This window comes from Lissotriton helveticus, chromosome 7 (assembly GCF_964261635.1).
Source record: "Lissotriton helveticus chromosome 7, aLisHel1.1, whole genome shotgun sequence".
Taxonomy (NCBI): domain Eukaryota; kingdom Metazoa; phylum Chordata; class Amphibia; order Caudata; family Salamandridae; genus Lissotriton; species Lissotriton helveticus.
Window position 1 is genome coordinate 474,495,903 of NC_136068.1, and position 72,089 is coordinate 474,567,991.

Below are 72,089 nucleotides of genomic sequence, written 5' to 3' on the forward strand. Positions count from 1 at the left end.
AGGCCAGCCCTAAGTGGGCAAAACTATTATCCTCATCCTGCAAATCTACCATGGGGCTTAGAAAATCCAGAAGTGGATCAAGAGGGTTGGAATACAAGTTGTTCATCACAGCACCCAGATCAGCATGCCTCCAAACCAAGCGAAGTCCCTGCGACTTGACTATTAGAGATGAGACAGGACTGTCTCTGACCATACTTACCCCTTTATGAATACTAAAGCCCAGCCACAAAGGATTGTGGTCACTCAATACCATTAAGATTGTGCCACCCGCCCAAACCCTCTGCATTGGCGCCCAGGATACAAAAATCTCATCAATAATTGACTAATAATCCCCCTTACAAAAGTGGCATTCAACAAATAGGCAGGTTCAACCTCGGCACAGGCATTAAGAAGATCAAAAGTATTAGCTGTATTTAAAAGAGCCTTCGTTTTCATGCCCCCCTGCTGGGGTACCCCCTTGACATATGTTTTTCAAAGTAGCAGATTCATTAGACTGAGGCAAATCTGCACGTTTAGCATTAAAATCACCTCCAACCACAATAAGAAACTCTGATGTCAAATAGGCTAATTCAATATCCAGGCCCAAGACCCATTATATAAATTAATAAAAACAATGCTAATGCCACTAGGCCACGTCAAGAGGAGTGTCTGGACAGCGGAGCTTCCAGTACAGATCGAACAGATTTTGCACTCCAGGGTGACTCGAGTGTATGCAATTAGACCACCCGAGGCTCTCTCAAAAGAAGATGGCGACGCCGGAACCACATAGGCAACAAACCCATTGAAGTTTACAGTTTCTGGGACCCAAGTCTCTTGCAAGAATATCAAGTCACAGTTTGAGATTAAGGCAGCCCAATCGTCGTCATCCTTTTTATTGTATAACCCGGCAATGTTCCAGGAGAGCATTTTCAACATATGAGTGGAGTCCCCAGGATACAGGCATCATTGTCAACATTATCAAGGGGCTCAAGGATGGAATGAGGTGAAATTACAAGAACCTCACCCAGAGGGAAGCTTCCCCTTGCGCAAGGGGTAGAGATGGGGGGCAGTGAACTGGCCCAATCAGGACCCCATGCCCTGCTCCGCCGCCGCGAGATGCCTGCCCGTGCCATAATGCCATCCAATGGGGCATAAGCAAGTTTAAAAGATCATCCTTCCATTAGTAATGTGAATAACACTAAACCCAATACTGCTACTACTATTGCTCTTACTCATAATACATAATGAAAATGATTATTATTATTAATGATAATAAAAGTAATATTAATTTTTGTATTCTGCCTAAAATGTTAGTTTTTGCACGGTGTGAGAACTGTGATCCTCATATATGTATGAGGCGTTTTTAACTGCGACTCCATGGAGCCTGATTTGCATATGGCCATGTCTGAACTGGGGTGGCGGAGTGAGCTAAAGAATGACGATGGATTAAACCCAGGTCAGTTGACTGGGGGTGAGTGCTTGCAATGTTCAATACTTCGTCCATCATCCCCTTTGGTTTTCCATGGAGCCTTAAATACACAGTCAGAGGTGGGTGGAGGCTGAGCTGAAGAATTATGTCATGCTATGTGATATGTCAGTGTATTTGTAAAGCGCACTGTCACCCGCAAAGTGTCTGGGTGGCAGAAGGCCACTAAAGGAGCTGTGGTTGATGAGAGCTGCTGAGGACAGATGATTTAATGAATGCGCAGAGTGGGACAGTGGGAACTGCCACAATCTCTTGAGACCCCCCCCCCCCCCCCCCCCGCTGCCACAGACAGAAGCTGGAGATCACAGCCATCGGAGTACCACCCTCTTAGCTCTCTGCATCTTGGCTAGCACAGGAGAGATGCACACTGAGGACAGAAAGAGGACAGAGAGGTACAGCAAGCTACATTACCCTAGATTCCATAGCAGGTGCTAGTATTACCCAGTTTTGTGGAAGAGGTGTGGCGCCGCGGCCAGGGCGACTGACGCTGGAATCTGGGGACCACGGTTCGATCCCCGGCTCCGGCGGCAGGTTAGCCCAGCACCATGTGACTCTGGGCAATAGCTCGCTTAATCTTCCCGACGGCCCCCAGCGCCTAGAGACCCTTACGGGTGATTGTGCGCTTTACAAATGTGGACTTTACTTCCTTTAGTTTAACGGTACTCAATGTATTGACCTGTGAGGATGAAAGGTCGAGTTAACCGTGCTAGGTTTTGTACTTGTGATCAGAAGGTCACAACCATTGCAAGTAACAGGAATATAACTTGCTATGCCTTCTCGCTGACTTCAGTGCCTAATTTGCAAAATAATAACTGCTGGGGCTGAAAGCTTTGCTCAGCCGCCTGCTGCAGGCAGGTCATTGGGTGCCAAATACCAATGCTGCATAGCCTTTGATTTCACCTTATGCCTTTTTAATCGACCACCAGACACTTCCAACCTCTTTGTTTCCCGCTTGCAGGTTCTTTTTCATCTTTCTTTCTCCTTTGTCTCTGTTTTTTTCCTTTTTCTCTTTCTCCTTTTTCCCTCCTTTGTGTATTTCCCTGTCTTGCGCCGAGTCAAAGTATAATGAGGAAAAAGAAGTGGCGGTTCCCCAAAATGAGTGCCAGTAGGCCCCACCCGCAACCACCTTCTCACATTAAGCACTGGCAGACTCCTTTTTATTGATAATAGTTTAGGTACCACACAATTTGCCAAGTGTAGGGCCACCCGCACTGCTATGCATAGGATGTCTTGATTCAATCGTAAATACGTAAATCGTAACGCAGGCCCCGCAACCTGGGAATCACAGTGGTCAAACCGTCAAGGGTTATGAATATCTGTGAAATATGGGATACTCAAGGGACCATTGTCAAATTCTGGAAGGGGGGGGCATCATTTTGTGTATGTCACTTATACTGTGGGCTGTCAATGTGTCCTTTAAAGGCTGATTAATGGTACCATTGTATATGTGACATGTTTGGCGGCCAAATATTTAAAGGCACTTTACTTGAGGAACAGACACGTATAATGTGAAGAAAAACTTCTTATTAACCTGAATTCACAGTAGTATTTTCAAAATTCCAGAATATTTAGAAAAAACGCTAACTTGGCTCTCTATTCCCATTGCCACTTTTCTACCTGTTATAATTTGAGATTCAAGGCTGCTGTCTTCCTCATACTTCACTCTACATCCCTCCCCACACAAAACTCTCATCAGTCTTTCTTTGTCATGATGCCAGGGTATCCGTAACCTCAAACTCCCTTCACAAGGCCTCTGCTTTTCCAGAGACATTTTAAGGCATGGGCAAGTGGGCAACTGGCTAGAGCCTCCACCTTTCAAGGGGCGCTTTCTCTTTATATAGCTCACCTCTGTCTATTTCCATATCTGACCCTCTCTCCTCTCTACCTAACTCTACCTCTGAATTTCTCGTTTTGCCAAGTGGCTTCTTAAGAATTTGCGAGGGACCTGAAAACACATATTTGAACTGTTTATGTGTGAACTCCATTTCTGAAAGTTTGTTTGGTATCATGCGGGCTTCAATTTTCAGAAACCGGGCAATAAGATTAATTACGGGGCCCAAATTTATGTCTTGCCCAGAGCCCAGACAACACTGCACTTTTCATCATTGTACAACTTTCATTGCACACATTGCTGCATTATAGGAGACAGAAATCACTTTGTTACAGCGTGATTAACACTTGATGCCTTTAGTGCAATGACCTACTATGCAGGTGCCTATTGGCCGTCAGAGCCTGCAGGTCAGATAAACTGATACCAAAATGAATGCCCTAGTTAGGTTGTATGTCAGAATATTGAGGGCAGAAATATTGTCACTTAAACATATTGTGCCCAAAATATTGACAGACTTAAATATCATGAAACTAACTGTATATAGGTAAAATATAGATTTACTATTCTTAACACCGCATCTACCTACCTTGCAGCTGTTATGTGTATGTAACAATATGTGGAGTTAAGTATAGTAAACTTATACTTACCTCCATGATAATTATCTTTTCAATATTTAGGAAATGATGGGGCATATGTATAAACCCCTATCGCCACCACAACGTCACCACAACATCACCGTTACAGACGTTGTGGTGGCGATTGGAGCTGTGCCTTAGGTACAAGGCAGCATTAAGCCACTTAACGTGGCTTAAAGCTGCATTGTACATAAGGTCCTCTTCCACGCTATTGTTAGCGTGAAAGGGGCGTACAGTGGGTGTTGTATTTGATGCTGCCCCATATGTACAAGGGTGGTGTACATAGGAAACAGTGCCAAAACTAAGACCAGGAAAAACCTGGTCTTAAGTTGGGGAAACGAAAAGAAATGCATTATTTCTCCTCATTTTTGCTTTTTCCGTGTGTGCTGCCTTGTGCAGCACACATGGAAAAAGCAAAAGGCCATGGTTTGTTTATGTGTAGGAAGGTGTCCCTTCCTGCACATAAAACAAACCTTTAAAAATGCATTTTGTCACTTCCATGTGTGCTGCATGAAGCAGCACATATAAAAGTGACAGAATGGCATTTTAGGATTGTTTATGTGCAGGAAAGGACACCTTCCTACACATAAACAATCCTCCCCTGCACGCAGACACCCTTGAACTCTGGTGCGCCATCCCAGGGGGAAACGCAAGGCTGCACCACATTCTTGTAAATATGGTGCAGCCTTGCATTTCAGAAGTGGCGGAGCGTGTCGTTAAGCCAAGTAGGCTAACGACATGCCTCGCCACTTTCTTGTACATATTCCCCAATATGTTTATGGGACAATCTTTTGTTATAGCCTTGTGTTTCCCTTTTGGTGTTTTACACACATGTTCAAGCTACCTAGAACTTCAATGACAGAAAATGTGCAGGTAATTTGCCAAATGTTAAGTATCTGTGTTAAAATACCCAAAACCTAAGGGAACTAAAAAATCTGCATTTTTCACAGAAAAATATGCACAGCAGGTTTAGACTGTCCCCACACCTTACCTTATTTGCTATGTGTGTTAAAAATGCCAGTTTATTTCCATTCTGCACAGTGGCAATAAGGTATGTAATGAACGTATGTCTATGGTTCCGCTGAAGAAATATTCTCAAGATCCACACAATTGCTCTAAAGAGACATGTCAGAAAACCTTGGCATTGGAAGAGGACTCATCAGCATTTTCATCAAAACAATCTTTATGAACCCAGATCGTTTTTCTAAAGACCCTCAAAGATACCTCTTGGATCTACCTGGTTTTGAAGACAGAAAATACAACTTGAAATTTTTATTTCGTCAAACCTCGTATTGAGAAGCTGAGGGAGCATTAGAAGGCAGCCATAAAGTACTTATAGAAACTAGGTTGTGCCAGTGCCTAATGTGTAAAATAAATGAATTAATTAAATAATGAAGAGCTAAAGCTTCATATTTCCAGGGTTGCTAAATACAAGGCTGCTTAGTCTTGATTCTACCTTTGACCGCCCTACACTCCTTGTCATATTCTCACTCTTGCGGTTTCTGTTCACCCTTTGTCACTGTTTTCCCATTTTTCTCTTCCTCCTTTTTTCACACTTCTCTGCCTTTCTCTCTTGATCTCGGTTAAGTCTGAGGATGAAAAATGAGTGCCACTGGAAAAAATTAAGTGCTGGCATTGTGCAATAGAAAGAAACAAATTGACAAACCTATGTTGCTCAGGTGGACCAGGGGCCGTGTTACAAATTATTACTGTTTGCGCCCAGCGCACCTTTCAAAAGCCGCCAACAGTGTTGCTGCACCCCATTATATTGTATGCACAGTCCCGAGGGCAGCGCATTCATGTGAAAACACGGAGCAGCCATACCCGGTTTTCACAGGGGATTAGAGATCCCCTTTGCAGGTGGGTGCAGTCAGTGACTGCCCCCGTCTGCAAGGGGATGTCTGGGGGGTCCATGGGTCCCCCTTTACCCCCTGCAGAGGGCTGCTGTCAGGATGCGCACTGGCAGTGTGCCACCTTTTAAATGGCGCACTCTCGGAGCACCTCCAGAGGGCTTCTTTGACTCTGTGCCTGCATCTGTAATATGACACGGGTGCAGAGTCAAAGGACAGCCCTCATTTGCATATGGCACGCCCCTATGCAAATGGGGAAATAACCTCTGTTGATAGCCCTGGCGCTTTAAGTACGCTACCGGTATGATAGAAGGGGACACATAAGCATCTGCATCCCTTTCTTTAATGCCGAAGTGCCCCAGGGGCGTTCAAAGTAGGCGCAAACTCCTGTTTGTCCGAGGGACACCATCTGCAATACAGCTTGTTAGACACATTTTACAGACAAGAGTGAAGAGGAGCATTTATTTTAGAAATGCTTATTTGCTTATTTAATTAACCCCCAAAAAACCAAGTTTATGATCCTAAACCCCAAGTCCCCAAAGTGTCCAACCCCCTTACTTGGTTCAGTACGTCTGGAGAGGGTATACACCATAGAGTATTTAGGGATAAGGCTAAATCAAAATCTGACGTGGGGGGCCCACCAGATAAAAGCCAACATGAAGTTGGCTCAGAAGGCGGGAGGTATTATGCGAATTGCGACAAAGTCAACTTTCCGCCCCTTGTCCCCCACCATTCAAATTTATAAAATGCAGGCTCGGGGTGGTGCTATTTACGGGGGGGAGATGTGGGGTCACACGTCATCATCAAATATACAGGTGACGGAAAATACATTTATAAGGCAGTTGACCGCCCTACCATCAAGCACTCCACTCCTGCCTTTGAGATTGGACTTGGCTTTGAGGCCCATCACAGAAGAACTAGGGCTAAAGCCCCTAACATTTTGGCGCCGTATATGGAGCAGCCAGGATCTCATTTCTTATCGTTCTGAGCTGCAGGAATTTTTAACTTTACCCAACGCTGCCAAAATACCTTGGCTAAATTACATTAGGACAACATGTGAGACCCTCGGAATACCAGAACTGTGGTCACAACCTGAAAGCACAAGTACCAGGATTTCAAGGAAAGCCCTCTCCAGAGTATTCTATGAAAAAATGCTTACTCGAGCCCTGGCCAGTGCACGAGAGGGTTCTCTGACACATCGTTTTACTATAATCAAAGACTCATACAACTATGAATGCGTTTTGGATGCAATGGCTCCTGCTTTAACAAGGAAACTTTTTTTGCAATGGAGGTATGGGACTCTTCCTCTCAAGACTTTCACCAAAGCATGGACGGGGCAGTCGTCTACTGAGTTGTGCCCTGCTTGTGCTCATATTAAAGAGAGTGAAGTCCATGTCATCTTTTTCTGCCCAGCCTACCGTAAAAGTAGACGATATTGGTTGGTTCCATTACTGAGAAACCTGGGATTTAGAACTTTTTTCCCTGCATTCAGAGTTTTAAAAACAGACTTATCCCCGTCAACTGTGTTTGCCCTGGCTAAATTTCTAACATCAATATGGCATGCTAGAACCCGGCATGTAAAGATGGCAGAGGACCGCTGAAAACCGCTTATTTTAATACATTGTCATCCTTGTTTTAACACTTTTTTAAAATTTTAAATGATTGATTGTTGTATATCTTTTATGATCAATTCGATCGAAATAAAGATTTAAATGAATGCTTATTTATTTTGTGGTACATATACTATCAGAGTGAGTGGGAAAAGTGTGGTTCAGGCCTGGGCAGCTTCTGCTGAGCCCAGAATGGAAGAGAGAAGTAGAAGAAGGAAGGGCTGTGAGAGGCACGAGGCAGCTGCCAGGTGCACAGCCCTCATGTCATTAAGTTCTCAGGGCTTGTGGTTAGACGAGGACATTGCGGTTTGAGGAAGAAATCTCTAGGGGCAGGCCCTGGCACTCCCGTCAACATGGATGGGAGGGGTTGGAGGGGAAGAGGAGAGGACCGATCTTGGTTTAGATTTCTAGAGTGCTAGGCCTCACCAAGACTGCCTGAGTGTTAACACTCATAAGGTGCAGGTGGCCGAGATCTCACGAGGCCCTGTTCGTGCTTCGCAGGCTTCAGGTAAAAAAGGACACACAATGGAGGATACCTGAGGGCCAGTGGTGTAAAGAAACATGACCTCCCCCTCTCCCCCGCAAAGGTCATGGAGGTTCCCCTGCTCCTGACGAAATCAAGAGCTCTGTGGCCAGAGTACAGTGGTGAAGGGGCCCCCTGCAACTTGCCCCCCGCACCACGAGGGCTCCGGGGTCAATCAATCAATCAATCAATCAGGGGATTTCTAAAGCGCGCTGCTCACCCGTTAGGGTCTAAAGGCGCTGGGGGGGCGCTACTGCTCGAACAGCCAGGTCTTGAGTTGTTTCCTGAAGGCGAGATGGTCCTGTGTCAGTCGGAGGTGGGTGGGGAGGGAGTTCCATGTCTTGGCTGCCAGATAGGAGAAAGACCTTCCTCCGGCGGTGGCTTTGCGAATACGTGGGACAGTGGCAAGGGCGAGGCTGGCGGAGCGGAGCTGGTGGGTTGGTGTGTAGAACGCGAGGCGGTTGTTGAGGTACATGGGGCCCTCCACTGCTGAGGACAAACTTCCGAGTGCAGATAGGTATTGTGCCGGAAGGGGGCTGAGCACGCACCGGACCCTCCATGTCAACCCTCTTCTAAACCCTGTCACAGCACGCGCATACACCTACCCACTTGCGCAACCTAAAATAAATATGATACTTAAACAGAATATTCAAAGACTAAGAAAATGATTATAAAGCCCTCCTCAACTGGATTAATAATTTCCTTTAAATATAAACCATCTGCTTTACTTACGGAGAATAACTGCTTCGTTTGAAGAACATTTTAAAATATTGATTTAAAAGAATATCGCGATAACATTATTTGTTGAAACACTTTCAAGTGTCCTTCGCCATGAAAAACCAAATCAACGGCGAGGATGACCGGATGTGTCTTCCCTCTAATTCACCTGATGTCAATAGGACCCGGACCCCCCAGGTTGGCTCCCAGCCCATCCCCCATTCCAAACCCACAAATCAATAATTGACGACCAGAGCTGTGGGTAAAAAAGGCCATGCTTATTACAAACCATCACACAAACATGGCAATATATAATTAATACATTTCGATATGATATGGATTTATCAAATTCAATCGCTAAACAATATTTACATTTAAGTTGATCATAAAATCATAATCCATCGGCATGTCTGACAGAACTCAATTTATATACACGAAGAATTATGTTGTTTATTGCTCCAGCACTAAGGGGCCTTCTGGCTCACATCCCCCAACCAACTGAGAACCACGCAAGGCGCAACCCACCTGCGTCCTTGAGTGGTGAGCCCCTGCCATCTGGTCCTTGTCCGCCATCTGAGGGGACCACCCCTCCACCAAAAGGCTGCCCATTGGGGGTCGTAGGGAATAACCATGGCGGATGCCCCATGCCCTAGTTTGTAAACTGGCGCCCTTGTCCCCAGCCGGTGTCTCCATTCTCTCTGGGGTGAGCGTACCGCATCTCCCCCTCAGTACTGGCCTAGGGAGTATGCAGGAGGACTCCCCTTAACAATGTAAGGCCAATTATTTGGCCTCCTTACCGCCACTCTCTATTCAACTTCCAACACCTTCCCAAGCTCTACCTCTAGGGATGGAAACGTCCTATCCCAATATGGGCAAACCCAGACAGAGCTCCCTTGAGGCCCGGTGACCCAGTCCAAATGTATCATTACCTCTGTAAATGTAGGATAAACCAACTCAGGGAACTGCAGTCCCCCATGGCATATGGCGTCTTCCACCAGCTGCTAATGTGTGGGATCTGAGCTTCACCCATGTCACTCACCCGAGGGAAACCTTTTCACCACCCCCAGCTTCAACTCGCACTGCTGCTGCCAAAGTTCAAATACGGGCCAAATGCACGGGCAAGCGACCCAGCATCTACACCGCTTTGGCAGACATATTACCTCAATCTTGCCTGAATTATCCGGCATGCTGTGCATGTTGCGGACCCAATAGAGTGACCAACTACCTCGATCCCCCACATCCATGAAATAGTCCAGCATGCGATATGCACTAACTATGTACAAGTCGCAATCTTCCGTACTTCACCAGGCTTGCCTCTATTGACGGTCACGGACCCAAGGAATTGTGCGCAAATAATTTTATTGCTCGTCACCTGTCGCCATTACGCTTTTCGGCTCGCCTGAACCTTGATCACATGTACAAGTCTGCACCTGATAATCGATTGGCATGTATTCCCCCTGAGCATCAACCAGCCGCCACAGACCCCTCTGGGATTCCTGCAGTGGTGCCCCGTGTCCCGATGCTTCTTGCCCTGCAAGAACTGGAAAGGAAGGGACGAGAGAGCAAGGAAACTCTGTCTGCCGTCTCCTCTTCTGCTGCGTGACTCCTCCACTCCAGATTCACGGAGTCCCCTGCATACTGGGGCCGGAGCCATAAGGAAGAGAGGGCAAGGAGCGTCTGTCTTGTTTTCGTCTGTCAGATTCCTTCTGACTGTGGTGAGTTTTTGGATACCGAGGCAGTAGCCTCATTACTCCACATTTGTTTCGAATTTTTTTGTCGCGGTTTAGGTTGTCTTATTGATGTGTGACGCTTTGTCACAGTTGAGGTTGTATCACATGGTCAGCTCAGTGATGGGCCGCAGGTAGCGGTCAATTGAATTTGCAGAATTGTCAGCATGTTTACTCAGAGTCTCTTCTTTGTCTATCAAGTACCTTCTGGTAGTATTGAGTTTTGGGTGCCTGCCGCGGCGATTATGCCATCTGACAGTGAAAGGGTTTTGGATGCTTGCCGAGGCGATTATGCCGTCAGGCAGCAGTGAGTTTTGCGTACCTGCCGGCGTTTGCCTTCAGGCAGTGATGAGTTTTTGGATGCTGCGTTGCTGTTTCAGTTTCGCAAGGTTAGCGCTTCAATGGGACCCGGGTAGCGGTCAAATGGGTTTGTAGAGATGTCTGCGAGTTTCCTGATCAGTGGGTTTTCCTTTTGATCTAATCCTTCATAGAATGTCCTGTTGAGTTTGAGGAGATGGTCGTCCAACATCTCAATGCCTAGGTCTCTGTGGAGGTCTGCTGTTCGTGTGAACATAGGTGCACCTGCTGCAATCCGTAAGACCTTGCTCTGTAGTCTCTGTAGGTCTTTCCGAAGTTGCGGGCGGCAGCCACTCCAAACTGGTGAAGCGTATGTCATAGTTGGTCGAATTATTGCGGTGACAGCTCGCACCTTGTTCTGCATGGGCATAGACTTGGTCTTCAGGAGTGGATATAATGCAGCCAGTTTGGCTGCTGCTTTCTGGCAGGTCTTCTCTATGTGGTTTCTCCAGCTGAGTTTGGAGACCAGAGTCACCCCCAGGTAGGAGCTGCTGTTTTCCCATTTGATCTTGTCCCCATTAAGGAGGATCTGTGGATGTTTCCTGTTCAGCTTCCTGGTAAATAATGTTGCTGTGGTTTTGCTTGTGTTCAGGGTGATCTGCCAGTCGCTGTACCATTTGGAGAGTCTGCAGAGCGATGTTTCAAGGTTCTTAGCCACTTCTTTGTCACTGAAGGATTGGGAGATGACTGCAACATTATCTGCATAAAGGGCAAGATCAGTCTTCTTTAGGTCAGTGGGGATGTCGTTTGTGAATATGTTGAAGAGGAATGGTCCTAGGATTGATCCCTGAGGCACTCCAGCAAGAATTGGGCGTGGTGATGAGCATTCTTCTCGCACAGCCACGTGAAAGGTCCATTTTGACAAGTAGCTAGACAACAGTTTGACCAGGTAGCTTGGAAACTTGAGCTTGATAAGTTTGTAAAGCAGTTCCTCATGCCAGACTCGGTCGAATGCTTTGGCTACATCCAGAAAGACTACTCCAGTAGACTTGTTGATGTTGAATCCATTTCTGATGATGTCCACAACTCTGAGGAGTTGGTGATTGGTTGAGTGGTCTTTCCGGAACCCAAACTCTTCTTTGGCAAGGAGGTTTTCGCTTGCCAAGGCAAATTGCCCTAAATAGGCACACGTCCACTCCTCCCCCTTGTTGTTGCCTGCTCCGGCCGGAAGTGACGTCATGACGTTGCCCGGAAGTAATTCATGCTGTAATCAAGCCCAATCTTTCAATGAGGAACCACAAGGGCGTGGTCGGGTTCCCGGAGGCCGGACAGCCACGCCCTAATGGCGCGCTGCCTTATAGTCCACACTCTTCCACAAAGGAAGGCCACGCAACTTGGCAAGACTTTCAGATAAGAAACTTGAAGGGTTACTGTTAGAAAGGCGAACCCGGGGGAGGCAGAAGGTATCTGACTGACCACCCCTAGGTCTACCCCTCCTTCAGAGAAGGGACCGAGCGATGTCGAGAGGCCTCCGACGGGAGGGCCCTCTCCTAGATTCGTACAGCAGAGTAACCACACCACTACAAATATACACCACACGTAGATAGAGTTTTCAATCTTTATCTGGCAATAAGTATCGTTTCAATATATACAGCAGATCCCGAGATCTGGAAAGTCTCGTGACAAAGGGGCAAGGTAGCGGGACAGTCTTATAGATGGTCGGTTGCAAGGAGACTCTACGCACAGCTCTCAATCCTCGAGCTGGGGAGTTCCGGGAGGTTGGGCCGCGGCAGCGCCAGCAGGCTCCAAGATGGTTCAGCGAGTGTGGACCGGGGCAGCGCCAGCAGGTTCCAAGATGGTTCAGCGAGTGTGGACCGCGGCAGCGCCAGCAGGTTCCAAGATGGTTCAGCGAGTGTGGACCGCGGCAGCGCCAGCAGGTTCCAAGATGGTTCAGCGAGTGTGGACCGCGGCAGCGCCAGCAGGTTCCCAGATGGTTCAGCGAGTGTGGACCGCGGCAGCGGCAGCAGGCTCCAAGATGGTTACAGTAAAGATGGACCGCGGCAGCGCCAGCAGGCTCCAAGTGGTTACAGCAGAGATGGACCGCGGCAGCGCCAGCAGGTTCCAGGTAGAACAGCAAGGAGGGTTCGTCTCAGGGTCAGCCGCGACAGCGTCAGCAGGGCTTCTCGACTCCGGGATACAACTCCCGTTCTACTCCGGGGCTGGCCCAGATATAGGTCTGGAGTCCTTTGATGTCCGGACCCTCTCGCCTGGGGGTCAGAGGGGCGGGGATGATGGTGTCCAGACACCCAGCAGGGGGGTGGAGCCAGAGCCCAGGGAGGCCGGAGGGCGATCGAAACCAGGCATCCGGGGATGGTTGGGGAGCCATCGAAACTCCCCTCTCCTTGTCTCTGGTTGAGTGGCCACTCTACCACCCGGAGGGCTCTTGGTGCCTCGATGGCGGGCTCGCTGGGGCCGTGGCCGCGGCTGGTCCGGGACCACGTGTCTGTGACGTGATGGGCCCAAGATGGCGTCGGGCCTGGAATGAGGGTCCGGGGTGGGCACGGGACCGGTAATGCTGGGGCGGCCCGAGGGTGTCGTGTCAGTGGTTGTGGGCCGCCGGGTGGCGGATCTGGTGGTTTGGAGGGCGTGCAGAGGTGTGCCCGAGGCCGAGCCGGGCTGGATGGAGGGCCGATGTCGTCCGGGGCCCGCCATGCGGGAGGGGTAGGACCACGCCACGAGGCCGGGTCCAACACACGTCCCCCCCAGCTGAAGGCAGGGGAGAGTCACCCATCTTCTTGGGGATTCTCCTCGCCAAGGCGGAAGAATCTGGAGAGGCCGTCAGCGTTGGCGTGGTCGTTGCCAGGGCGATGCTCCACGGTAAAGTTCATCCCTTGGAGGGAGATGGACCAACGTAGCAACTTCGGGTTCTCGCCCCGCATCTGCATTAACCACCGCAGGGGCCGGTGGTCGGTCTGTACTCCGAAGTGGGTGCTGAAGAGGTAGGGCCGGAGCTTCTTTAGGGCCCATACGACGGCGAATGCTTCCCTCTCGATGGTGCTCCATCGTTGTTCTCGGGCCAGCAGGCGCCGGCTGATGAAGGCCACAGGAAGGTCAACTCCGTCAGAGTTCATTTGGGACAGTACGGCCCCAATGCTGTGTTCCGAGGCGTCAGTTTGGACGATGAACTCTCGGCTGTAGTCGGGGGCCTGGAGCACCGGGGCGGTGCACATGGCCGTCTTTAGTGTCTCAAAGGCTACTTGGCACTCGGGGGTCCAGTGCACCTTCGGGGGTAGTCTTTTGGAGGTTAGTTCTGTGAGGGGCCCCACAATGCTCCCATAGTCCTTTATGAACCGCCAATAGTATCCAGTGAGCCCCAGGAAGGCTCGGACGGCGGTCTGGGTGACGGGGGGCTCCCAGGCCTGGATGGCGGCGATCTTGGGTTGAAGGGGAGCCACTTGGCCGCTCCCCACTTGGTGTCCCAGATAGGTCACGGACCCTTGACCGATCTGGCACTTGCTGGCTTTTATTGTTAGTCCGGCCCGTTGGAGGGCCGTCAGGACCTTCCAGAGGTGGGTCAGGTGCTCGTCCCAACAGAGGCTGTACACCACAATATCGTCCAGATAGGCGGCGCTGAACTCTTCCAGCCCTGCCAGCACCCGATTCACTAGTCTCTGGAAGGTGGCCGGAGCATTCTTCATGCCGAAGGGCATCACGTTGAAGTGGAAGTGGCCATCGGGGATCGAGAAAGCGGATCGTTCTTGTGCCCCTGGCGTGAGGCCGATTTGCCAGTATCCGGCCGTGAGGTCGAAGGTGCTGAGGTACCTGGCGGCTCCCAGGCGATCGATCAGTTCATCCGCTCGGGGAATGGGATGGGCGTCGGTCCTGGTGACGGCATTCAGTCCCCGGTAGTCGACACAGAACCGCAGCTCCGGGGGCACCCCGGGGGCAGCGGCTTTAGGGACCAGGACGACGGGACTGGCCCATGGACTGTCTGAGGGCTCGCGAACCCCTAGGGCTAGCATCTTGGAAACTTCGGCTTGGATGCAGGCCCGGACTCGGTCGGGGACTCGGTAGGCTCGGTGCCGCACGGGCGGACTGTCCCCGGTGTCGACGTCGTGAACACACCACTGGGTGACTCCGGGGGTGAGGGAAAATAAGTTCGCAAATTGACCCAGCAGTTTCTGGCAGTCCTGGCGCTGTTTGGGTGTCAGCGCGGGAGAGAGGGAGACTCCCTCGACGGAGCCATCTTTCTCGGAGGTGCCCAGGAGGTCTGGTAGAGGCTCGGAGTCGTCCTCTGCTCCGTCATCGGTAGCCAACAACAGGCTCAGTTCAGTGCGGACAAAGTGCGGCTTGAGCCGGTTGGCGTGTAGGACCCGGAGGGGGTTCCGGGGGGACTCCATGTCCACTAGGTAGGTGACGGGGCTCTTGCACTCCACCACTTTGAAGGGCCCCGTCCATTTGTCCTGGAGGGCGCCGGGGTCGACCGGGGACATGACCCAGACCTGCTGGCCTGGCTCGAATTCAATGGACGAGGCATTTTCATCATACCAGCGCTTCATCTCCTCTTGACTGGCCTTCAGGTTGGTTTCGGCCAGTTCCCGGAACTTCCGAGTCTGGTTGCGGAGAGTCAAGAGGTATCGGAAAACATCGGGCGGAGTATCGGAGGCGGCCAGCTCCCAGCCTTTCTTGACCAGGCTGAGGGGGCCTCGCACCCGGTGTCCATATAATAGTTCAAAGGGGCTGAACCCCAGGGACTTCTGGGGTACCTCCCGGTAGGCGAACAGGAGGCATGGCAGCAGAACGTCCCATTTGCGCCGGAGGGGCTCTTCTAGGCCCTTGATCATTCCTTTCAGGGTCCTATTAAATCGCTCTACTAGTCCATTCCCTTGAGGGTGATACGGGGTGGTGAACTTATACGGGACCCCGCACTGTTGCCACAGGGACCGCATATATTTCGATATAAAGTTTGTGCCCCGATAACTGACCACCTCTCGGGGGAAGCCGACTCTGGAGAAGATCCCCATTAGCGCCCGACCCACTACGGGGGCTGTGACAGTCCGGAGGGGGATAGCTTCTGGGTAGCGGGTGGCATGGTCCACCGAGACGAGGATGAAGCGGTGCCCCTGAGAGGTGGGAGGATTCAGGGGCCCCACGATGTCGATCCCTACTCGCTCGAAGGGGGTGGTCACCACGGGAAACGGTTGGAGTGGGGCCTTGATTTCCCCCCCCCCTCTTTCCGCTGGCTTGGCAGGTCGGACAGGTTCGGCAGTGGTTGTACACATCGCGGCGCATCTTCGGCCAATAAAAGTGGGTCACCAGGCGGCTGTAGGTTTTGTCCTGCCCCAGGTGCCCGGCGAGGGGCACGTCATGTGCCAGGTTTAAGAGAAAGTCTCTGAAGTGGAGGGGGACGACTAGCACTCGGCCGGCCCCCAGCTCGGCGATCTTTTGTTCACTGTACAGGAGGTCCTGGTCCCAATAGATCCAGTGGGACCCCGAGGAGTCTCCTGTGGCTTGCGTGGCGGCTTGTTGTCGGAGTCCCTCAAGGGAAGGACATGTCTTTTGTTCCCGACGGAACTGCTCGCGGGTGGGGCCCCCTTCTTGGCGCCACTGGGCTAGTTCGGGAAGGGACCCGAGCTCGGGAAGTTCTTCATGGCTGGGGCCCTGCGGCCCCAGTTCGGGTTCGGCCGTGGCAGTGGCGGGTGGCGGCGGTGCCGGCCATTCAGGTTCTTCGGGCAGATTGTCTTCGGTTGGGACGGCGTCCCGGGTGGACATGGATCGGGTCGTTACGCAAACCCATTCAGGAAGGCCTAGCATCCCCAGATGCTCTCTTCGCTCGATCTGTGCCCAGGGGGAACTTTCCAGGTCGTTCCCTAGGAGGCAGTCCACCGGGGCATCGTCTCGGACGGTGACTTTCAGCATGCCGGACACTCCTCCCCACTCGAAGGGGATGCGGGCCATCTGGCACAGGCTCTCGGAATTGTCCGCTGACCAGACAGGGCACAGAATGTGGGGCAAGATTTGTTCTGGGGTCACCAGATGGCAGCGGACGGCGGTTATGCTGGCCCCCGTGTCACGGAGAGCCTCGGCCCGGCGTCCGTTGATGGTGACCCACTGGCGGTATTTCTGGCTGTTGATCGGAATCTGGTCTCGGGGGATCATGTCTTTGTCACCCAGGGAGGCGAGGCACATGGCCGCGGACTCCCATTCTTCTGGTTCCATAGGGACCTCTTCTTCTTCATCCTTTTCTTCGCTCAGAGCAGCTGCAGTGATTTGTCGACCGGGGGGCCCGGTGGTGCCAGGCCGCTGGTTCATGGGGCAGAGAGGATCATTGGCATAGTGACCCAGCCGCTGGCATCGGTGGCACGTAACGTTGGGTCGTGGCCCCGGTCGGGCTGGATGGGCCCCCCTCGGGCTGGAGGCTGGTGTAGAGGAGGCGGGCGAAGTCCCCGGCGGAAGGTCTCGGCCTCGGCTGATGCCAGACCCGCCGCCTCGCGGCCGGTGGTTCCCCGGGGACCCTCGTCCGTATTCTCCTGTGGTGTTCCGGTGGACGCGGTTGCTCGCCCACCGATCTGCTTCGACCGCTAGTTTTCGTGGCTCGGTCAACTTGCTGTCGAGGAGGTGCTGTCGTAGTTCAATGAAGCAGTTGTTGGAGAGGTGCTCCCATAACATAAGGTCGACCAACTGCTGGTAGGTAGTGACCTGACTGCCTTTGACCCACCCCTCGAAGGCTCTGCTAAAAAAGTTCACATATTCTACCCAAGTGGTACCGGGGATTTTTTTACAGTCTCGGAACCTCTGCCGGTACATTTCGGGGGTGAGTCCGTAGCGCGTGAGTAGGGCCGTTTTCATGTGTTCATAGGAGGTCATTTCGGTGTCAGGGAGTTCCAGCAGGGCGACCCTCCCTTCGTTGACGAACTTTCCCCACAGGCCGGCGCCCCAATCCTTCAGGGGCACCCGATGGGCGGTCATGGCAACCTCGTAGGCTTTGAACCATTGCTGGATATCATCGTTCTTGTAGTATTCTTTGACTACATCTTTCGGTAGGTGAACCTTGGTGTCCACGGGAGGGGCCGAGGTCTTGGCCCCGGCCGCACTATCTTCGTTGCTCTTGGCCTTGATTTCTAGTTCTCTCAGGCCTCGTTCGTGTTCATATGCTAGTCGTTTTTCTTCGAGGTCACGTTGTCTCCGTTTCTCTTGTAGATCCCCCTCCAGCCGTAGTTGCTCGAGGGCTATCTTTCTCTCCGCTAGCTGGAGTTCTCCGTCTAGCCGGAGTCGTGCAAGCTCCAATTCGTGTAGCCGGTTGCGCTCTCGTTCTCGAGCGTCTTCATAGATGAGGTCCGCGTTTAGTGTTGCGGTTCTTTCCCCCGTCGGGGGTGCGCTGGTTTCCTGTTGCCCGTTCGGGCTATTCTCCTCTTGGGGTGGTCTGTCTCGGGTTTTCACCCAGGCTTATAGGGCCGATTTGAAGTCCTCTTTTGTGCTCAGGCCAGTGGTAGCGATACCCATGTCTTTACAGAATTGTTTTAGTTCTTTGTGGCTGTATTCTTCTATCTTCTCTTTCTGGAATTCGGCAGGTAGGTTGGTTCCTTGGGTCGTCATGGTCTCTGTGTGTTTTTCCGTCGTAGCGGGTAGATCACTCTCTGTACGATTTTGCGTTGGCTCGGATCGCAGCGCCTGCCACCAATGTTAGAAAGGCGAACCCGGGGGAGGCAGAAGGTGTCTGACTGACCACCCCTAGGTCTACCCCTCCTTCAGAGAAGGGAACGAGCGATGTCGAGAGGCCTCCGACGGGAGGGCCCTCTCCTAGAATCGTACAGCAGAGTAACCACACCACTACAAATATACACCACACGTAGATAGAGTTTTCAATCTTTATCTGGCAATAAGTATTGTTTCAATATATACAGCAGATCCCGAGATCTGGAAAGTCTCGTGACAAAGGGGCAAGGTAGCGGGACAGTCTTATAGATGGTCGGTTGCAAGGAGACTCTACGCACAGCTCTCAATCCTCGAGCTGGGGAGTTCCGGGAGGTTGGGCCGCGGCAGCGCCAGCAGGCTCCAAGATGGTTTAGCAAGTGTGGACCGCGGCAGCGCCAGCAGGTTCCAAGATGGTTCAGCGAGTGTGGACCGCGGCAGCGCCAGCAGGATCCAAGATGGTTCAGCGAGTGTGGACCGCGGCAGCGCCAGCAGGTTCCAAGATGGTTCAGCGAGTGTGGACCGCGGCAGCGCCAGCAGGTTCCCAGATGGTTCAGCGAGTGTGGACCGCGGCAGCGCCAGCAGGTTCCCAGATGGTTCAGAGAGTGTGGACCGCGGCAGCGCCAGCAGGCTCCAAGATGGTTACAGTAAAGATGGACCGCGGCAGCGCCAGCAGGCTCCAAGTGGTTACAGCAGAGATGGACCGCGGCAGCGCCAGCAGGTTCCAGGTAGAACAGCAAGGAGGGTTCGTCTCAGGGTCAGCCGCGACAGCGTCAGCAGGGCTTCTCGACTCCGGGATACAACTCCCGTCCTACTCCGGGGCTGGCCCAGATATAGGTCTGGAGTTCTTTGATGTCCGGACCCTCTCGCCTGGGGGTCAGAGGGGCCGGGATGATGGTGTCCAGACACCCAGCAGGGGGGTGGAGCCAGAGCCCAGGGAGGCCGGAGGGCGATCGAAACCAGGCATCCGGGGATGGTTGGGGAGCCATCGAAACTCCCCTCTCCTTGTCTCTGGTTGAGTGGCCACTCTACCACCCGGAGGGCTCTTGGTGCCTCAATGGCGGGCTCGCTGGGGCCGTGGCCGCGGCTGGTCTGGGACCACGTGTCTGTGACGTGATGGGCCCAAGATGGCGTTGGGCCTGGAATGAGGGTCCGGGGTGGGCACCGGACCGGTAATGCTGGGGCGGCCCGAGGGTGTCGTGTCAGTGGTTGTGGGCCGCCGGGTGGCAGATCTGGTGGTTTGGAGGGCGTGCAGAGGTGTGCCCGAGGCCGACCCGGGCTGGATGGAGGGCCGATGTCGTCCGGGGCCCGCCATGCAGGAGGGGTAGGACCACGCCACGAGGCCGGGTCCAACAGTTACTAATTTTCAGAATTAGAGATTAGCAGGGGAGTGCCTATTGTTAATTTGTGTCGGTGTTTCCCGGTACTTATTTCTAAACAACGGCAGCTGTCATTGGATTACACCACATGGGTCACCAAAATAATTGTCAGATGTTTGACTACAATGACGAGTACTCCGGTTCTCTAAGAGAGATGGTGCTGCTGAGCGATTATGCCAGCAGCCTGTCTGGCAGGCAGTATTTTTAGACTGACCATGAGCAGCGCCCCCTCCAAGCATCAAGACTAGCTCAGCTTGTGTGCCCACGACCAAGCAGAGGCAAGAAGTAAATCATTTCACACTGCCTAATCCTAGTCACTAAACTACACAATGTGGGCAGCCACCCCTAAAAAATGGGCTGCAAATGGACTCGGCGGCCCTGGTGCAGGACACTGCTTATGAAGATTGAAAGGCAGTGTTGTAGCTGCAACAACTCCAAGTGCAGGTATAGTTTTAATATTATGCCCTGGTGTTCCCACTGCCAGAACTATTATGAGGTGCCCTTAAGCTAATGGTTGTGTGGCCTTTCCAGTGGCAAATCCACCTCAAATCCAAAAAACACCAGCAGACTGCCTCGTCACCAGGTGGAAAGTGTGTGCACCGTACTGAAACCCACCCAACTTGCACCCCCTCAGGGCCACCTTCATAATTGATCGGAACAGGTACACCATCCAGGGGGAATCAAAGTTTGCAAAAGACGGCAAGAAAGGAATGGATCAACAATAGAACTTGCCATCAACTCTACCTCCAGTGCTATGAAGAGGCCATTATGACAAGCTAGCTCTCTGCAAAATGAACAAATAAACACATACATAAATATCAGCAGCCACCTCAAGGGGTCTATCCAGACCCAGACCAATATACCAGGCCACATCACTGCCCTTAAACTGGTGTCCAGCATCACCCACGCCTCCTCTTACTGAGAAGACTTGTATGGATGGATCTAAATCCCTGCTACCCACTTCACCCCAACAGGAGCCCCTTATCTACTACTGTTTGATTACCCCATTCCTCCAGAGACTGCTGCCTTGGTCGTTCCCAAGACAACAAAGAAGATCAGAGTGTATTCACAATGAAAATTTGCAATGTTGAAAAGTGGCCTTGCAAAGACTTGGCAACACTCTAGCCTCTCCAAGCCTGCCATTTCCTCCTGGTCAGGATGGCTTTCAGTTTACAGGAATGCTATACTTTTTATCTCTGTTTTCTAGACCAAGCTCGCTGAATGTCTACAACTTGAAATGAGACAGAGCATCAGCGATCAAATCCTTTCTTCTCTTGCAAGAAATGCACAGAGAATGTGATGTTCAACTTCTGAGAGAGTAAGATCAGCACCATAATCAGTCATAGTACATTGGGGCAGAGCCCCTTTTCGGCACTAGCACCACACAGCGGCCATCAGCCAAGAGAACAATATTGCTGCTAACCAAATATTCACCCTAGTTAGTTAACAACACCAAAATGGTAAATTGTTTCAGGAAGCTGATGTGGACAGGCGGTCCTGACTCTCTTTAATTAGGGCATTTCCTGATGTACTATATCCAGGTGCACTAAAATTGTGCGGCAGAGGAGGACCAAATTCAGCGGCAGGGTTAACTAAATTATGCAGCAGAAAAAGCCAAATTATGCAGCATATTGCTGCACATTTTGTGATAGTATTTCTTCATTATTTTGTCATTTTATACTTGGTAACACTGTCTGGAAAAAAAAGATCACCTTTGTAGTACTATTTATTTGATTTATTTTATTTATTTGAAGAGTTCTATATAGCGCTGGCTAGACCCGGAGGTATCAGAGCGCTTTACATGAGAATCAACAATGTAACAGAAAAAGTTCAACAATTACACAATAAATCCCCAAAAATAGGCAATACACTTCGGAGAGGAGAGAAAGGAGAGAGAAAAGTAGTGGAGGGGGGAGGGGAGGTGAGAAAGGGAAGATCAGGGAAAAGACAGTACGGAGAGACCAAGAGAAGTCTGTCTAAAGACCGACTGGGTAGGTGAAGACCAAGGAGGGAATCCACGGCCCATCTCACATATAACTAAACTAGGTAGCTCCATCTGGTATTAGACAGAAAAGTTCAGTCTCAATACAATGAGAGAGGGGAGAAAGAGAGGCATAAATAGAAGGAGGATACGGGAGGAGATGACAGGAGGGACGAAAGGAAGTGCAACAATGTGGTTTAACAGTATACCAGAAAAAGATCAACAATTACTGGTTACATCAAACAATCAGCAATACATTATGAGAGGAGAGAAAGGAGAGAGAAAAGAAGTGGGGGGTAGGTGAGGTGAGGTGAGAACGCGAGGGTAAGGGAAGAGACAACCGTAGAGACGAGAGGAAGTCTGTCTAAAGACCGACTGGGTAGGTGACGACCAAGGAGGGAATCCACGGTCCATCTCCCCTATAGCTAAAACAGGTAGCTTAGCATTTAAGAGCGGAGGATCCCGAGTAGCCATCTTTTTTGTAACTTTTGATCTGTTTGAGATACATTTTTTTCTGGTTAAAATCTGCAGATTATGCAGCAGATGATGGATTATGTAGCAAATATAGCAAATCCATAACTATGTGAGAATCGCTGCGGCCGCAGAATCACATAATTCCAGTGGCCCTGACTGTATCTTTCCTAAACTTGTGCCAAACCCAGTGCCAGCTGCTGCATAGTGTAAAGTTCAAGGTCTGGTTAGACACCTTCCCGCCCCTCCGCAATGAAACACCATTAAACTCCAACATATACTCACCTGTGCCTTTCAGGTCCTCATTTGTGCGTCCTGTAATAGGATACATGTACTTGCAATCAGACAAATAGTATATCTATAATATTTGTGATGGAGTAACCTGCCCACAAAACTCTAAATCGGGCCCTTAGTGTTTAATGGTGTTTAGTTCAATATGGATGAAGAAAATCTGAATCACTGAGCTTTCACCCTTCTTTGGACAGACCCCCCAGGATATAGCGGCATGGATTAGCAAATTTAGCGGCACAAAAATGGAAATTTAGTGGCACAAATATGGAAATTTAGCGGCAATTTAGCTGCATTTTATTTGGCGTTTTTTCCTAAACAAACACAGATATCTTAGTTTTTTGTGTTTGTGCTCTGTATGTGTTGGTTCCTGGTGTGTTTGTGGTCTGTGTGTGTTGGTCCCTGGTGTGTTTGTGGTCTGCGTGGGTTGGTCCCTGGTGTGTTTGTGGTCTGTGTGTGTTGTATTTTGACCTATAATCCTATACATGTATTGCTAAATCTTAGCTAGTAATAGCACTATATTCCATTAGTATTTAAACTGTGCTTTCCTCTGTGGCACGGTTGAATTATTTATGTAGCACTTCAGTGTTAAGAATAAATACCAAAAATATGTTTGTAACCTTTGATCCTATGTATATTGCTGACTCCTGGTTTGTAAAAGCGTTTGTTCAAAACGAATAGGAAAGCCTGGGTTGGAGGCTGCAAGGCTTGTTTCTTTCTGTCCATGTGCCAAAGGTCACCCTGGCCTGTTGTTGTGGTCACCCTATGGAGTAATACACCAATATTCAAAGGGCAGCGCAGCCTGGCCTGCTGGTGACATTAATTCTGCTATGTGGGTCGTGTTTTCTTCTCTAGTTAAACTTCCAGGAGATGAAAACAATATATGAGCGAATAAGAGCGGGTCAGGGCTGCTGCCTCGGTCAGCGTATTAATCGGATAGTTTTATTTCAGGAGAAACCCCTCCTTTATATATTGCATCCTATACCATAGACGGGCTTGCGGATCGTGGGCCTTATGACATGACAACTAACCCGTTAATTTGAGTCCTCTAGTCAAACGCCTCTTTGTGCAGGGATCACAATTATAAGTGGTGAGCCGTTTATCAAACCTGCTAATATAGATCGCAACCTTTGTTCAATTTCAAATTGCAGAGGCATAGGAGTTGTAAAATCCGTCAAGGGAAAAACTGAAGACTGATTTCACTTAATATGGAGCCCCGAGTGACCGCTAAACCAAATAACCTCTCAAATGACCGGTGCAAGGTTGTGCCCGGACCTCTGAATATACAATGCCACTGCCTCCAGAGGCCTGAGATCGACCAGATGGCTCTTTCCACCCACCCCACCCCCAACCCTCCGCAGACCCGCCCGGCCCCCTTGAAAGGGGTCTGGATGTCTAGATTTCGTGGGCACTTTTGTAAATATCCCGCCATTTTTACAAAAGTGCCGATTTCGCGGGCACTTTTGTAAAAATCGCGGCATTTTTACAAAAGTGCCGATTTCGCGGCAAACCGCGAAATCGCAAAATCCTAGGGGGGTCTGTCTGGAGCCAGCAACACCTCCAATCTCCTTTTCATTTCTTAAAGTAACTTTGTGGTCTAACTGCATTTGCTCACTCTGTGTTGGCTTGGAAATTAAAATGCATCTAAATAGTGCCCCACTCCATCCAAATTCCATTACAGTTGCCGGTGCCATTTCAAGAATGTACTAAATTTAGGAAGGACTGTTTAAGACACTTCTGTGCACGAATGCCTGTCTGGAGAACTGCACTTTGAGGTAAAATCCCAGCAGCCTACTAATCTCTCGATAAATAGGCAGAATCCTGGAGGGCTTGGCCATAGACCCATATCTGGTTGAGCATGAGTTCCCCTGCTTAACCAAGTTTCCTGGGGTCTCCCTTGCTCTTACCCCTGCACCTAATTTGGCCTTGTTTCTCTAACCCTCAAAACATAGCTGCAGTGGCAGACCCTGGCAAAGATCCATCCACACATTCATCAAAGGACTTCAACCCATCAGCACAGCACTCACACCAATCATGAACACATCCCTCTCATCAGCCACCTGCCCAGACACCTGTAAACCTGACACAGTGCCTCCCCACTCAAGAAGCCCTGTGCGGACCCCTTAAGCTTGCCAACTACAGACCCATCTCCCTACTATCTTACACATCTAAAGTACTGGAGAAACTGATCAACAAATGCCTCACCATCCTTTTCAATGACCACCAACTGGTTTCAGACTTAACCATAGCATGGAAACAGCCCTCATGGCCGCCACATATTGTATTAGCATGATCCTGGATAGAGGAGAAATGACTGTTCTCACCCTCCTGGGCCTCTCTGTTGCATTTGACAGGGAATCCCCCCATCCTCATTTGACCCCTGCACGAGATTGGAATCAAAGGACCTACTCTCCACTGAATTTCTCTCTTCCTGACTAGATCATACTTAGTCAGTGAGCTTGGCCCCCTACTCTCTGGATGCCCCAAACTCAACTGTGGGATAGGGTAAGGATCATCTCTAAGCCTGCCCTTCTTCAACACCTGTATGAGCCGTCTTGCTAGCATCAGCCGCACCCAAGACATTAACGCCCTCTGCTATGCAGATGATACCCAACTCATACTCTCCATCTCTTACAAGACATCCAACACCTGCAACAAGTTTGCTGCCTGCATGACCAAAGGACCAAGTGACCAGCTGCATTAAAAACACCTTGCAGTGTAAACAAATGGTACTGTAGCAGGGAAATATAGAACTGTGATGTCTGGGAGATACACCGCTCAGGCAAAAAAACTGAGCTGCAAGAAGAAATGGGAATGCAGCAGGCAAAATCCCTAACCACAAAATCAGTGGTGGCTCCTCAACTAAAGCGGGGGGAGAAATAAAATTATAATAACTCTTGGTTAGTATAAAAAAAAGTCCTGCTGCTGCAGCTTTGCGGGCGGGGCTGCTCTGTTCATAGAGCAGGGAGAGGAGTGGCGGGCACTCTCTAAATGCGCAAGACAGTTTGGACAGCCATCTTGGGCCAGCCAAACAGTCATGGGCACTATGCATATTCTCCATCCAGCCTGTATTCCCAGTTCCCCATCTGAGCACCGCACCACGGCACTCAGAACAATCACAGCGCTGCATTGCAGCATTGTGATTGGCTTATGGGAGCCTGGGAACTTCCAATTCCAGCCGGATGAGGAGAGACAACAGAGGAGAGACACGGCGAGGAGGTAAGTTTATTTTTCTTTCACCCTCCCCCTTCGCACCGCCACCCCAATCCGTGCCAGCTGCCACTGCACAAAATGCAAGTGTCCCACTGCACCCCGGTCCAAAAACTGCACTGGCTGAATCACAAGATGACTGTAACTCATTTGCATGGTCTTATGGATTTCAAAAATCTATTACAGGGCTCTGCACTAGACTGGGATGTCGCTTGTGAATAGGTGAGAAGCTTCTGTGGTAAATTAAAGATGGTACAAAAGACTGGAAAGATATTCAGTTGAACATAAAGTTCTGCAATGAATTATAAAGTTATGTGATGTACGAGTCTGCAATAGATTCGATCTTTTGACAATAAATTGGACAATTCTAGAAACTGATGTAAAAGCACTGAGATAAATAGCATTTTATATTGATAGGTTAAAAATGTTCATAATCAGTTTAAAGTGATGCACATTTTCCACAGATTTTTAGATAGTCTGAATGGTCCGCCATATATTTGGTGGTTCTAAGACAGTTTAGGGTGCTTGGAAATACAGTGTGGGATGGAGGTTAACTACAGAATTAAACGGCAGATTGGAAGATCAGAAATGCCTGCACCGATGTGTGATATATTGAAAGGTTTTGTAATCAATTGGAAATGCTATAGAACTGAAGGTTTTTAGCTCGATGGGACAATTCTGTGATAGATTGGATGTTCTGCTGAGACGTTCCCTTAAAAACTCTGTTTATCCCCTACCGGAGGAAAGCCGTTACAAACCACGCTTCTGGGCTGACGTTTATCACTCGACATCTGAGCTTGGCTAGTCACTTCCTATAAGTGCTTCGTCTTGCTTTCCCCTTAAGTAACCGACAGGAAGTAAGCTGCGCACGCTCTCACTGCAGCTTGGTGTAAAGTAGAATTGCACATTTGAGGAAACCACAATCGAGACCAGGGGTGACTTCTATACCGAGCATCTCAGAGTCGAGGGCCTACCAACACGGGCAGGAAAGGGTGCCGACGGCCCCTCAACGGCCACGGTGGGCGCACTCACACCTGAGGTGAGTGCCAGGAGCGGGGCTGGAATCTGATCAGGTGGAGGTGGACAAAGGGAGACAGGGTTGAAGGAAATAATGACTGAGACAAGACAAGAGGGGAAGAAAGGGAGAGATGGGGTGGAAGAGACTTAAAGAATTTAAAAAATGCGCGAATACGGGAAGGTAAGGGAGCGACAGAAAACCTGATAGAGAAGGCAAGTGGAAGAGGCTGAGGAACAGAAAAAAAGAAATTGGGAGGAATATGAGGAAATAGAGTGCTGAAGAAAGAGAAGGGGGTGTGAGTAGGGGTCAAGGGAAAGTGAATGCGAGAAACCGGGACAGATGGGCAGACTGTGTGAGGGTATTGGGGACAGGAGTAAATAGTGTGCAGAGTCTGGGGCACATGGGTAGACCGTGTGAGGTTACTGGGGACAGGAGTATGTAGTGTGCAGAGCCCGGGACACATGAGCAGACTGGGTGAGGGTATCGCGACAGGAGTAGATAGTGTGCAGAGCCTGGGACACATGGGCAGACCATGTGAGGGTATCGGGGACAGGAGTAAATAGTTTGCAGGACCTGGGGCACATGGGCAGACCGTGTGAGGGTACTGGGGACAGGAGTATATAGTGTGGAGAGCCCGGGATACATGGGCAGACAGTGTGAGGGTATCGCGACAGGAGTAGATAGTGTGCAGAGCCTGGGACACATGGACAGACAGTGTGAGGGTATTGCGACAGGAGTAGATAGTGTGCAGAGCCTGGAACATATGGGCAGACAGTGTGAGGGTATCGGGACAGGAGTAGATAGTGTGCAGAGCCTAGGACACATGGACAGACAGTGTGAGGGTATCGCGACAGGAGTAGATAGTGTGCAGAGCCTGGAACATATGGGCAGACAGTGTGAGGGTATCGGGATAGGAGTAGATAGTGTGCAGAGCCTAGGACACATGGACAGACAGTGTGAGGGTATCGGACAGGAGTAGATAGTGTGCAGAGCTTAGGACACATGGGCAGACAGTGTGAGGGTATCGCGACAGGAGTACATAGTGTGCGAGGGTATCGCAACAGGAGTACATAGTGTGCAAAGCCTAGGACACATGGACAGACAGTGTGAGGGTATCGCAACAGGAGTAGATAGTGTGCAGAGCCCGGGACACATGGGCAGACAGTGTGAGGGTATCGCGACAGGAGAAGATAGTGTGCAGACCTTAGGACACATAGGCAGACAGTGTGAGAGTATCGCGACAGGAGTAGATAGTGTGCAGAGCCTAGGACACATGGACAGACAGGGTGAGGGTATCGGGGACAGGAGTGGATAGTGTGCAGAGCCTGGAGCACATGGGTAGACAGTGTGAGGGTATCGGGACAGGAGTAGATAGGGTGCAGAGCCTGGAACACATGGACAGACAGAGTGAGGGTATCGGGACAGGAGTAAATAGTGTGCAGAGCCTGGGACACATGGACAGACAGTGTGAGGCCATCTAGACAGGAGTAGATAGTTTGTAGATCCCGCGACACATGGGCAGACAGGGTTAGGTTATCGGGGACAGGAGTAGATACACATGGGCAGAAAGTGTGAGGGTATCAGGACAGGAGTAGATAGTGTGCAGACCATGGGACACATGGACAGAAAGTGTGAGGGTATTGGGACAGGAGTAGATAGTGTGTAGAGGCCGGGACACATGGGCAGACAGTGTGAGGGTATCGGGGACAGGAGTAGATAGTGTGCAAAGCCTGGGACACATGGGCAGACAGTGTGAAAGCATCGGGACAGGAGTAGATATTGTACAGAGCCTGGGACACATGGGAAGACAGTGTTAGGTTATCGGGACATGAGTAGGTAGGGTGCAGAGCCTGGGACACATGGACAGACAGTGTGAGGGTATCGGGACAGTGGTAAATAGTGTGCAGAGCTTGGGCACATGGACAGACAGTGTGAGGGTATTGGGACAGGAGTAGATAGTGTGTAGAGCCCGGGACACATGGGCAGACAGGGTGAGGGTATCGGGGACAGGAGTAGATACACATGGGCAGACAGGGTGAGGGTATCGGGGACAGGAGTAGATACACATGGGCGGACAGGGTGAGGGTATCGGGGACAGGAGTAGATACACATGGGAACACAGGGTGAGGGTACTGGGGACAGGAGTAGATAGTGTGCAGAAACTGGGACACATGGGCACACAGTGTGAGGGTATCAGGGACAGGAGTATATAGTGTGCAGAGCCTGGGACACATGAGCAGACTGGGTGAGTGTATGGGGAACAGGAGTAGATAGTGTGCAGAGCCTGGGGCACATGGGCAGACAGTGTGAGGGTATTGAGGGCAGGAGTAGATAGTGTGCAGAGCCTGGGGCACATGGGCAGACAGTGTGAGGGTAGTGGGGGCAGGAGTAGTTAGTGTGCAGAGCCTGGGACACATGGGCAGACAGTGTGAGGGATTTTAGGGCAGGAGTAGAGAGTGTGCAGAGCCTGGGGCACATGGGCAGACAGTGTGAGGGTATTGGAGGCAGGAGTAGATAGTGTGCAGAGCCTAGGACACATGGACAGACAGTGTGAGGGTATCGGACAGGAGTAGATAGTGTGCAGAGCTTAGGACACATGGGCAGACAGTGTGAGGGTATCGTGACAGGAGTACATAGTGTGCGAGGATATCGCAACAGGAGTACATAGTGTGCAGAGCCTAGGACACATGGACAGACAGTGTGAGGGTATCGCAACAGGAGTAGATAGTGTGCAGAGCCCGGGACACATGGGCAGACAGTGTGAGGGTATCGCGACAGGAGTAGCTAGTGTGCAGAGCCTAGGACACATGGACAGATAGGGTGAGGGTATCGGGGACAGGAGTGGATAGTGTGCAGAGCCTGGGGCACATGGGTAGACAGTGTGAGGGTATCGGGACAGGAGTAGATAGGGTGCAGAGCCTGGAACACATGGACAGACAGAGTGAGGGTATCGGGACAGGAGTAAATAGTGTGCAGAGCCTGGGACACATGGACAGACAGTGTGAGGGCATCTAGACAGGAGTAGATAGTTTGTAGATCCCGCTACACATGGGCAGACAGGGTTAGGTTATCGGGGACAGGAGTAGATACACATGGGCAGAAAGTGTGAGGGTATCAGGACAGGAGTAGATAGTGTGCAGACCATGGGACACATGGACAGAAAGTGCGAGGGTATTGGGACAGGAGTAGATAGTGTGTAGAGGCCGGGACACATGGGCAGACAGTGTGAGGGTATCGGGGACAGGAGTAGATAGTGTGCAGAGCCTGGGACACATGGGCAGACAGTGTGAAAGCATCGGGACAGGAGTAGATATTGTACAGAGCCTGGGACACATGGGCAGACAGTGTTAGGTTATCGGGACATGAGTAGGTAGGGTGCAGAGCCTGGGACACATGGACAGACAGTGTGAGGGTATCGGGACAGTGGTAAATAGTGTGCAGAGCTTGGGCACATGGACAGACAGTGTGAGGGTATTGGGACAGGAGTAGATAGTGTGTAGAGCCCGGGACACATGGGCAGACAGGGTGAGGGTATCGGGGACAGGAGTAGATACACATGGGCAGACAGGGTGAGGGTATCGGGGACAGGATTAGATACACATGGGTGGACAGGGTGAGGGTATCGGGGACAGGAGTAGATACACATGGGCACACAGGGTGAGGGTACTGGGGACAGGAGTAGATAGTGTGCAGAAACTGGGACACATGGGCAGACAGGGTGAGGGTATCAGGGACAGGAGTATATAGTGTGCAGAGCCTGGGACACATGGGCAGACTGGGTGAGTGTATGGGGAACAGGAGTAGATAGTGTGCAGAGCCTGGGGCACATGGGCAGACAGTGTGAGGGTATTGAGGGCAGGAGTAGATAGTGTGCAGAGCCTGGGGCACATGGGCAGACAGTGTGAGGGTAGTGGGGGCAGGAGTAGATAGTGTGCAGAGCCTGGGACACATGGGCAGACAGTGTGAGGGATTTTAGGGCAGGAGTAGAGAGTGTGCAGAGCCTGGGGCACATGGGCAGAAAGTGTGAGGGTATTGGAGGCAGGAGTAGATAGTGTGCAGAGCCTGGGGCACATGGGCAGACAGTGTGAGGGATTTGGGGCAGGAGTAGATAGTGTGCAGAGCCTGGGGCACATAGGCAGATAGTGTGACGGTACCAGGGACAGGGGTAGATAGTGTGCAGAGCCTGGGGCACATGGGCAGACAATGTGACGGTACTGGGGACAGGAGTAGATAGTGTGCAGACCCCGGGACACATGGGCAGGCAGTGTGAGGGTATCGGGACAGGATTAGATAGTGTGCAGAGCCTAGGACACATTGGCAGACAGTGTGAAGGTATCGGGGACAGGAGTAGATTTGTGTAGTGCCCGGGACACCTTGGCAGGCAGTGTAAGGGTATGGGGGACAGGAGTAGATACACATGGGCCTACAGGTTGAGGGTATCGGGGACAGGAGTAGATAGTGTGCAGAGCCTGGGGCACATGGGCAGACAGTGTGAGGGTATCGGGGACAGGAGTAGATAGTGTGCTGAGCCTGGGGCACATGGGCAGACAGTGTGAAGGTATCGCAGACAGGATTAGATAGTGTTTAGAGCCCGGGACACATGGGCAGACAGGGTGAGGGTATCGGAGACAGGAGTAGATATTGTGTAGAGCCCGGGACACATGGGCAGGCAGTGTGAGGGTATGGGGGACAGGAGTAGATACACATGGGCAGACAGTGTGAGGGTATCGGGGACAGGAGTAGATTTGTGTAGAGCCCGGGACACCTAGACAGGCAGTGTGAGGGTATGGGGGACAGGAGTAGATACACATGGGCCTACAGGGTGAGGGACAGGAGTAGATAGTGTGCAGAGCCTGGGGCACATGAGCAGACATTGTGAGGGTATTGGGGACAGGAGTAGATAGTGTGCTGAACTTGGGACACATGGGCAGACAGTGTTAGGGTATCGGGGACAGGAGTAGATAGTGTGCAGAGCCTGGGGCACATGGGCAGACAGTGTGAGGGTATCGGCGACAGGAGCCAATAGTGTGCTGAGCCTGGGGCACATGGGCAGACAGTGTGAGGGTATCGGCGACAGGAGTCGATAGTGTGCTGAGCCTGGGACACATGGGCAGACAATGTGAGGTTCATCAGGGACAGGAGTAGATAGTGTGCTGAACTTGGGGCACATGGGCAGACAGTGTTAGGGTATCGGGGACAGGAGTAGATAGTGTGCAGAGCCTGGGGCACATGGGCAGACAGTGTGAGTGTATTGAGGGCAGGAGCAGATAGTGTGCATAGCCTGGGACACATGGACAGACAGTGTGAGGGTATTGGGGGCAGGAGTAGATAGTGTGCAGAGCCTGGGGCACATGGGCAGACAGTGTGAGGGTATCGGGGACAGGAGTAGATATTGTGTAGAGCCCGGGACACATGGGCAGGCAGTGTGAGGGTATCGGGGACAGGAGTATATAGTGTGCAGAGCCTGGGACACATGGGCAGACTGGGTGAGTGTATGGGGAACAGGAGTAGATAGTGTGCAGAGCCTGGGACACATGGGCAGACAGTGTGAGGGTATTGGAGGCAGGAGTAGATAGTGTGCAGAGCCTGGGGCACATGGGCAGACAGTGTGAGGGATTTGGGGCAGGAGTAGATAGTGTGCAGAGCCTGGGGCACATGGGCAGACAGTGTGACGGTACCAGGGACAGGAGTAGATAGTGTGCAGAGCCTGGGGCACATGGGCAGACAATCTGACGGTACTGGGGACAGGAGTAGATAGCGTGCAGACCCCGGGACACATGGGCAGGCAGTGTGAGGGTATCGGGACAGGAGTAGATAGTCTGCAGAGCCTAGGACACATTGGCTGACTGTGTGAAGGTATCGGGGACAGGAGTAGATTTGTGTAGAGCCCGGGACACCTAGGCAGGCAGTGTAAGGGTATGGGGGACAGGAGTAGATACACATGGGCCTACAGGTTGAGGGTATCGGGGACAGGAGTAGATAGTGTGCAGAGCCTGGGGCACATGGGCAGACAGTGTGAGGGTCTCGGGGACAGGAGTAGATAGTGTGCTGAGCCTGGGGCACATGGGCAGACAGTGTGAAGGTATCGCGGACAGGATTAGATAGTGTTTAGAGCCCGGGACACATGGGCAGACAGGGTGAGGGTATCGGGGACAGGAGTAGATTTGTGTAGAGCCCGGGACACCTAGACAAGCAGTGTGAGGGTATGGGGGACAGGAGTAGATACACATGGGCCTACAGGGTGAGGGTATCGGGGACAGGAGTAGATCGTGTGCAGAGCCTGGGGCACTGGGCAGACATTGTGAGGGTATTGGGGACAGGAGTAGATAGTGTGCTGAACTTGGGGCACATGGGCAGACAGTGTGAGGGTATCGGGGACAGGAGTAGACAGTGTGCAGAGCCTGGGGCACATGGGCAGACAGTGTGAGGGTATCGGCAACAGGAGTCGATAGTGTGCTGAGCCTGGGGCACATGGGCAGACAGTGTGAGGGTATCGGAGACAGGAGTAGATAGTGTGCAGAGCCTGGGACACATGGGCAGACAATGTGAGGTTCATCAGGGACAGGAGTAGATATTGTGTAGAGCCTGGGACACATGGGCAGGCAGTGTTAGGGTATGGGGGACAGGAGTAGATACACATGGGCAGGCAGGGCGAGGGTATTGGGGACAGGAGTAGAAAGTGTGCAGAGCCTGGGACACATGGGCAGACTGTGTGAGTGTATTGGGGGCAGGAGCAGATAGTGTGCATAGCCTGGGACACATGGACAGACAGTGTGAGGGTATTGGGGGCAGGAGTAGATAGTGTGCAGAGCCTGGGACACATGTGCAGACAGTGTGAGGGTATTCGGGGCAGGAGTAGATAGTGTGCAGAGCCTGGGACACATGGGCAGACAGTGTGAAGGTATTGGGGGCAGGGAGTAGATAGTGTGCAGAGCCTGGGACACATGGATAGACAGTGTGAGGGTTTTGGGGCAAGAGTAGATAGTGTGCAGAACCTGGGGCACATGGCAAGACAGTGTGATGGTACCAGGGACAGGAGTAGATAGTGTGCGGAGCCGGGGGCCCATGGGCAGACAGGGTGTCGGTACTGGGGACAGCAGTAGATAGTGTGCAGAGCCCGGGACACATGGGCAGGCAGTGTGAGGGTATCGGGACAGGAGTAGATAGTGTGCAGAGCCTGGGACACATGGGCAGACAGTGTGAGTGTATTGGGGGCAGGAGCAGATAGTGTGCATAGCCTGGGACACATGGACAGACAGTGTGAGGGTATTGGGGGCAGGAGTAGATAGTGTGCGGAGGCTGGGGCACATGGGCAGACAGGGTGTCGGTACTGGGGACAGCAGTAGATACTGTGCATAGCCCAGGACACATGGGAAGGCAGTGTGAGGTTTATCGGGGACAGGAGTAGATATTGCGTAGAGCCTGGGACACATGGGTAGGCAGTGTGAGGGTATAGGGGACAGGAGTAGATAGTATGCAGAGCCTGGGGCACATGGGCAGACAGTGTGACCGTACAGGGGACAGGAGTAGATAATGTGCAGAGCCCGGGACACATGGGCCGACAGTGTGAGGGTATCGGGGACAGGAGTAGATATTGTGTAGATCCTGGGACACATGGGCTGGCAGTGTGAGGGTATTGGGGACAGGAGTAGATACACATGGGCAGATAGGAAGAGGGTATCGGGTACAAGAGTATTTTTTTTAAAGAAGTTTTCTATAGCGCTGTCAAGACCCAAAGGTAACAAAGCACTTTACAGTAAGAGAATAGCATATAATCAACAGAAGCATGACATATGAAAGGTTTTAGCAGTCAAAGAGTTTCAGAGTAAGAGCTGCATAATTGTAATGCAGAACTTTTTTGGTTTCAAGATTCAATGCGGTCGCATAGTTCTAGGGTTGCTGTCTGTTCCGTGTTATCCATATCCAAGGGAACGGATGAAGAACAGGGATTTGAGTTGACTTTTGAATTCCACAAAGGACAGTATGGTTCTGATGTGTGGGGGGATGGAGTTACAAATTTTGGGGGCGTTTCCCGGGAAAGAGCAGTCCGCTGTTCTTTTCTTTCTAGTTTTAGGTAGGATGAGCAGGAGGGAGTTAGAGCCTCTCAGATTCCTGGCTTGGCATGCTTTTTTGAGTCTTTTTGCCAAGTATTCGGGTTTGCCGGTATGGAGGGCTTTGTGGGTTAGGCAGGCCGTTCTGAAGTTACTTCGCATTTCTACTGGGAGCCATTTGAGTTCTTTGAGTGCCGGGGAGTTGTGATCAGATTTTTTGATGCCGGTGATCATTCTGGCTGCCGCATGTAATGTTGTTTTGATCAGTGCCAAGTGCTATTTAGGAATACCTGTTAGGATTGCGTTCCCACAGTCCAGACAGTACCAGAGATTGAGTGGCCAGTTTGAGATCCTTGTGAGGGTATCGGGGACATGAATAGATAGTGTGCAGAGCCTGGGGCACATGGGCAGACAGTGTGAGTGTATCGGGGACAGGAGTAGATAGTGTGTAGAGCCCGGGACACATGGACAGACAGGGTGAGGGTATCGGTGACAGGAGTAGATATTGTGTAGAGCCCGGGACACATAAGCAGGCAGTGTGGGGGTATGGGGGACAGGAGTAGATACTCATGGGCAGACAGGACGAGGGTATGGGGAACAGGAGTAGATACACATGGGCAGACAGGGTGAGGGTATCGGGGACAGGAGTAGATAGTGTGCAGAGCCTGGGGCACATGGGCAGACAGTGAGAGGGTATCGGGGACAGGAGTAGATAGTGTGTAGAGCCGGGACACATGGGCAGACAGGGTGAGGGTATCGGGACAGGAGTATATAGTGTGCACAGCCTGGGGCAAATGGGCAGACAGTGTGAGGGTATCGGGACAGGAGTAGATAGTGTGTAGAGCCCAATACACATGGGCAGACAGTGTGAGGGTATCGGGGACAGGAGTAGATAGTGTGTAGATCCCGAGACACATGGGCAGACAGGGTGAGGCTATTAGGCACTGTTTTCTGTGATCCGGTGGTTGCAGGTGGCGCCCACTGGCACTACTTTTTTGGGACTTGCCCTTATTTTTTCTCCACAAGCTTTGACCCACAAAAAGAGAGAGAAAAACACAACAGGGGGAAATAGGAAGGAAGAGAAGATGGAAAAAGAGTGACAAAGATAGAAGCAGTGATGAAAAAGAGCCTGAAAAAAAGTGAGATATAGGGTCAGGGAGTATCTGGTGGTAGGTGAAAGAGGCATGGGCTGAAATCAAGACTACACTGTCTTGGTACTCGGCATCCTGAGCTTCGATATAGCCAGTCGCTGGCTTCTGAAAAAAACTTTGGGCACCGTCATTTATTTCTTAATTTTTTCCTTCACAATTTAAGCACTGGTATCATGGACATGAGTAGACAGAGTGCAGAGCCCGGGACACGTGCATGGACAGACAGTGTGAGGGCATTAGGGGCATGTGCTGAGTGTCCAAGGCTCGGCACACACGGATAAGCAGTGTGAGGAACACGGGCGCCCAACATTCCCAGAGAGCAAAGGGTGCCACGAGTGTGAGAAGCTTGAGGCACATGTACTCATGGTAGAGTGGTCAGTGGGCATGCACGCGTGGTCTGGGAACTAGGGGCGCATGGCAGGACTGAGGAGATTTGGGTGCACCCACATTGTGAGGAGCTCGCGGGCACACTGTGAAGAGCTTGGGATTCACGCAGACAGCATGAGGACCTTGGGATACTCGGTGTGATGAGCTGGGCAAACTCAGAGTGAGAAACTTATGGGCACAGAGTGTGATGAGTCTGGGATACTCAGTGTGAGGAGCTCACAGGCACACAGATAATGTGAGGAGCTTGTGATACTCAGTGTTAGGAGCTCACAGGCACACAGATAATGTGAGGAGCTTGTGATACTCAGTGTTAGGAGCTCACAGGCACACAGATAATGTGAGGAGCTTGTGATACTCAGTGTGAGGAGCTCACAGGCACACAGTGTGAGAAGCTTGGGTTAATCAGTCTGAGGAGTTCACTGGTACACAGTGTGAGGAGCATGGCATACTCAGTATGAGGGTCTCATGGACAAAGTGAAAGGAGCTTGCGATGCTCAGTGTAAGGAGCTCACAAGCACACAGTGTGAGCTTGGGTTAATCAGTGTGAGGAGCTCGCAGTCACACAGATAATGTGAGGAGCTTGTGATACTCAGTGTGAGGAGCTCATTGGCACACAGATAATGTGAGGAGCGTGTGATACTCAGTGTGAGGAGCTCAAAGGCACACATTGTGAGGAGCTTGTGATACTCAGTGTTAGGAGCTCACAGGCACACAGATAATGTGAGGAGCTTGTGATACTCAGTGTGAGGAGCTCAAAGGCACACAGATAATGTGAGGAGCTTGTGATACTCAGTGTGAGGAGCTCACAGGCACACAGATAATGTGAGGAGCTTGTGATACTCAGTGTGAGGAGCTCACAGGCACACAGATAATGTGAGGAGCTTGTGATACTCAGTGTTAGGAGCTCACAGGCACACAGATAATGTGAGGAGCTTGTGATACTCAGTGTGAGGAGCTCACAGGCACACAGTGTGAGAAGCTTGGGTTAATCAGTCTGAGGAGTTCACTGGTACACAGTGTGAGGAGCATGGCATACTCAGTATGAGGGTCTCATGGACAAAGTGAAAGGAGCTTGCGATGCTCAGTGTAAGGAGCTCACAAGCACACAGTGTGAGCTTGGGTTAATCAGTGTGAGGAGCTCGCAGTCACACAGATAATGTGAGGAGCTTGTGATACTCACTGTGAGGAGCTCATTGGCACACAGATAATGTGAGGAGCGTGTGATACTCAGTGTGAGAAGCTCAGAGGACACAGTTAATGTGAGGAGCTTGTGATACTCAGTGTGAGAAGCTCACAGTCACACAGATAATATGAGGAGCTTGTGATACTCAGTGTGAGGAGCTCAAAGGCACACATTGTGAGGAGCTTGTGATACTCAGTGTGAGGAGCTCACGGGCACACAGATAATGTGAGGAGTGTGTGACACTCAGTGTGAGAAGCTCACAGGCACACCGATAATCTGAGGAGCTTGTGATACTCAGTGTGAGGAGCTCACAGGCAAACAGATAATATAAGGAGCGTCTGATACTCAGTGTAAGAAGCTCACTGGCACACCGATATTGTGAGGAGCTTTTGATACTCAGTGTGAGGAGCTCACAGGCACACAGTGTGAGAAGCTTGGGTGAATCAGTGTGAGGAGCTCACAGGCACACAGATAATGTGAGGAGTGTGTGATACTCAGTGTGAGAAGCTCACAGGCACACAGATAATATGAGGAGCTTGTGATACTCAGTGTGAGGAGCTCACAAGCACACAGTGTGAGGATCCTGGGATACTCAGTCTGAGGAGTTCACTGGCACACAGTGTGAGGAGCATGGCATACTCAGTATGAGGATCTCATGGACAAAGTGTGAGGAGCTTGCGATGCTCAGTGTGTGGAGCTCACAGGCACACAGTGTGAGGAGCTTGGAATATTCAGTGTGCGGAGCTCACAGGCACACAGATAATGTGAGGAGCATGTGATACTCAGTGTGAGAAGCTCACAGGCACACAGATAATGTGAGGATCGTGTGATACTCGGTGTGAGGAGCTTACGGGCACATAGAGTAAGGAGCTTGGGATTTTAAGTGAGAGGAACTCACGGGCACACAGACAGTGTGGTGAGTCTGGGATACTCAGTGTGAGGAGCTCACAGGGACAACCATAATGTGAGGAGCTTGTGATACTCAGTGTGAGGAGCTCACGGACACATAGGGTGATGAGTCTGGGATACTCAGTGTGAGAAGCTCACAGGCACACAGGGTAAGGATGTTGGCATATTCAGTGTGAGGAGCTCACGAGCAGACACAGTATGAACAGTTGGGAGCAAATAAGCAGTCAGTCATTAAATTTAGTCTGAGGCTGTCACAGCCTTAGGGATTTTGGGGCATATTACCAAGCAATAGCGATAATCATCGCTATTGCTTGGTTAGAGACAAAAATGTATCGCCGACCTGCGGCGGTTTTTATCTCAGATAAACCTTGGTATTACCAAGGTTTATCGTAAATGCGATAAAAATCGGCCGAAATGCATGAATATCGCTGAAAAGTCAGCGATATTCATGCATTACCGAGCTAATGCTCTTAGCCATGTTATCCACCTCTCATTGGATAACATGGCTAAGAACTGCTCAGGGCAGGTGTTAGCTTTTGGAGATATTCGCGCTTAGCGCGAATATCTCCAAAAGTTGGTAATAGGAGATAGCGATGTTAACGACTGTTTCCAGTCGCTAACATCTTGGCATGCCCACTTTGCATGTCATTAGTGATACATTTCTCTGACATGCAAAGTGGGGCCCAAGATGGTCGCTATCTCCTACTAGCTGTCGCTAACTGGTGTTAGCGACAGCTATGTAATAGGGAGATAATTTTATCTCCGCTTTCTTGGCTTTTAAAGCCAAAAAAGCGGAGATAAACCCCCTTGATAATATGCCCCTTTAAGCTTGCTTATTGAGAGATACTTTGGCTCAAGAGATGAGAAACGCCCCATTGATTCTCAAATTAAAGTGTGAGGTGTTTTGCATTTCGTAGAAAAGATAATCTGATACTTTTCCTTCTAAAAGTTTTAAACTGTAGAACATTATCACTGTCATTTTTTGTGTTTTGTTCTCAATGGACATTTGTTGCTGAAAGTGAACAATGCTGGCGAAATATCTGTTTAAATTGTGAAACGCTGAGAAAATGATAAAATATTGCATCACAACAGTAAGTTCCCATAAAATGTCATCATTTTCACTCATTTGGCCTTAAACAAAGATCCTGAGTGGCAGAATCTACATTGTTCTTGCACCGCCTACATTACACAGATGTGTAGCTATTACTGAGACCAGAATCCCGCACTGTCCTCACGCATTTCCTCTGATCCTCATTTCATGCGTTCTTAACTGTGTTTAAGTAGGGCAAGCACCATCTTCAGATGACAAACCTGAATGTAGCATGGTTGGTGATTCTGAAAGTGACTTGGACCTCAAAGCATATTGACTCACTAAAAGAACTGAACTCTGGGTGAAGCGCGTTAACCGAGGTACCACTCAGCCTATTGATTTGATAGGGATTGGTAACTGTTGACCTAGCTTTGAAGCACAGGTTAGGAGAGGTTGTATGTCACTATGCAGAACACTATTACATTGAGTTACCACTATTTAGAAACCGCTTAATCACCTAAAAGTACTTTGGCCAAGGGTGTATTTGACGTACAGGATATCAACACAGCTACTAGGTTTGTAGATCTACACCAACCGGAACTAGACCCTGACCCAAAAACTACTACTTAACCTACGTTTACCTCAACCATAACACATGTCCAAATCTTAGTTATATATCTACCCATCATACCATAACACCTTCGCTCACCCTAGGACTGTGCCTAATCCCACCTCTGACCTTATGCCTAAACCTAACCCGACCTCTTAGTCTAATCTTAAATCTAACCCTAAATCCAATGCTAATCCTTATCTTTACAGAAACCCTAAACCTACCACTGCACCCTAATCTAATCCCAGTGCTGAATTTGAAAAAGATAAAGTGTGCACAAAGCTTGTCTCAGAAGCCTGTGGCCAAGGCTGTGTAGTCTGAATCTGCCCCAGGTCTCTTCTGTCCACTGTCAGACACACCCTGCTCCTTAATCTCACTCTTGCATGGTCATGCTTTCTCTCTTTTTTATGGTGTTTCCGTTGTTCTCTTCCACTGTCTTTCCGTTTTGTTTGTTTTTCCATTTGCTGCTCTTGGTGAATGTCCAATGAGGAAACAAAAGTGCCAGTCCCAAAAAGTAGTGCTGGGGATCTGATCAGCAACCACTGGTTCAAATTAAGCACTACCTATCCCTACATAAAACCATAAAAATGAGCCATACTGTAGGTCTCAATTTAATCCAAGCCTAACTCTAAACCATGGCCTAACCCTAAAAGCAATCCTCATCCTAGATCTAATCCTTCCTAAATCCTAAAGCCTAGGGCTAAAGCCTAGGGCTTACAGTAAACATCAACCTGACCTAAGTCTAGCTTTAAGCTTTAAGCTTTAGTCTAAACCTAAATTCAATTTTATCACCAACCGATACCTAAAAATACCCTAATCCTAATTTTCTAACCTAACATCATTATTTTACAGTAGCCCATGTGGGGTGAGCTGATATAGTGGATCTCATTTAGTGATATACCTGAATGTGGGGGCCTACATCTTGGTATGCCCATGTAGATTGGGAGAGCACCTTGTCTGATGGTGCTGCCTATCCAGGAACCTGCTAAAAGTTCTTCTGAGGAATACAAAAAAGTGATGGGTAGATGGTTGAATAAATCTCGGTCACTTGTAATTACGCAGGGCTACTACCCAGTCCGTCGTTTTCTTGCCCACCATGCCACTTCTGAAACAAGGAAACACAGAGATGTGGGCACATTACTTGTGCTCTGCCTTGTTCCCTCTGCTTGTGACATCATTTGCAGCACCATAACTGCTATCAGAAGATTAAATGACTCAATTTAAGGCTTGTAGGACACACTGGTAAACTGTGATCCATTGCATCAAACAAGCAGTTTTCAATGTCATGAAGGATATCTATCATGATGTAATGTGTCCTGAAATGCATTATTCAAATGGTCATTCAAGTCTCATTAGCCATGCCATTGCTGATGCCGATGAGGTTGCCAATGTAGAACGAAAGTAACTGACATTCTGCACCTACAATTTACAGTCCACGGAGATGGAACGACCCAACCTGCACACTTCTCTCTCTATCCAGGTAAACTAAGAACAGCTGACCTCTGATTAGTCTTTGTATTATATGGTAATGTCAATTAATGTGTACCCTTTCTGGCGCCCACTAATGCTATTACCATAACACTCACCGGCCTGCAGCCAATTACAAGTTAATCATCATATAACATGTCTTATCAATCACCGAGTAATATATCAACTAATAAACCAGCTGATACCAACTGAACAGGCATGGAATAACTGAAGAGACCTGTCACTTACTGCTGAGCAAGTAGAGGACTCTAATCTAGTCTACTACTGTAGGTCCCAACCAGCTACACAGTATAACCACTTCTTTACATCTCACGATACCATTCAGATATGGGATGATAGTAACAAAGCCCATCCCAGGAAATGTCCCCACCATTTCTCTCACCAACCATGCCTGCTCAAGACCAAAAACTTTAAACAAAATATCAGGTTGGACCCAGTGCAGTAACCAGCAATGTAGACTATGATCATTAGAAATGCGTGAAAGGGCCTTGAAAAGCAGCTCAAAAGCTTGCAGCACACAGAAGGCCATAAACGGTGTGTCTGCCTCTAGCACCTCTTCATCTACCACACTGCCAAGCTCTGCATCCAATAACACAATAACTGCACCTTGGTGGTCCTCACGCATAACATGGAAACATTTCCCACATTGTACACAGAGGCAACATCAAAACACCTCCACATTGTACACAGAGGCAACATCCATCCAATCACACACCCTACATGCTGTAGCTTTAGGTACTGGCAAACTACACTTCCTATTATTACTTTTAATTTTTCTCTTATTACATTAGAAAATTCATGTGATCTCACACTCCTCTGAAGCTGTAGTCCTGGGCTTTACAAGTATTTCCACTAGGCCCTAGCTGTGGCGAGATTCATACCAGCTCAGTGCCAGGATACCCTCTCAGGGGGATGTATGGCAGAACAACACATGCCTTTACCATGCCTGCCTTTACCACGCAATGCCTTTACAATGCAATGACTTTACCACCCTATACGCCTACCACCCCTAAAACTAAAAATGTCCTTACCCTCCTACTCCCTTACCCACCCAGAACCATAAAAACACCTAGACCATCCTATAGCCCTACCCACCCCTAAAACCTAAAGAATACCCTTATCTCCATATTACCTTACCCACCCTTAAACCATAAAACACCCTGACCACCCTATACCCCCACCCACCCCTAAACCCTAAAAATCACTTACAACCATACACCCATACCCACCCTAAAACACACCCACACCTTCCTATACCCCTACCCTTACCGACTCCTAAACCCCAAACAAAACTCTTACCACTGTATACCCCTATCCATCTCAAACCCTAAAGAATACCATTACCACCCTATACCCCTACCACTCCTAAATTCTAAAAATAGCCTTATCATCCTATACCCTTACCCACCCCAAAAACCTAAAAATAATTTCCCACTCTATATCCCTACCCATCCCTACATCCTAAAAAAGCCTGTACTACCATGTACCCATACCCACCCCTAAACCCTAATGAATACCCTTACCACCCTATTCCCTTTTCCACCCCTATATCCTAAAAATCCCTTACCACCCTATACCAATACTCACCCCTAAAATCTAAAAATTCTCTTACCATCCTGTACCTCTATCCACCACATAACCTTAAAAATACCCCTACCTTTCTATACCGCTACCAACCCTAAATCCCCAAAATACCCTTAGTGCCCTGTACCCCTTCTCATCCATAAAATGCCCTTACCACTCTATACCTCTTCCCACCCCTAAACCCTAAACACACGCTTACCCCCTATACTTCTACCCACTCCTAAACCCTAAAAAAAACCTTACCACTCTACTCTCCTATCCTAAGCCAAACCCTAAAAAACACCCTTCCATTAAGTACACTTACAGTGCATTGTACAGGCATATGTGGTAAATGTATATGCATGGTAAAGGCATGTGTGTTAAAGGCAGTGCGTTGCAAAGGCAGTGAGTGGAAAATGATGCATGGTAAAGGCATTGCATTTTAATGCATGCGCTGTACAGTCTGTTTCCCACCACCGTGTGATCGTGTACTCTGCAAATCTGCATAAAATAACTCCTCTAATTTTTCATACCTTAACTTTTAATTTTCTATTAGTAGCTCCTTGATGTTTTGAGTAAGTTTAACAGCTCCAAGAAATATGATTTGTTTCACTCCTTACCTACAACTTGCTAGGAGGTGCCTCCCAAATAAAAAAAATAACATTGCTTAGTTTGGAGGCAGAGGGAGTCCAACCAGGCTGCACTTCAAAGGGACTCACAACCAATTGTTTAGGTGCTCTATGGTTCTTCAGTAGCAGGGCAACTGGTGACGTCAAAGGTGAATGGTGAGATTTAAATTCCTTCCAACATGTTCTTCTTTTTGGAACAGGGGTGGTCCTAGACTAGTTGCAACTGGCGTCCGAGAAGAACCAAGCAATCTGCCCCAAACTATTTTTGTCATTGAAAGGATAGGAAAAAATGTATAGAGCGCACTAAAGCCCAAAGTGCCAAAACGCTATATCAGGACAGTTGAATCAACAAGAGCAGCACAACCAAGAATCAAGGATTATTGGCATTGTTTATGTGATGTATATCCTTGAATTTGGAGTCCCACTTAACTTATAGCTCTAGGGGGCTGTTTTACAAGCCCCTTGTGCCACAGGTGTATCACTTATTTTCACATAAAAAGTGACGCACCAGCGGCACAAGGGGCGTGTAAATAAACCCCAGGTGATGCCATGCTTGCCTATTTGGAGTGTCCGCCTTCGCTTAGTGCCGTATAGTGATGGCAACGCGAGGATATCCGCTACCGGTACTTAAAAATGCTTCAGACCTGCAAATCAGTCTCCAGTTAACACCAATGACCTCATTCAGGGGCTTATTTACAAACTCATTGAGCCGCCGGTGCGTCACTTTTTTGACACACTGGCAGCGTAGTGTGCCTGCCCATATTTACAAGGTCATGTAATGCCACCCTGCTTTTCATGGCCTTATAAATATGGCTCCCTTTCACGCATTACTCTGCGTGAAAGGGGAGTTCAATGGGTGTTGCTGGGGGTGTTTCCACACAACATCCATGTAACCTGATGCATTCCCAAGATTTACAAGGTTTTGTAAATCTGGGAATGCGTCAGATTTCTACGCCTCCGGAGGGAAGCGCAACAAGGAGAAACACCTTTATTTCTCCTCTTTTTCCTTTTTTAGGTGTGCTACATTCTGTAGCTTACATAGAAAGAGGAAAACAATCACCCCTACAATGCAGACACTCTTGCACCATGGCACAAGGTTGCCTGCTTTTGTGCATGGCTGCCCATTTTGCACCAGCGCACAGGAAAAGGACAGGAATGCACTTTATCTTGTACATACAGCGCATTCCCGCCCTTTTCTTTTGACACGCGGCCACGCAGCAGGAAAGCTTGCTGCACTGCTGTGCATCAAATTATTGTAAATGAGGCCCTCAGACTTTCGGGGTAAGTGAAAATTATTCAATTTCTGGGAAAATGCAAAATTTTGAAGTAGACTCTGCCACCATACTATTCCTAAGATGGGGGAAGTTTCCGCCGGGGAGTGCGTCATATCAGCCGGTGGTAGGTGGTGGTGCTCTCTGCACTCATTTTTGGTGATGGCCTCCTATTTTTTCTCATCAGAGTTTGACCAATAGCAACAGAGAGAAAAATTCAGAAGGGCTTGTTTACAAGCCCCTTGCGCGGCAGGTAGGTCACTTTTTATATAGGAAAAAGTGATGCACAGGCAGTGCTAGGGGCTTGTAAATAAACCCCAGAAGGTGGAAGAAAGGAGAAAGAGGAAAAACAGTGACAAAGAAAAAAAGCAGGGATGAGAAAGAACCTGTAAGAGTGAAATAATGAGTTAAATAAAGTGCCTGATGATGGAAGAAAGAGGCGTGAGGTGGAATCAAAAGTACGCAGTACCCTCGAAATTCAATATCGCCGGCTGCAGGCTTCTCAGCAAGTGGGTCCTGGCACTCATTCTTTTACAGACTAAGCATTGCAGTTGCAATGCAGTTTTGAACTTTCGTCAGAAACGGGAGGATTTTCAGTTACTAAATCAGGACTCTGCTTTTCAGAGCAGAACCCACACTTCCTCGTCGACTTGGTCTGCAGTGTGGTAGCTTGGGTTTTGCATCGTCATATTCACAGCTGATTCGGCAGAGTCTGTGAGCAGACTGTGCACTGAACCGTGATGGAGCAGCAGACGTCGAAATATGCACTCAACGCAGGGTTGGATTGGGATTAAAAATCGGCCCGGGCACGCATAAAAAAATCAGCCCACATTTTCATAATGCCTTACCTCAAATCACTGCTTTCAGCGTAATTTTACATAAAGGGGGGGTAAAAAAAATGCACGCATTAGTTTACACTAGTGAAACACACCTGAAAACAAGTGAGGCCACTTCTGCTCAGGCCCCCTGCCCCCCTCAGTATGCCCACATTAATGGGAGGCCCAGCGAAAGAAAAGGGGTGACACCTGTACCTGTTGCTGCTATATGGGAGATAGTGAGTGCCCATCTCCCTCCAGAAAGGCCACTCAGACACCCACTTGGCCGCTGGCGGTATAGTCGAACAACAGAGACACCGCCCAAATCGGCCCCCAGGCTGCTCAAAAGCAACCCTCAGCTGGAACTCAGACCCCGGCCCCTCGGGCATTGCCCGAATGTCCCTGTTACCAAATCGACGCTGACTCAACGTCTCCATGTCAGTGCATGCTTTAACGCGGTATTACTGGTGTCTATGTGCAGTGGCGGTGTAATGATCAAGTCCACAAGTGATCATGTAGTTTAAAGATGGTTTATTTCAGTATAGTTACAAGATGATAACTAGATAGGAACTAGACCACAGGGAGACCCCACCAGGAGCAGCCAGCATGCTGCTCAGCCCAGCCAACAGTGGCTATTTGACTCCCAACATTCTGTGAAGTGACATCACATGAGGATTCCACAGAGAGGGAAGGCATAACATGGGAGTCAAGATACAACAGGCGGCCAGCACAGATAAGTGCGGTGGCGTGGGGGGAAGTCGACATATGACGGAATAGGTATAGTTAAATAAATAAATAATACCTATTCCGTCGTATGTCGGCTTCCCCCCTGTCGCGTTCTGCCCCGCCCCAGCCCACTGCCCTGCACTGCTTACCGGTGCAGGCCGCAGCTGTCTATCTGTGCACTGAAGTAGCGCAACTGAACTAATAAGATCTTTCTGTGCTGTGTTATACAGTGTTACCAAGGAAGTGGCAGTCGTATCTGTGCACTGAGATGCAGTGCCACACAGTTGAAGCAGTGTTACTGAGGTCATAATAGCTATCTTTGCAGTGTGATGCAGTGACACCGGAGAAGTAACAATATCTGTGTAGTGTGATGCAGTTTCACTGGACTATTGATTGCATCAGTGCTGTGTGATGCATAGTTACTATAGTAGTGAAGCTATGTATCTGTGTAGCATGAGGTAGTGTTCGCGTAGTAGTAGAAATAAGTATGCTTTGTGGTGATTGTTAATCACGTATTATTAGAAGAAACATCTGCCTTTACAGTGTGAGACAGTGCAATTGAAGAAGTAGTACTTATCTGTGGTGGGATGCAATGCCACTGAAATAGTAGTATTATCTATTGAAGTTCTTGAAGAAGTAGTAAGTAAGCGGCACTGGAGTGGATCATCTCATTCCTCGCCGGAAGAACCCAGAGAGTCCGCCTGCCCCCGTTCTGATCCGCGGCCACCGAAGTCATCTGCGGCGTTCCGCAAGGATCCACACTCAGCCCCACCCTCTTCAACGTCTACATGAGCCCTCTCACAGCCATCGCCCGCCAACACAACCTCAACATCATCTCCTACGCCGACGACACCCAGCTGATCCTCTCCCTCACCAACGACCCCGCCACCGCCAAAGCCAACCTCCAGGAAGGAATGAGAGACGTCGCAGAATGGATGAAGATCAGCCGTCTGAAACTGAACTCAGACAAGACGGAAGTCCTCATCCTCGGACCATCTCCCTCCGACTGGAACGACTCCTGGTGGCCCCCTACCCTGGGCATCGCACCCAAACCAACGGACCACGCACGCAACCTGGGCTTCATCCTGGACTCCTCCCTCACGATGACCAAGCAAGTGAACGCCGTCTTGTTATCCTGCTTCAACACCCTGCGCATGCTCCGAAAGATCTTCCGATGGATCCCCACCGAAACCAGGAAGACGGTCACCCAGGCCCTCGTCACCAGCCGTCTGGACTACGGGAACACCCTCTACGCTGGAACCACAGCCAAACTCCAGAAAAGCCTCCAGCGCATTCAGAACGCCTCAGCACAACTCATCCTGGACATCCCTCACCGCAGCCACATCTCCGCCCACCTGAAAGACCTGCACTGGCTCCCCGTCAACAAGAGGATCACGTTCAGACTCCTCACCCACGCACACAAGGCTCTCCACGACATGGGCCCGAAGTACCTCAACAGCCGCCTCACATTCTACACACCCACCCGCCAGCTCCGAGCCCGCCAGCCTCACCCTCGCCTCCGTCCCACGGTTTCGGAAATCCACCGTGGGAGGAAGATCCTTCTCCTACCTGGCAGCCAAGACATGGAACTCCCTCCCCACTCACCTACGGCTGACCCTGGATCACCTCTCCTTCAGGAAACAACATAAGACCTGGCTGTTCGAGCAGTAGCGACCCCCCCCCCCCCCTCAGCGCCTTGAGACCCTTACGGATGAGTAGTGCGCAATACAAATTTTGTTGATTGATTGATTAAGTATCTGTGTGGTATGCTTCAGTTCCTTACGTAAAGATAGGTTAGAAATGGGCGGAGTTGCTAAGGTAGAGGAGCTATTTGCCTGTGAAGTAAAACGCAGTGTTACTAAATTAGTACTAAGCATTGTGCAGTGTGATGCAGTGCTAATGGAGTAAAAGCCGTAGCTATTTGTGGAGTGTAACGCACTGTAACTGGAGTATTGGTATTCTGCTACTGTGAAGGGTGATACAGTGACAGCAAAGTAGTGAAGCACTATTATAGAAGTAATGGTACATGTTGATCCAGTGTGATGCAGTGTTATTCAAGTTGCAGTGTGTATCTGTGGTTTTAGGCAGTGTTACTGAGATAGTCCCAAATGTACAGGCAAAGAAGAAGTTTGTAACTTCCACGGAAAATATGTGCTGCAGGTTTGGATTGTCCTTGGTTATCGCTGCACTGGTAATGTTCTATTTGCAGCAGTAGGGTTGCAGTGGCATTTGCAGTCTGCAGTGTTATCACTCTTATTGTAGTATTGTAGTTTTAGTTGTGCTTGTGAAAGTGGTGGTGTTGTCACAACTTCACTGAAGTGGAGTAGTTATAGTTCTATAGTGGTGTAGTCAAAGCCGGCTTTAGAGCTGGTGGCGCCCTGTGCAACACACTTTTTCAGTTGAAGGCACCTGCTTCGGCCTCCTGTGCATGCTGAGGAAATGTCTTCCCCTTCTACCAGTGGACTATAGGAAAACTGTGGTCCAGGCGCTGGTCACTTCTAGACTTGATTATGCTAATGTCCTGTACCTGGTCCTCCCCGATTGCCTTCTCAATCGCTTGGAGGTGGCCCAAAATGCAGTTGCAAGAATGGTACTTAGGCTTAAGCCCAGGACTCTTAGATTCCCGCATCTCAATGCGCTACACTGGCTACCAGTAAAAAAGAGGATCAAGTTTAAGACACTGGTGCTATTCTTCAAGGCCCTGCATGTGAGTGGTGCGTGACATCTCAGAAGTAGAGTTTCCAAATACATGCCATCAAGAACCTTGAGGTCAGCCTCAGCGAGCCGTGCCTCCGTCCCAAGAATACAGTGTGCCAATGCTGGAGGTAGTTCTTTTAGGTTTCTGGGTGCCCAATCCTGGAATCATCTTCCGCTATCCCTCAGAACTGTGACAGACCTCACTGTTTTCAAGAAGCTGCTTAAAACCTGGTTATTCCTCAACTGACACTGAAGTTTAATGATACTGCTATAACCCAGTTTTATCTGCAGCTTGGAACGTTAGTCAGGACAGATGGGGACCATAAGCGCTGGGACACTCTGTTTGAGTAGCTGCGTGCTTCATAAATGATCTCATTCATTCAATTATAGCCTTTTGTTTTTTCTCCATATTTTATGGAAGGCACATAGCTGTGGTTGACTAATATTGCCTGATTTCTGTCCATGTTGAGTGGAGAGTGGGAAGCAGGGATGATTTGACAGATCCCTGTGTCCTCTTACTGCTCCTGAAAGTGATGTCAATTTACAAGAATTACAAGAACTGCAAGTAGGAAAATCAACTAGTCCCAGAAGGGAGTCAAATTTGATATGAAAGGTTCTGGTTTAAGTGTCTATATGGGATCGTCCCTACTTTGAGGGAAATTCACTCTTTCAGTCTTGGACGTTTCATTCAAACTTAGTGTTCCATAGTTTCTGGCATATTACAAAGTGTATAAAATGGGGGAAGTAGAAGATGCTGTTTAACATATATGTGGGGTAGCTCCATTTAAAACAATCAAAGCTCCTCTCACAGCCGCTAAAGGCAGCTACAGCTAAGTCAACAACCACATCTCACCACAAGGGCACTGTTATATTCGCTCACAAAAGTATGTTTGAAAGTCTTAAGAAGGGTCCCCTATCCAACACATTCCAGAAACCTTTGCCCACAAGGATAGCTTCTAAAAGGCCCTTCTAAGGGATATATTGAAAGCAAATTTCCCTTTGGGAACAAGCAGTCCCCTATAGTAGGCTACTGCATCAAGGAAGACAAGCATTGGCAAAGTCAAAATTTCTTACATTGGAAGCCAACATTTTGATGTTGCCAATGCTTTTTTGTTTTGTAATCGTTTTTCTAAAACTAATGCAAAAATCATACTTTCAAACTACACACTGGGTCAGTAGTCCTGGGCACTAATCGGGCAACTTTTTTAATATGCGAGTGCAAGTGATACAATAGCAGAATTTCATCGATCACATTGAAGCGAGCCAATGGCTGAAGTGGGCTGATCAATTGTCCCATGTTGTATGTTGTAGAGGGCGGAAGAAAAATGTGAATGGCACAGTGAACCAATTGATAAAGAAAGCGGTGAAACCCCCTATAAGTGAGTATATTATATATATAAGTTTACTAAAATCAAACTGGTTTTGGCCAATGCCAGACCTAAAAAGGAAGAAAAGGGTATCGATCATTGGTGAAATGTGATCCAAGTGTTTATGACAACTTTCCAGCACCACTGCTAAATTCTCTTCAGTCAAGTTTAGATTGACGCGCGAGGAGGAGAAGGCTGATGATGGGGGAGAATCTGAGATAGACAAAACAGCCACAAAAATGGAGTATGTGGGTTTCGGTAACGTAGCAAATGGTCAATCTCCCTATATGCTGTGAGATGCATGCCAAGTCCTGCCTGGACCATACACTGCCCCATCTTCTAATCTCATAGTTTGCATGAAACTGGACAAAATAGTCAATATACATGACCAGATCCCCCCCATCCGTCAGCCACATATTCAGACACAAATTCAAATTCTAAATGCTTGAATTCAATATTCCTAGCGTTTCACCCAAGTAAAGAGTGAATAACAGGAAAATTGTGTACTTTTATAGCAACATGCCACCAGTTAAAAATAGGACCCCTAAGAAGGTGAAAGAAGATCAAAGAAATGTAATCTTCACAGATGAAAAAGTAATCTTTTTTTACATTTCTGTTTTTTTCTTAAATACACCACAAGTACAGTTACACGATTTAAACTATAAGGATTGTTAGATGGATTACTTAATGGCACATTTCGTACAGGATTGCTGTTGCATATCATGTAAAACAGTTCACCCATAGTTGTATCGGAACATCAAGTACAGTCAGGGCTTTACGTGGGGAAAAAAAACTGGTGGTGCTCTAAAAGGGGCATGGCAGTTTTTTACAGGGGTGTGGCCTATCGAGTAGGGGCGTGGTCTAAATCAAGATAACTAGCATTGTGTGCTTAAGAAAATCATGAAGTCGCATCCAGCAAAGGATAATAAAATAGGCAAAACATTATATTTATTAAGTGTAAGCCCCTGTCACTCACAAACCAGACAGTCAATATACAACCAGGCAGAGGCACACAGAAAGGTTGAACAGGAAAAGAGCCACTTTCTAAAAGTGCTATTTCCAAACTTAGAATTTAAAAACCATCTTCACGAAAGGATGTGTTATTCAATTCTGAGTCCAGGGATACCAGATTCCATATGTCTATTTTGCCGTTATGGGAAGATATGCAGGTAAACATGTTACACATCATTCCCCATATGGGCAAGATAGCCTTTCAATAGTGAAAAACTAAATTGGCAGTATTTCACTATCAAGACACGTTACGCACACTAGTAACACCAAACAAAAACCGGGACGTCTGGTCACACTACCTTTGACCTTTGAGGCCCGAAAATAGAGCATCCAGCAAAGGATAATAAAATAGGCAAAACATTATATTTATTAAGTATAAGCCCTTGTCACTCACAAACCAGACAGTCAATACACAACCAGGCAGAGGCACACAGAAAGGTTGAATAGGAAAATAGCCACTTTCTAAAAGTGCTATTTCCAAACTTAGAATTTAAAAACCATCTTCACTAAAGGATGTGTTATTAAATTCTGAGTTCAGGGATACCAGATTCCATATGTCTATCTTGCAGTTATGGGAAGATATGCAGGTAAGCATGTTACACAGCATTCCCCATATGGGCAAGATAGCCTTTCAATAGTGAAAAACTAAATTGGCAGTATTTCACTATCAAGACACGTTACCCACACTAGTAACACCAAACAAAAACTGGGACGTCTGGTCACACTACCTTTGACCTTTGAGGCCCGAAAATAGAGCCCCCTAGAGCCCCCTTTCGAGGCCCCCCCAAAAAAAAACTGGGGGGGCTCAGACCCCCACTGACCCCCCACTTAAAGCCCTGAGTACAGTGTACAACAATATTGGAAAATAACATCCGATAAGGCGAGTTACCACAGCTTTGAATCGTTAACAATGGCTAGATGTTAATGTAACCCGCGTCACTTCCAGATCCCCTAAGAGGACCTTGGGAGGCCTGAAGGAACAGATCCCTGACTTGGCTGATAGGAAAGAGTAGCCCTGGAGTGATTCAACTCTCACCTGCGGACTCTAAAGAGGCTTTCTGTAGACGAATGGGGTCTGACAGATGATACATTCTCATAGGATGTGGCAGGAAATCTTTCAGAGATACAAAGGAGAAACAAAGGCTTAGTAGGAGCAAATACATTGTACTTAATTAAATGTTCATTTTTACTTTTATTTAGAAATGTTCAATTTTCTTCTTCCCTTTCAATGACAGATGGCTATATTTCATCTTTTGCCTCCCCCTGTTGTTCTTCCGGCCCTGTTCTTTCTCTCACACATTATGCTATATTTAGGGTCGGAGTGAGATAGAAAATAGGCCTGGGCACCAAAAGAAAAGTGATCCCCATTAGCGCATCAGATAGCTAAAAAAGTGCCCCACATTTGCAAATTGGGGCAGTTTTGAATTTGTACCAACACAGTGGATTTGGGTTTTGCAAGGTATGGAAGACTACATGCATTTGTGAGTGTTGCAGGCAGTTTGTGGTGATATCAGGGAAGTCAACATTGAAAGCCCACACATCAGACCATAAAACAGGACCACAAACAGACAAAAAAATGGTTTGCATACACTGACCCGTCAGACAAGCCCCCCTGGCACCGCATGATTCGTCTATGGGCCGCTGCCTTTTGATTAGGTTCATGCTATGAGAATACTGGATGCAATAATATATACGAGTATACATATTGTGGATTTTCAGTTGTAGAGTTGTAGATCTGCAGTGCTGTATGGATGCTTATTTGGAGAATCATGCAGTTATACTGTTTCAGAGGTATTAGTAATTTATTGGATCAATTTATGATCATTCACATAAAAAAGCAAAACTGCTCAGATTATACAATAAAAACTTAGAAAAATAAAAGTAAACGGGCTTGATCAAAAAGAATGAACATGTAGTATTTAACAAATGAATATTCATTTAAATACAAAGATACTGTTTAAGAGGTTCCTTTGTAGAATTGTAGTGCTGCAGGTGTACAATTTCAGAATTATAATAGTGCAGTGGGTGTGCAGAAAGTAGGCCTGTGCATTTGTCAAGCATTTACTCATAGACTTGTGCAGTTTTAGATGTACGACTGAAGTTGTGTGGTGTAGGTGTGGAGTTGTAGTATTGTTGTTATGCAGTTGTAAGAGAGTACAACTATAAAGTTGTGCATTTGTGGATTTGTAAACTTGCTGAACTTGCAAAAGTGTTTCCCTATAGTTATATAGTGTTGTGATGGTGTTTGTGATTATGTCTACAGTTAAAGGAGGACTTATGTGCAGGGAGGCAGCATGTGCGCAACAGATACGCAGATGGCTAGATAGCAACCACATACCTATAGGACAATAGTTTTTATCTGAATGGCATTTAATCACCAATAGGTTCAAATCTAAAAAAGCGAACCTGGTAAATGGTAAAACCGAATAAGTGGTTTGCCGAGAGGGTGCCTCATGCTGCTGAAGCACGGGAACAACGGGGCTGGTGGGTCTCCAGTGCATAGTTTCATGATTCCAGTGTTGGTCATACAGTATTAGCTGGGCCTCTGGAACTACACCATTCTCTTGCGGTTGCATTTTCCGCATATTTATGGATTTGCTGCATTTACCACATAATCCATCTTCTTCTGCATAAGCTGCAGGTTTCAACAACAAAAACATTTTTTTCTTCAAAGGATTAAATGTTGGTAAAAACTCAGCAACACTTTTCAAAAGTTTCCTGTTCACCTTTCAGTTGCTTAGTGTTGTATGTTGGTGTTAAACTGAAACTAATGAGGTAAAGCCTTTGCCCAGACACTACTAACATGCATACAGTTGACAAAATAATGAATACTGTCCCAAAATGTGCCACACTACACTGCATGTTTTTTGTTTTCTTGCTGCATAATTCAGTCAACCCTTCAGCATAATTTGGTTCTCCCATGCCATGTAATTCTAGCAGCTCTTTAGGGACCAGCGAGGGGTAGATTTTGCCTCTTGAAGTGCCTCAAGATTGCCACTGGGCTAGATGTCACAGTGTTGAGGTCAATAATATTGACTTGCAAATATATCTATTTAAAAATATTGGCAACAAATGCATTGCCAAGGTAGCACATATAGACATATCTAAATGTACATTTCTTCTAATCTTACCACATCAACTGCCCCTGACGATATGTTGGTAGTCTATATGGTGGAGTCGATATAGGTGCAATTCAATGTAAAAACTTGATTATTTGGTAGCTCACAGATGCATCCTGTATTCAGTGTGGAAGAATAACCGCTGCTGAGGCCCCTGCCAACCCCAAATGCTCTACTTCCTGTGCTTGGACCACACTTCCTTCCTTACTTGTGATGAGATGATCTTTTTCTGAAGAGAGGAAGCAACATGAGTCCGTACATGTTTTGTCTCATTGGCAAGACCAGAGGCACTCCTCTGTAACCAAGCTCCAACTTTGACATTTCCATCTGTCCAGAGGATGTTTGATGGTTGCCTTGACCATTGCACCTTCTTCTCTCCTGCGGGTCTCATTTCCGCAGTGGTGACCTCAATGCCTCTTTTCCATCAGACTTTCCTTTCTACTCTGTACACTACATCTTTCGGCTCCTACCCAGGGTTGTTGGATTTATGCATCAGTTCAGGACCAAAGTATGTGACTGGCTTAAATACACTATGCGGCAAGAAAGGCAATGTGTGTGGCAAAAAATTACACATTCTCTATTTTGGCATTATAACAGAAATTAATACTTTCTGTGCAAAGGTTGCACCTCACTAGTACCAGTTTAAAACACTCTCAACCAGCAACTTCAAGGGTACTTGTTAACATTTGCAGAGGTCTGTCTCTGTACAGCACAAAGGGTATCACTTTTGTGGTCTCTTACCAAATCTGGCACTGCACAAAATTTTCGCAATACAGTCCTGCAGATTTTCATATAAGCTTACGTTGACTATATGCTCCATCCAGGACACCAGACAATGCTATATACTTGAAGTCCAATGGGTGTCATTGTTGCTGGTAGCCCGTTCTTGTGTACTACTACCGCAGTGACGCTCTACTCCCTCAGGCAGCGCTATACTGTCACTGACCTCTGCTCCAACCAGGGTATGTCTTCTGCCACTAGTTTCTGAGTCATTGTAAAGCTTTGAATTATCATTGGGTGCGATTGCTCCCTGAACGTCTGTCTACCTGCTCTCTCCAAGACCTCAGCTAATTTCATTCTGGAAAGTATGATGTTATAATTTCGTCTGCATGTTAGGAATATATTTTATTGATATAATGATCTGTATAGATTTAATCTTCTTTTATGATGTGCTTTTATGGTCGATTTTATTTCAACCGAATAAAGCCTATTGAATCGAATTGAATGTCATTCTGTGATTGGCCACTAGGGATCGCTCCTGCACTAGCTCTGTCTGTTGCCTTCAGCCCCCCCAGCCAATGCCATATTCAGAATGGTCACTGGGTGTCTCATGCCACGGAGATATCAAAATAGGGACGATAATGTAAATGTAAATGTATGTGTCTTTTAAAGCCCACTGCTGCCCTGAGGTGTCGTGGCGCTGTAGACCGCTGGGGAACCCGTCCTGGCTATCCCTGTGAGATGGTCCCTACTGGGTATCTCCAAGGTGAAACCAGGCATCCCCGGCGAATGGAAGTAAAGCACAGTGAAAAATTGGTAGGGAATGTGCATTATTGAAGATGTGTTGTTTCATTATCTTAGATTATGTCTCTTCCATGAAGTCTTTTATTAGAAATGCATTTCCCACTTTGGTTACCCCTCTTCCATAACACTTCAAATATTGCTGTTTGCTACCTGAGGTTGTTATCCCATACTTATTTTTTTTTCTGTTTCAGGCCATTTCAAGTATTCGATGCGCCACCAAGAGCTACAAAGTTTGAGCGAAACAGCAGAAGAACATTCACAACCTGGTTATTCTTGGCAATCACTTTCTGTGGATATGCAGCATTTGCTTCCTGGGTAGTCTCAAGATCACTTCCTGTAGGCCTTTTTGGCTCACTTGTCTTGTAATCTGGATACATCTACCTCTTGGTATTTCTGGCTCACATCCTGTTCATACCACAATGTTCTCTGCCCTCTCTTTCTGAAGATCACTATCTGTTGGGGCTTTCAGCCCACATCCTGTGCACACATACTAGAACCTTGCTCGGTATTGTGGAGAACAGGTACCCTAGTTACGAGGGCTTAACTTCCTATGACAACCGTCAATGCCATGCCTGGAACCACTAGTGATTGACTTGCTCTGAAGCTGCCATCTTTTGCCAGCCTCACTTTCTTAGGAGCTTAGATCATAGACAGACACAAGTGTTGACATCAACAGCTGAAAGGATGGTTCTGATAAACAGTAAGAAGCATTCTGGAACAATGTTCGTGCTGCAGCTTTTGCTGGCCACCTTGGCCCCATGGTCGTCGCTTGGGGAGGATAGTAATGAAGCTGTATCAATATCTCCAATAGAAGAAAATACAGAAGGAGAGGAGCTACCCACTTCACCCCCTATCTTAGATTCTTCTGATGGAGGAGCTGAAATCAGGTTGAGAAGTACGATATTCCTCTCCACTATGGTCACTGATCATGAAATTCCTAACACTGGGCCAGTGACTCAGGAAATGGCATCCAAGCCACCGGCAAAGCCTCAGATTGTGGCTGATTCCTTAACTACCATCGAGAAAATTGAGGAGGGTACACCAGCTCAGAGCTCTCTGAGCACCGTACAAGAAATGTCTACACCACTGTTAACCTCCCCGCTTCCAAGGCATGAACCTTCAACTTTTGCAAGCAGTGACGTCTTGACAACCAGTCTCCCACCAGCGACAAGCCTCATGTTCAGATTGATAACCAATGACAGTGGCCTCACCAGTGTGGTTGATAAGACCACAGATGCCGCTACATACTCAAGCTCCTCTTCAGTCCTTCTGACCTCACCAACCCAGGCGAAGACCAGTGGCAGTAATCTCCCTGATGAAGGTGCCCCTGGGGATATGGCATCCACTGCCTCGCTCTCACTCAGTACCCATAAGCTCCCATTAACATTTAAGACAATGGCATTTACAACCAATCCGGGCTTGCGTGGTTCAACCCAGGTTTCAGAGGCTGAAACACATAGCACCACCATAATGACTACACAGCCCCATCTAACCACAAGTAACAGAGCAGGAGCGAGCAGTACCACTTCACATTCCACGTCAATACATACACCTTCTTCAGGCGGTATGACCAACCACTGGTATATTGTCATTGCAGTTGTGGCTCTAGCCTTGCTGCTCCTTGCTGTCTGCTTAATGTGGAATGTACATAGAAGAAGAAGCACTGGGTCCACCAGTTTCCAGACCACAAACAAGAAGAAAAAAAAAGGAGGCGAGGATGCCTGGGCTGGACCAGTCCATATGCCAGAAGATAATGCCGTACCGGTGGACGTGTTGGTGGACGAGTCAGACCAGTCTGGTAAAGGCTTGACACTAACTACTTTCTTTAACAGGAGAAAGTCCCGACAATGCTCGGTTGCCATGGAAAGTGTTAATGTCCAGTCTGAGAAGCCAGCCAAGGAGGAGGCAGCACCACTCCTGTCCCCGAGTACCAATGGGCAAACCAATGGAGGCACCAGTCAGCCACAAGCCAGCATTGCTATTCCAACGTCCGTGCAGGAGCCCACATCCACCGCTTGCAACCAGGAAGCTACTGTACAGCTTCAGGCCAACGGCCAAATAGCTACTGTTCAGGAACCTCTACCAGCTCCCTTTGTGGATCCAGATGACCTGCCACCACCTCCATCACCACCTCCGCAAACAGACTTCCCAGCACCACCATCTGCGTCGGACGCAGACGACGCAGGCAGCATGGTCTAAGGCCGTGCAAATAGAGTCTGTGTCCCTGGGAGAATATAAGAGAGGATGGGTTAGGGATACATCGCAGTCTTGCTCTAGAACCCCCTCTTCTGACTCCTGGACCTTTCTCACACCGTGACCCTGAGTGTCTGCTTCTCTTGAACAACCCCCCCTTAGAATTACATTGGCTCAGCCTCATTCACCGCAGGGTGGCTAGGAGCTTTTCCATTGAGGACATGCCCAGAGATGCTACATATATCTTAGAAAGTGTTATGGATACAGACTACTTTGTGCTGAAAACGACTTTTTTGAGGAGACTGGCACACCTTTAAGTTGCTACACCACTACCCTGTTATTATAAAAAGTTCTCCTCGGACTTCCACCTTCAGTTTGCGATTGGAATTAGATCCAGAAAAAGGTTTTACATGTCCTCCTCAGAAAACAGTAATTGATTTCAGTTGGTATGATGTCCTAAAAATGTCCATGTTCCAACAAATGCCACTGTGTTGGGTGGTCGTAGCATGAACGTTTTCAAAGCAATGCAGAACGAAAAGAGCAAGGGTGATCACACATGACCCCTGACCCTCAAGACAGTCTGGTCTGGAAAAAGATGTCCTCAGCCACATCTGTTAGCCCTGCGCCTTAAACTTCACTGCCAGGGCATTTAGTCCACCGTTAAATTACATTTTTGCTCCAATTAATTTTTAAAAAACTGCGATTCCGTTTGCGGGGTGCAAAATCTATCAACCTGTTTATCATTTTAAGTGCTGATGAAATAAAAAAACTGAAATTTTGTTGGGCTGAGATCAAAACTGATCTTGGGCCAACATACAGTTGGCAACTCGTGTTTTTAGGTCAAGCATTCGAGACTTTAGTATATACTTATATATTAGTATATACTTATATGTGTATGTACTTTTTGGGCTCTGGACATCAGCACTACGACTTGTCTGCTTCTGCTTAAGGACTTTTTTCTGTTCAAATGTCTCTATTTAACTGTCTTAATAAAAATGGACCAGTAGAATTTGAATTTGAATTTAAAAACATTTATTGAGCGCGCTTTTACCAAGCGGTTTCATGGCACTTTAAGGATTACGACCAGCAGATAGCAGCAGAAGAAGGCATATTTAGTAGAGAAGGCGCTAGAAAAAAGAAAAGTAGAGGTCAGTAAAATAACAGAATTGCTTTTTGCTGAGGGACTTTTTTATTTTACTTTTCTGGCAACTGCCTCTATTTAACTGTCTTGATAAAAAACGACCAGCAGAGGTCAGTAAAATACCAGAATTACTTTAACATTCTCTAGATTCCAGTCCATAGAAATTGTCTTCCACGAGCACCCGTAGACAATAATTGTTTACTTCAAATATTGTATTTTCAGTGATATGACCACCGAAGGCCCTGATTTTACATTAAAAACAGAGCTTTGGACTATACCTTTTCCCGCTGAAAGGCAATATTTCTCTCCATGTGTTCCCAAACCTGGGGTGTCATGCAGTTTGGTGCTTACTTTCCCTCCATGTTTAAGAACAGTAGATGTTTCAACACCCATGCTAATGTGCTGCATAGCTAAATACAAATAAGGTCCTAAAGGCGAGACCAATTGCATTGCAAATGCTTGTTTTTAACGTTGTAGGAATTCAATCTTGGGCTAGCACCAGTCCCCTGACTTAGGCATAGAACTTATCAAAACTCCCTGCTCCTGGTGAAAATGTGCCGAGCGATGACATGTTTTTGCTGAGCAGGTGACCCTTTGTCACCAGGCCCGCATAGTTCTAGTCCTGAATTTTCAATTAAGAGTGCATTCTGGGATTTGTAGTCTGTTTCACTGTTAGTAAACCACTTTGACCAAGGCACCAATTTATTATGGTAGATTACTTGTTTTGGACATGCACTATAGGAAATAAAGTCAATTAATGGTTATGTGTTATTGAAAGAGCAACTGATTAATATTAAACATTTGATCTTTTTCGATATTCAAAAAAATTAATCACCATACAATAGATAGATTGCGATGAAAAGGGCATGAGCAACATATATAATTTAGCCATATAGAATAATGTTATGATATAATTACAACAAAATCAACACAAGTTTTTTAATATCAATATATATTATATGGATAGATCAGAAGCTAAAGAATAGAACGTCAAGAAGAAAATGATAGGTAGAAAAGAGGCAGCAAAAATAGGAAAGGGAAAATGTGAATATAATTATCACTGCATCATCTCTTCAAATGACATCATACATAAAATAGTAATAATAATGAATGGGATGACGAAGAACTATAATTAAGGATTAGAGAACACTGCACAGTAAATACATACAAGAAGTTAGACTCCTGTTCAAATATGAATATATTTGATATTTATATTTCTGGCTATATTTAAGGGGGAACCTGATAGAGTCTTTTCAAGGAAATCTACAACTGAAAAGGCGATGTCATGGTGACATGGAGCTATCTAGTCATTCAAAGTGTGATCTCATTGTGTTCTGAAGGTTATCAAACACAGTGATGCATTCTGGGAGAAAGGTGGGGCTATGATATACATGGGGAGTTAGACGTTTCTGGCACACACTTTCTCAGCACCATCCCCCAAAACCATTTTACCAATCCTGTTTGGTGTGCAAAGCGCTTAGGAAGTAACGCGCCTGGGCCCCTAAAAGGGGGATAGTGCTAGCTGGCTGTCAGAAGCACAGGTCTGTCTCAGTGTTCCTATAGGCGTGTTGGCTTCCAGACCATAGGCTGTGTCTGCCTTTATTTTGTAGTTTTGACCAACAGCTTTCACAGGGTCCAGTAACAGGCACTCCGGCCATTTACTGCTTTGATTTCTATTAAACTTTATTTCCTGGGCACGTTTTTCCGTGGTTAAATAGCTCAGTTTCTCCTCTCCGTGTGTATCCCTAGCTCTTTTTTTGCCTTAACTATCATGTTGGATCATGGCTTTGGGCCTTATTTAGAGTTTGGAGGATGGGCTACTCCATCAAAACATAACATATATCCCATCCTCTGTGATACAAGTGCCGTAGGCTATAAGGAACTTGAATATGATGGACGGAATATCCGCCAAATTTGTGACTGAATATCTTGTCCAACATATTCTTCATCAGGCTCTTTATCATGAACCACCTTATGCTCCTTTTTCCACAAAATTTGACTTCGACTGCCAGTCCTTCATTTGCTGCTCTGTCCACTCCTTCCTGCAACTTCAGTGTTATGGACCAGTTCACTGCACCTGCCCCTACAACTTCATTCTCTTCTCCTTACTGCCTTTTGACCCCTCTATGTGTATATGAGTATTTGTAAATCACAAACCAGATTTGATCTTAAGGGAGGGTGTCCCGAGATACAATTTAAGGTAGTTTTCGATGGCTTAGAACATTCGCCCTTTTTTTGCACCTGCGAGCGCCCTCTACTCTATTCCCCTTTGCACCCACCTTTACACCTCACTCATCTCTCATGCTTCTCAATTTCACCTATCCACTTTCCTCAACATCTACACAGCTCTCTCTTTTTACTGTCACCCCTCCCCTTCCTGCATGCCTTTCGCTCCCCTCCACATCTCCCCTTCTATATATGTTAGGTAAATTTGTAAAGCGCACTTTTACGCAGGACGGTATCCTGTAGATGAGCAGTGTGAATCTAGACAAGCCTAGGGTCTAAGGAACTTACTAAAAAATTCAGGTCTTTAGCTTTTTGTGGTATTCAAGAAGTGGGGGAGAGGCTGAGATGTGCAGCTGCAGGTCGTTTCATGCTTTAGGAGCTATCTAGGAGAAGATTCTACTGACAGATCTGTTTTTTCAAATACATGGGATATGTGCAAGTAGAAGCCCAGCCGAGCAGAGGTGTCTGGAGGGTTTGTGAAAGCCGGTGGGATTGTTGAGGTATTCCTAGCCAGAGGTATGTAGTGCTTTGAAAGTGTGAGTGAGGCATTTGTATATGGGTAGCCAGTGTGGCTCCTTAAGGTTAGATAGGATATATAGGTGGCATGGGAGGTTGAGAGTGATTCTGGCTGCCAAGTTCTGAATGGTCTGCAGCATCAATGTGAGTTGTTTGTTGATCCCGATGTAGAGGATGTTCCCATAGACCAGCTTGCTTGTGAACAGAGCGTGGGTGATGGTTTTCCAGGTGTTGGTTGGGTGCTATATGAATATCTTCCTTAGCATTTTCTCGGTATGGAAGCATGAGGCAGTGATGGCGTTAACTTGGGTGGTCATGTAGAGTTTGCAGTTGATGATGATCCTAAGATTCTTGGCATGGGTGGTGGTCTGGGTGCCCGATCTTAGCTCTGTCAGCCTCAAGGTGGAGTCCCACAGTGAGGTGCTCTTCCCAGAGATCTTCAGTCGCATTGATGTTCAGTGTCTAACAGTGGACTTCATCAAGTTCTGTGATTTTGGTCATGCTTGCCATGAACTTGTTTTGGGTGCTAGATGCTTTGACCATAAGCGAGGGGATAGGTTGCAAGTTGTGGATGTAGGATAGAACGTTGATGTCATGAGATCAGATAATGGTGGCCAGAGGAATCATGCAAGCATTGAAGAGGGTCAGGCTCAGGGGTGATCCCCTACTACTCTCTACCACTGTCTGTTTATCCACACCACACCTGTCACCCTGCTCCTACATCCCCTCCCTGCTCTTACATCTATTCCGACTTCCTGCTCCCCATCCATCCAGAAACACTTTCTCCTTTTTCAGGCTCTACATCCCCTTCCACACACCCATGTCTTTACACCTGTCTCCCTCCTCTGCCACTATCTACTCTTCTTTCATTCACCCGTTACTGCCTGACACTCTGTCTATCAACACACTTACCTCATATTAAAGGTTTACATGCCCATTCTCCACCCTACCTTACTCACAATGGTCTCCTTCTCTTACACTCTCTCTCGCCATCTGCCTTTACCCCTGCCTTCTCATTTCTCTCTATCCTATCACTCCTTGCACCAGTTCATGCACCTCATCCCCGCGAAACCTGCATTTGTCCTCTTACTGCCTTCTACACCTCCCTGCAGCAGCACAGCCCTCCATGTATATCTCCTTCCTCTATTGCACTTCATATTCTTCTTCCTGCACCACACCTCCCCACTCCTATCTTCTGACTCTTTCACACTCCCCTCCACCAAGCCACTTCATCAGCTGAACCCCTAGACCATATCCCCTTTAAGTGATAGCGGTCTCCTTGTTAAACAATGCATCACTCTACAACATCAACAACCTGTGTTGTTGCCTCTAGGAGACCCCTTTTCCTTCCGCATATGAACATTTTCTTCTGAAGGCCATCCAACGTAGCTTGCTGAGGCTGCTGCAGATGTCCAGGGGTGTTTTCAAAATCCTTAATGGACAAAACACAGGCTTGCCTTCCCTTCCACTATGTGATATCAGTGACCATGCAAAGGGAGCTTACATCATGTGACGTACAATGGCACTGTGTGAGTTGGCACGTCTGAAAATGGAACCTGCTCTGGCCACAATCGGTGTGCTCTAAAGCTATTAAATACACTTTTGCGAATATTCTGAAATAGATAAAATAGCATAACATACCTGTGCTATGAAGGTTTTTGTATCATTTATCTATTCCTAAATGTAATAACTATTGTATGTGTTGTTTACATCTCTTGGACAGATATGAATATAGTTACAGTTAATTTTCACTATTTACCGTATGCTGGATGGCGGGAGCGAGAGAAGAAGGGACTGTTCCTTCTCCCCTCTGCCCCTTTAAAGGGGGCCCATGGCAGACCGGTCTAAACCGGCCTGCCCCAACGTCTCCAGAACATGCTGAACCGGAATCACTAAAGTTTTCCTAGCTATCACATTCTCAACATTTCGTAGATCACATATTATTATCAGGTGTTTTTGTTCTTGTAAAGATTTTTTATTTAATGCGATTTTATATAGCGCGACCTTTACCCGAAGGTATCAGAGCACTTTACATAAGAACCAGCTTCAATACATAAGGACTTAGGATTACGTGCTTTACATAAAAGATACAAACAGAAAAAACAGAAAAAAATTGCAAATGTACAAGTTGTAAAGTCACACAAGGAAGAGAGTCACTCAAGGACGCGATACAAATGGATAAACTCTAAGCGTCACTTAGGAATGGTAGAGAGTACAATGGTCTACAGCATATACTAGTGATTAGAGTTATCTCTATATACATATATATACAAATAGTAGAATTGGGTGGGAGTAGGGAGGGTGGGAGGGATACTGGGGTAAGGAAAAAAGGTAAATCAGAAACGTTTGAGGATCATCAAGGGGGAAACGAGGGAGAAGGGTAAAGGACGAGGGAACGGACAAGATGGTGGGCCAGGGTTAGGAGAAAGAAGCGGCCAAGAGCAGCAGCAAAATGGCGGCCAGGAAAAAGTAAAAAAGTAAAAAAGTCCATGAATAAAGGAGCAGAGCAGAGGGGGGCAGCCACAGGAGCAAGGAGAGAAAAGGATTGGGGGACCACCAAAACCAATAAGAGTCAACTAGATGGGCAATCGCTCACGGGCCACTGGGCAGCAGAGTCACCGAGGATGTTCAAAGGCCCAGTCTCTGGGTCGCAAGGGCAGCAGTGCCCCTCAGGTTGCACGGCAAATGGCTGTGGAAGTCTGCGTAGGTTCCAGAGACGCAGTCCAGGAAGGTGCGCCCCCCCCCCCCCAGGTTAAGACAGCATAGAAAAGCCCGGGGGCGTCACGCTGTAGTGTCGAGATTCTCCCTGAAACGGCACCCTGTACCTGTCAATACGGAAAGGCAACAGCAGCGAAATGGCTGTAAGATGAAGCGTCCTAATATCGCCTCACGGTTATTTGTCATCCCTGTGCTGAGGGCGAGACGGCTGAAAGTGAAAGTAGCAGAAGGTGGGCCTCAGGCGGTGTTAACGTCCGACTCTGGCGGGACCTCTGAGCCGGGCTCCATGGAGGGAGCCCTGCGCTCCTCGGCACCAGATGCGCATCAGCGCCGGCCACAAATTTTAATCCATTTTACTTTCATGGTTCTCTGGATCTACTGGAGTTTGACTTAAACTGTGAAAGGTTTTATTATCTCTAGGGTACAAACACAAACTTCAACCTTTATATTCTTCATTGTCACCTTTAACACCTTGTAAGTTTTGTTTACTTATATTACATGAAGGTCTGCCATCTTTGTATAAAAACCAATTGGAATTCTCGTCGCTTGTTATTTATATCTGTATTTTGCCCCCAGCCCCCTTTTTGCCTTCTGTATCCCGTCTACTCCTGCCACTGCCTCCCTGCGGCCCTGCCCCTGTGCTCCCATTTGCCGCCCCGTTCCCTCCTCCCAGCTGCTCCTCCCTCCCTCCTCCCCTCATATGGAGGCCGCTGAGCAGCCGCTGGCATGCCAAAGGCAAGCCCGTCTGCGCGCATCCGCGCCTGGACCGTGTCCAGTGCCAGAACCCCTGGCCCCCGCAAACGCCACGATGCCCGTCTCCACTACAACGCCAACACCCACCTCGCACTCAACACCGGACAATCGCACACCTGCTACCTGGCTGCCCCAAAACGCATGCAAGGACCCTTCACAAGCCGGAACTGCAGCTTCACCAGCATCCGGGCCGCCAATCCACCCAACTACCTCAGATGCATTCTTCTGAACACCCGCTCCGGCCGCAAACATGACGTTGAACTTTGGGAACTACTCGACTCAACCTCCCCAGACGTCGTCTTCCTGACGGAGACCTGGCTGAACCCCTCCTCTGCACCTGACATCGCCATAGCCATCCGGGAGGGCTACAAGATCACCCGCAGGGACCGCACCAATGGAGTAGGCGGGGGAATTGCCATCATCCGCAGGAACACTCTCAGAGTCTCGACCAACACCGACGACACCATTAGCACCGCCGAACACCTGCACTTCCAGATCCACACCGACCCCAACACCACCCTCAGAGGAACTCTCATCTACCGACCCCCCGGATCCCGAACTCAGTTCAGCGACTCCATCATCAACACCATTAGCATAGACGCCCTGGCCTCCACGGGCGACATCCTCCTCGGGGACCTGAAATTCCACCTCGAGAACAACAACAACACCAACTCCAACTCCACCACCCTGATCGACAACCTTGACAACCTCGGACTCAGACAACTCATCACAACTCCCACCCACTCCGCCACCCACACGCTTGACCACATCTTCTCCGCAAGTCCCCACGCCACCTTCAACCACACCACCGAACTCCACTGGACCGACCATCGCTGCGTCCACTTCACCTTTCGGAAACCCACCACGCACCACCGCACCCAACAGATACCTCGCCGCTGCTGGAGCAAAGTCACCGAAGACCAGTTAACCACCATCCTCGCCCAGAGCCCACCCGCCGACCCCACCGACCCCAACTCCGCCACCTGCAACCTCAGACAGTGGATCGACGGCTGCGCCAACACCATCGCCCTGTTCAAGAAACCCTCCAACAGCCACACCAGCAAGAAAGCCAGCTGGTTTACTGAAGATCTCCAGGCCTCCAAGCAAACCTGCCGAAAGCTAGAGAAGAACTGTCTCCGTCAATGAACACCAGACAGCTACGCAGCCCACAAGGACGCCACCCGCAAACACCATTACCTCATCAGATCCGCCAAAAAGGCCTCCTTCAAAGACCGTCTAGACAACAATGCACACAACAGCAAAGAGCTCTTCAACATCATGAAAGAACTCTCCAACCCTAGCTCTAACACCAGCGACATCCCACCTTCGCAAGACCTCTGCGAGTCACTGGCCTCCTTCTTCCATCGCAAGATCGCAGATATTCATGATAGCTTCGAGATCACAACCACCCGGACAACCCCTGAGACCTCCGCCCCCATGACCACCATCCGCACCAACCGCCTGCTCTCCTGGACCAACATAAACAACAATGACACCATCAAGATCATGAACACCGTCCACTCCGGTTCTGCATCAGACCCCTGCCCGCACCACATCTTCAACAAGGACAGCACCACCATCGCACCCCATCTCCGAAAAGCCATCAACATCTCCTTCGAGACAGCTGCCTTCCCGGATCAATACCCTACTCAAGAACCCAAAGGCGGACCCCAAAGATCTCAAGAACTTCCGGCCCATCTCCCTGCTCCCGTTCCCGATGAAGGTCATCGAGAAGGCCGTCAACAAACAACTGACCCACTAGCTCGAGGAAAACAACATCCTGGACCCGTCCCAGTCTGGGTTCTGCAGCAACCACAGCACCGAAAACACCCTCAACTCCGCCACCAATGACATCAGGTCCCTGCTAGACAAAAAAGAGACCGCGGCCCTCATCCTCCTGGACCTGTCAGCCGCCTTCGACACAGTCTGCCACCACACACTACGCACACGCCTACACTATGCTGGGATCCAAGAGAAGGCCCTGGACTGGACCACCTTCTTCCTCTCCGGCAGAACACAGAGCGTCCACCTCCCTCCCTTCCGCTCCGAAGCCACCGAGATCATCTGTGGCGTACCCCAGGGCTCATCCCTCAGCCCAAAGCTGTGTAACATCTACATGGCATTGCTAGCCCACGTCTCTCGACTGCACAACCTCAACATCATCTCTTACGCCGACGACACCCAGCTAATCCTCTCCCTCACCAAGGACCCACTCACCGCCAAAACCAACCTCCACGAAGGAATGAAGGAAAGAGGAGCAGCCGTCTGAATCTGAACTCAGACAAGACGGAGGTCCTCATCCTTGGATCCACCCCCTATGCCTGGGATGACTCTTGGTGGCCAGCCGCACTGGGATCAGCTTCAACACCCACCGACCATGCACGCAACCTAGGGGTCATCCTCGACTCCACCCTTTCCATGACAAAGCAGGTCAACGCCGTCTCCTCCTGATTCAATACCCTCTGCATGCTCCGCAGGATCTACAAGTGGATCCCCACAGGCCCTCGTCAGCAGCAGGTTGGACTACGGAAACGCCTTCTATGCAGGAGCCTCGGCCAAACTCCTGAAACGGCTTCAATGTATCCAGAACGCCTCTGCACGCCTGATCCTCGAGATCCCTCGAAGGAGCCACATCACACCCCACCTGAGAGACCTGCACTGGCTAACCGCCAACAAGAGGATAACCTTCAAGCTCCTCACCCACGCACAAAAGGCACTCCACAACACCGGACTAGCTTACCTCAACAGACGACTTTGCTTCTACACCACGACACGCCAGCTCCACTCCGCTGACCTCGCCCTCGACACAGTCCCCCGCACCCGAAGATCGACCTCCGGCAGAAGATCGTTCTCCCACCTTGCCGCCAAGACCTGGAACACCCTCCCAACCCACCTACGACAGACCCAAGACCTGCTGACCTTCAGAAGACTCCTCAAGACCTGGCTCTTCGAGAAGTAGCAGCATTCTCCACCCCCCAGCGCCTTTAGACCCTCACGGGTAAGCAGTGCGCTTTATAAATGCTATGATTGATTGATTGATTGATGTACTGGGACTCTAATCTGAGGTAGAGGGGAAGATACAATCTATACAATCACTAACCTGAAGAAGTTCAGTAGTGGCTTGTGCATGCAAAAAAAGGAATCCATCATAGGCAGAACTGCTAGAGATAGTCCAAAGTCTCTTTGTTGTTTGCACGGTCACTTGCCAAATAGTAGATCAGTGCTATCTAGACAGCAGTCCAAATAGTACTTGTTCTCTGCTATCTAGTTGGCGGTCTGATGAATAGTGAATTTTGGTGTTACTTGCGTAGCTGCTTCCCAAATACTACATCATTTCTGCTACCTAGTTGACAGCCGGGTGAATGGTGAAGTTTCTTTGCTGTCTTCATGGCCGCCTGCCAAATAGTACACAGTCTCGGCTATTTAGTCAGTTGCTAGGTAAATAATGAAATTTGCTACCTATTAGTTCTGGAATAATTTCTGTTACCACTGCGCGACACTCTCAGTCACATGACCATCCAACTATGATTCAGGAGACACCATGGTCTTGCATATAAAATGTGATAATCGCAATAGTCCATATAAGCGTATAAACGAATGGCCGTATTATTTAGTGGTCAAATACAAGTAGACCGGGGCATTGAATAGATACGAAAAGAGATATGGTACTCTTGAGGATGTGATGATCACCCGATAATGTGAAACAAAATATTTCTTTCATTAAGACAGGATGTCATAGCAGTATCAGTCAGTCAGATATACTTTATTTGACTCAAAACAAGCTCTAAAAGTTTGCATACATACATTTTCATTAAAAAAACAACAGATGAGCATAAGCACTAAAATACAGTTTCATAAAAATGCCTAGTATTTACTACGGATCTTAAAAACAGTAAAAAGATAGTTTAAAATACCAAATATGATCTAAGTTCCCGAGGAGAGTAAGTAATCAATTGCTAATTCAAGGACTCTAATCCCTGCTGCTAACAGTCATGAACGAATGTACGGCCTCCTCTGGGGAGTATAGAATTTACAAAATAAGGGCAGACAGGAAGTTAATAAAACCATGAGCCCTGGATAGGAAAAGCAGCCAAAAAATGTATTTTTTTAAAATGGAACCAGGTCAGAAGAAATGTTCACCTTTCATTCAAATCTATTTGCAGATAAAGGGCAAGTTGTATTTGTGGCTCAGAAAAAGGATCTAAATTACACATTGCACTTGGCTGCTCACTGCTTTGATAAAACAGTGATTTGATTCTGGCAGGTGACACATTCGTCATGGTTTCAGGGTTTCTGTAATATTCTGAAAGTCCCCGCTTAGCAAAGCTCGTTTTAATAAACCTTAACCAGCAGTATCAATATAAGAACAATTATGCTCATTTAAGATATACCATTTTCTCCTTCATGATAATTACAGCCTGGCATTATATACAGAGTCATATACACACAGGTGATCTAATGGGAGAGGCCCAACCAGAGACGTACTACTCCCTGTCTGTCATTAAACTCACAACATGTTTATCTGTACAATAAAAGAAAATGAGAAACAGTGCACTTTTGATACAATGAGGTGTCCAGCCAAAATGAGATCAGTTTTAGAGGGTGAGTGTAAGACAGAGTGCAAAGAGGATAGTGAGTAAAACTGTCTTTAGAAGGTCAAATAAACATTATTTGGTGGTCCTCTGTGACGGGATTAACCCTTAACCGTGGCCGTTTTTTCGCAGCAGTGCGGCCGTTTTAAAGAACGGGCGGGGCTGCGTCGGCCATTGAACGTGCGAAGCACCAGCCAGGTAGTGCTCCGAACGTTCAACGGCCGACAGCAGCACTTAACGGGTTAAAAGAAAGCAGACTCAGGGTTTTCATCAAATATACCCCTGTAGATAGTCAACATGTCCGTGCTCTTGGTTGATCCCAACTGGGATTCAGGGGCATTCGTCAGAACCTGGACAATAAGTCACTCTGCTCAAAACAGAAAATAATAATAAAACAAAATATACTGCCCACCAAAAGGTTAGCATGATAGGAACAGTGATGGCCCATGTATGCTCAGGGTCCACCATCTTTCTGGAAGGAATAATGAATACAAACAATAATGATATGAGATGAAAGTTCTCACATAAAACACTATTTAGGACATTTTATACATGGTCAAAACTCATGCTGTTAATCAACGTGATTTACTTAGGGCCCTACTACGAGTCTGGCAGTCCAAGGACTGTCAGACTTGTGGTGGAGCGGCACTGGCGGCCACACCACCCAATTACAACCTGGGCAGTTGGACTGCCCTGGTACTGGCTGGCTGTGCCAGGGAACCGCTGTTCACAGGTGATGGAGCGTTTGTCAGAGGCCGCAATATGCTTGGTGGGATCGCCAAGCATATTACGAGTTTCCTCGTGATCGGCCCCTTAGTGTATATCACAAATCAAAGTGAGCCATGTGAGTAAACTCTTAGAATCATCTTACCTATAATTAGAAGAAGAAAAATCCACTCTCAAGCCACAACTTTAACGCCTGTACTGCAAAGCTAGAAATGGAATCAAGCAAATGATGGAACAACAAAGAAAACAAGGAAATCCAGCAAATACATTGAGTTGGCATACTCTCAAACACAGCCCCAAAATAATGGGTACATTCAAGACCTCCAGTGTCAAGCTGGAAGACGAACATGCAGACAGTGTCAAATTCTGTTATATATTTATAGTGTATCAGCATGTAAGGAATGCCCTCCATTTAAAGGTGGCTAGAGGATAGGTCACAAGCGTATGTAAAATACATTTATTTGTTGGTTTTCCTTGAAAATTGATTTTTCTTATTCTCATTATAGTTTAGATGGTTCCAGTAGTTCACTCACTGGGCTTCACTTTGATTTGACCATGAGACACCCTCCCAGAGGGCAAAGCGTTTTGAAAGTGAAACATGGATGTATGTACCAATGCTTCTCACCAAATTGGCAAATTCTGGCCCTAAAAAAACCCAGAAAGCAGTGTGTTATTCTTAAACGTTTAAGCATCCACATTGGATTATAAACAGAATATTTAAATTCAAGAAAAGTGCAATTGGATGTACCAACCAATTTTATAATAATATTAAAACAGCTGGATAAAATGTTTGCATTGTGAAAGGGTGCCTTTGAACCAGGGTCATTTGTGTCAATGTCCTAGAAATTGTATTAATAATGAGAACATTACAAGACACACAATCTCTTTCCTTCTATTTTATAAATGTAAACAACAAATGTATATACACTGACAAAGCCAATATAGCTGACCATAAAAAAAACTTCATCTCAACATCTCATTTTTCCTGACACAAGCACT

At 48.1% G+C, this 72,089-nt stretch overlaps 1 protein-coding gene across 1 annotated transcript; it reads left to right on the top strand.

Moving 5' to 3' along the window:
• Positions 1–26,558: 26,558 nt before the first annotated feature.
• On the top strand, positions 26,559–59,106 carry SPN (sialophorin). The gene is made up of 2 exons (XM_078652443.1): positions 26,559–26,715; positions 56,417–59,106. Exon 2 carries the CDS (start codon positions 56,910–56,912, stop codon positions 58,422–58,424), a length of 1,515 nt encoding a protein of 504 aa, XP_078508569.1. The 5' UTR covers positions 26,559–26,715; positions 56,417–56,909; the 3' UTR covers positions 58,425–59,106.
• Positions 59,107–72,089: the final 12,983 nt, after the last annotated feature.

Excerpts from the sequence above, each read along its gene's own strand:
- SPN (XM_078652443.1), top strand. The coding sequence starts at position 56,910 with ATGGTTCTGATAAACAGTAAGAAGCATTCTGGAACAATGTTCGTGCTG.